Consider the following 72,089-nt stretch of genomic DNA (forward strand, 5'->3'; position numbering starts at 1 on the left):
AGAAAACTTACCTCTAACTCTCTCAGGATAGTAGCAGCATCATTTGTAACAAAAAGCTTTTCCAGATGATTGATAACCATTTTGTTCATTCCTAAATGGGAAAACAAAACAGTTTATAAAAAGAATTCCTTATGCAAACAGTATTTTCTACACAGACACTGTTTCCTAACTTTCAGATGTATCTTACACATTAAAATGGTTAGCTCTGTTTATAATTTCAGAACTTCAAAACATTTTTGTGAAATACTTGAAGTGTAGGACATTAAAGAAAAATCAGTAATTTCCAAGTAAGCAGTTTTCTGTTCTGAAATATCAGCACATAATTTAATTAAATGATACAGAAGAATATTTTGTTTCCATATATCTGACTGAACAAGATTATGTTCACTATGACTACCTACCATGTTATAATGTTTCATTTAATTTTTATGCTTTTTTCATATATTTTACACCATGTTTCAAAGAGAACATAGTAACTGCTAGGAAAACCTGGCAAAAGCAGACACTGAGCATACCTCAAGAGCTGTCAAAACAAAATCTGTTTTCTACAGTCACAAAGAAATGGTCACATATTTGCAGTTTTAGAGCAAGCCCAATGTGTTTCCCCAGAAACAAGCAGCTGCTTCTTTGTCAGGGTATGTTTAGCCTCCAAACCTAGCATTTGTCTCAAAATGCAGCAGTAATTTCAGGATTTATTTACCATTTGGTCCATATGCTGTACGGGTGGTTTGAGCAAGCTCCTTGCATGCCTGGATGTTTCTATAGACAGCTTCTTCCAGTCCTGAATAATGCTAAAGAGAACAATGACTGATCAGAATTAGGCTAACAAAAAAAAGTGGTGAACCAGTAATTTCTCATCAAAGCAGCGTCAACCTACTGAGTCCCTCAAAGGTTTTCATTAATATACATTTTATATTTCACATACAGTTTGAACAGACACCAAACCTTACCCAAAGACAGCAAGAAATACTGTGTACACCTTCTCAACTAGGCAGCTCAGCAGGCACAAAAAGCTTCCAAAGAGAAAATCTGAACAGTGCCTTGACTTGCAATACAGTTTGCATCCCTTCAGCCTTCTAAAAATTTTTTTGTGACATGCCAAAAAGAAGCAGAAAACAACCAAGACCCAGCTGGAGAGGGGCAAGGGTTTCTGTACACGCTTCTTTACTCACACCTTTGTATGGTACAAAAATAATTTAACTCAGTTCTATGTTGAAAACGTACAGTTTGAAAATTCAGAAGCAGAATGATTAAGCAAAATATCTGTGCTTGAGAAGGCAATCAGCCTGGCTTCAGTTTGGAAACCTTAAGACAAGATGGGATCTCCAGAAAGGACATTAAGAAAGAAAAAGCAGGATAAAAAGTACTGTGCAGCCTGGTAGAGAAGGGAGAAAAGTGAGAAAAGTAGTAATAACCAAACATCTTAGATGGCCAGCTGCCTCCTCATTTTGCAGAAGACAACCCTTGCTGTTCTGGCCTTGAATTTTCTAACACTGAGGCCACTCTGCCTCCCTGTTCTGCCCCTGCCCTGGATGTCTACCGTTATTTGGCTCCAAAGAAACACAAAGGGCTTTCAGAGCTGCTACCTTCCCTCTTCTTTCTGTTAAGTAGCAGCAAATGGAAAACTTTCCTATTTTCCCTCTTTCTTGGAGAGAGGCACTTTGAACAAGGGCCTGCAGAGACAGGACCGGGGCAATGACTACACATTGAAAGAGAGTATGTTTAGTTTGTTAGGAAGCCCTGAAATTCTTCCCTGTAAGGGCGGTGAGGATCTAGCACAGATTTCCCAGAAAAACTGTAGATGCACAACCCTGGAAATGTCCAAGACCAGAGAGGGCTTGGAGCTAAATGATCTTAAATGTCCCTTCTAACCCAAACTCTTCTATTGATTCTATGAATAGAAAAAATGCCACACCTTCTTGCTTTCTGCCCACTTTTCAAAGAAAGCTTCTCCTTTATTAACACACAGTCTTCAACTCTACCAAAACCTTAATTACGTTAATGTTAAATACAGTGAAAACGCATTTATTGGAAAGGAAATGTACAGAAAACATTCCATTGTTCTGCATCGCTGAAAAAGGTATCAGAGAAAAAAAACAAGCAGAACGACCCTGGTACTTCTGAACACTTCAACTATAGGGCCCGGCTGAATGTTGCTGCCCAGCCCCTGCGGGCCCTGGCGCATCCCTGGGCCGGGATGCAGGGCAGGGCCGGGCCCCGGGCAGGGCGGGCACACGATCCCGGCCCGCAGAGATTTCTGGAAGGCCGCGTGCTCCGGGCACCGCCCCGCAGGGCGGGCAGGCCCCGATCCCCGCAGCGCCCCGGGCAAGGAGCGGGGGGAGCCCCGGGCCGGGAGCGGGGCACGGCCGAACCCCCGGCCCCCGCCCCGCGGCACACGTGGTGCCGCCGGGCCCTGCCGGCCTGCCGCGGCTTTTCCCGCACCGCCACCCCGAGACTCCTCCCGCACCCGTCCGTCCATCTGTCCGCGCGTCCATCCAAAGGCGGCCTCACCTTCGCCCCCTCCTTGAGCATCTGGGCGAAGCCCGGGGCCTTGGGGACGTGCAGCGCCATCTCCGCTCCGCTCCCTGCACGGCTACGGCGGCGGCGGCGGCGGCGGGAGCGCGCGAGGCACGGCGGGAGCGCGGGGCCGCGCAGGCGCGGGGCGGGCGGGACGGGGGCCGGGGCCGGGGCCGCCCCTCAGGCCGAGTGCGCCCCCATAGACCGGGCCGGGCTCGGCGCCGGGGTAGCGCCAGGCCAGTGGGGTGGTTCCCTCTTTCTTTCCGTGTCCAGTTCAATAGACTGTCGCCCGGGCGCTCCTCGGTACGCCTTGCGATGGAAGCTCCAGGAACAGTGGGGATTTTTCATGGCCACCGATGATAAACGTCGTAAAACTGAGCCGACTCCTGTCAAGCGTTTCCCTTAGTATCTTCTTCTCCAAATGGAAGCGCACTGCACAGATAGGAAAATTGAATATCATAAAACCACATAGTGAAAGGGACCTCGAAGCTCATCCAGTTTCAAGCCCTGCCATGGGCAGGGACACCTTGCACTCGGCTGGATTGTTCCAAGCCCCGTCCAACCTGGCCTTGAACACTTCCAGGGAAGGGCAGCCCCAGCTGCTCTGGGCAGCCTGTGCCACAGCCTCACCACCCTCACAGGGAAGGCTGTCTTCCAATACCTTTCTAAATCTGCCTGCTTTCATTTTGAAGCTGTTAGGAAAATTAATCCACAAACACCAGAGGTTTATGTCCAAAAAGGAGACAGAGGAGTCCTTTTTGGCTTTATTCGAATAAAGGGAGAGGCCATGGGTCATTCCCCTGGGATCTCTCAAATTTTTGGAGGACGCAACCTCCTTTTTATCCTGATTTCCTGGGCACATTTCCCTTCTGTCTTTCCCCATTGGCTGAGGTACAGGAGAGGTACAGACTTCCCAGAATGCCTGATCCCAAAGATTTTCCTCTAATGTATAACCCTCCCTTTTAACTTTTAATTAATATGGAATTTAGGGGTTTTTCTTCCCCATTGTTTCTTTCATCTCTTAATGTTTGATTTCATTTTTCAGCAAACCTAAAGTTTATTTGTAAAAGTAAATATCTTTTTCCATTCATCAATCAGTGGATTGTTCCATTGTTTCCTTTATCTTCCATTGTTCCCATTGTTTCCTTTATCTTCCAGAGCTAGTTTTATCTACCAGCAGACCCACAGCTTGTTTGTGAAGACAAATCTGCCATTCCTCTCAAAGCCATTTCCCCTTGTCCTGTTATTGTCCACAAAAATCAGATTCGTTATTTGGTGTGCAACATGCCAATAATTAAGCACTCAAGATTGACAATTTATTTCAGAATTGCACAAGCCTTAGTGCTCAATGGTTTTCCACAAATAATGAATGCTAACTATGAAAACTTTTTACTATAAATACATTTCAGCAAACAAAGGAGTTAGCGTTCATTGGCTGCAAGTTACACAGTTGTCTTATTAATTAGTATCCTATCTGCTTTTTTTTTTTTAATGATTCTTGCTTCTCATGCCAATTAGTCTCTTGAGTCTGTGAGTTTCTTGAGCTGGTGGTCCGTGAGTCAGTGGTAATGATCTCCTCTTGCCAGATTTACCCTTCACCCAGTTCGAGCTGATTTCCACAGAATTGCTGAATTGGCTTTATTGGGTTTTTCTGCCAGATATCCTTCTGGCCCATAAATTCTGCATTCTTTGTGTCCAGTATCAGTGGGTATCATTCTTTCTTTTGTTTTCCTTCCCTTACATCTGAGCTCATTAAAGCATGTCAAGCTCTAAACCTTAACAAGGCAATTCTAACAACAAATAATTTGCTTTTCTGACACCTGGACATCACTTAGAACTTGCTTGTTAGCTACTATCTGTTCCAGGGATTAAATCTCCTTTCTTGTTGATTCAGCTTGAAAGTATACAAAGACCAAACATGAAGGAATATACTTTCTTATGAGAATTTTATCTATTCCATGTTTTGAAGAACTGTCGCTGGATGCCCTTGTAAATAATGTCTTTCCAATCTTCCATGTAGTCTCCCTTCAAGGGCTGGAAGGCTTCTTTTCCAGGCTGAATCCCAATTCTCTCAGCCTTTCCTCACAGCAGAGGTGCTCCATCCCTCTAATCATCCTGGTGGCCTCCTCTGGACTCACTCCAGCAGGTCTCTGTCCTTTCTGTTCTGGAGATCCCAGAGCTGGATGCAGTACTTGTTATCCAGGGTAATGCCAAGTGATATTCTCACTGCAAATATGATGAAGAGCAGTTTTGGAGGCCCACCTGGACACCTCTGCAGGTAGTTGAGGTCCTGCCAGGAGACAGTAGATCTCCTTTAAGTTTGACAAGTTTTATTAACTTTGCTTCTGTGCCACACAAAATCAAATACACTGTTTAAAGACAAGAAGTTCAGGGCCTTAGAAATAATATTGCACTACCTGGGCCTGTAAGCCAACAGAGACTGTTTCTCCACCTCTACAGCGGGCTGCCTGCAAGGTTCATTAAATAATTTGATATGTGTTGGTTAAGTAACCTCAGAATAACACAGTTTAATTTTACTGTCCCATAATTCTTAACATTAAATCACTTTACCCTGGAAAACAGGGTAACAGCGTAACAGTTTTGTGCACTGCCCCAGAAGTATTAAAAAGAGTAATGATAGAGGGAAACTACATAATTTGCCCCACAAATGAACTTCAAAAATTCTGTATGCAGTTCTGCCAGAAGTATTTGGAAGTAGATGCCACTTGAAGCAAAAGAGGGAACTTACTCAGCCATGTCTGTCATGACCAAGGAGTGCAGGCATTTCCAAAAAGATTTGCTGGGGAACAACCCCATTTTTCCCTCTCTTTGTTTTTTCCAGTGTATCTTGCACCACACTGCAGTAAGGCAAGAAGGAAATACCCATCCTGTTCTAGGGTCAAGATACTTTATAAAGGAACTTCTATAATATAATCTAATATTAGCCATGGTACTTACTTCTAAGTCAGCACAGAAAATTTTAGATTCTGTGAATTGATGGAAGTCTGCTAGTCTGTCTGCTAATTGATGCATTCAGCTTGAATAACTCTTTGTACTTTGCCCTGATTCTACAGGTCTTTGTATAATTTTTTCTCATTATAATTTACATTCTCTCTGTGCCATTGCTGTCTTCTGCTGTCTCCAGGTATTTGTAAGGAGTTTAACAAAGACAAGTGCCAGATTCTGCACCTGGGATGGGGCAGCCCCACATGTATGGACAGACTGGGGAGCAAGACACTGGAGAGCAGCACTGGGGATTCTGGGCTCCAGAAATTTGGATATGAGTCACAAGAGGGCCAGCTGTGTCCTAGGGGGTATCAGGCCCAGCATCACTAGCTGGGCCAAGGAGGAGATTGTCCTGCTCTGCTCTGCTCTGCTCTGCACTGGAGCAGCCTCACCTCAAGGGCAGTTCTGGGCCAATATCCAATATCAGAAGGTTAGAAAGCTCTTAGGGAACATCCAAAGGAGAGCTACAAAGATGGTGAAGGGTGTTGAGAAGAAGCCCTGCGAGGTGTGGCTGCGGTCACTTGGTGTGTCCCATCTGAAGGAGAGGTGGCTGAGAGGTGTTGCCATTTAGGAATGGTACTCCCCAATTCATTGATTCCACTTCCACTGAAACCATGCACTGCTCACAGACCTTCCTTCCCAGCCTACCCCACCACACGCTGGGCTGGAGAGGAGAACAGGCAGCAAAAAAGGTAAAGATCACAGGCTGAGGTAAGAACAATTTACCAGAAACACCAATGAGTTTAGAAAACAAGCACTAACAGCAGCAGTACTTCTGACAGAGGAAATCAGCAATCCACCCAGAAACCCCCCAATAGCAGACAATACCTGACTGCTCCCTCCACAGCACTTACTCCACTGGACTTCAGTGATCCTTGTGGGTCCCTCCCAACTCTGGATACTCTTCAATGCTATAATTTCTGAACTGTCCTCTTGGCACAGTGCTTTTATCAAAGCTTGTGCTACATACCTTTTTTAAAGCCAGAATACCACTAAAACCATAATATATATATATGTATGCTAATGACTATGAATATAGAGAATATTTTGTATTAAGCTGTATTGAATTAACACTAAAACATCTCTTTATGTTACAACCAGGATTTCTTTGGGAGTGTCTAATCGCAACTTTGACTTGGCCTTGATCTTTTTTTAGCTATGCATCTACACCATTTATTTTCTGCATAGACATTGACATGCTAAAGGACCATGCCAAGGTCAGAGAGTTGGCTATTGGCCGTTGGCTGCACTTTCACCACCCAAAATCTATAATTGTGCACATGGAAATCCCCAGCTTATCTGTAGGCACTTGTCTGTCAAATTCTAGGAGGGTAAAATTTTAACACGATCTTGGGAAGTTCATAAGAAGGACAGAATGTTAATTTTTGCTTGCTTATTCAGCTATGGAACAGAAGGGTTTGAAAAGCATCTGCTGAAGTGTGAGTAGAACAATTGTGTTTCACCAATAATGCTGGCCAGTGAAAGAAATGTGAGGAGCATCTTGAGGGAAGGCTAAAGGTCATGCTGAGTTTGCAGAGAATCATGCTTAAACCTGAAAAAGAAAATTGTGAACCACATAGTGCTGAACATTTAGAATACTTTCTTAGGAGCAGCAGCAGCAGTTACTTTAGCTTTCCCCCAGATTGTCATTTGGAATGTAATGGGAAGGAGCAGACTAATCAACTAGAGTACATCCACTCAGCTAAGCCCTTACTTAGGTCATTGCTCTACAGGTCCTGGGTTAAATACTACCCTCATCCTGGGCTTCTCTCACTTGTGCAGAGGATTGCAAGCTAAACAGGTGTAAGAGACTCATAGTTCAAAAAAGGGAAATTGTTTTTGTGTATGTGTGAATCTGCACTGTCTGGGAAGTGAAGGGACAACCAGTAACTAAGGAGTACCTCCCAGGCAGATTTGGTCTCTTCTCCCACTCAGGGAAGTGAAGGGAAACACAGCAAAGGCTGTGTGGTTGTGTAACTTAAGTCTATATTTCCCTGTAGCAGTTTTCTGGTCCATTCACAAAATGGCTGAAAACCTCAGCACAAAAGTTAAAGCTGAATTTTGTGCTCCACTAGTTAAACATAATGCCAAACCTTCTCCAGGAGGAGAAGAATGGGCACAAAGTAGCTGGTTTAATTTGGAGAATGTTATTGATAGCATATGTTCTTTACAACATGAAACAAAATTTAAACTAGGCAAAAATAAAACTATCTTATGCTCAGTTTTGGGAGCTTGTCTTACAGCAACTGTAGAAAATCACTTTAAGTGAAGAAGTGAGGAAAAAGCTATAATAGACTCCTTTCAAAACTTAGTGTAAATTTTGCAAAAGCAATTAGATGAACAAAGAAATGAAAATCATTTATTATGGGCTGCCTTGAGAGATGAATATTTTAAAAATTCACAGAATGCTGATTCTGCAACAGAGGCAGAGGAGAAGGAAACTCCTCACATTAATCAAAATTACCCTCAAAAAGAATTAGCTCTGATGAAAAATTGTGGGGAACACTGCTGTTCTAGCTTGAGACCTCTAATTAAAACAGAATACAACTATATTGATGACGAGGATCATGACCCACACATAAAAAAGGGGGTACGGGCATCTCCCTCACAAATCTGAGACAGAATACGTATTTTAAGTGCTTCTCACTGGGGAACATCAAATTCATTTGTCTGAACAGGAGGCCAGTGGATATTGGGGACATGGAGTTTCCTTAACAACAGGAGATAAGCGTGACACATGGTCCCTGACACAGTGCACAGCTTTATGGGCCAGGGGAATGAACCCCTTGGACAGGGAAGACCCTTTAGCCATAGTTGGTACCCCCGACTTGCTCCTGGAAAACATTCACAAAGCTGCCTGCTTGCAAATAATGCATGAAAGAAAATTAACTACAGGCTATGAGTCACCAATGCAATTACCTGAAAAGCCTGAAATTATGACCCCTTTAATTCTAGGCCTTCCAGAATCACTTAAACCCACAGCAAATTTTCCTTCAAAACACCACAGCAGCTATATCTCCTGTAGAAGGACCAGATGGATTTCTTAGTAACCAGAATGACCCCTTTGTTCCCCTTTATGACTTGCTGAGGAAAGAGGTGAAATGGGATTGAACTCTTCTGAGGAGGAAGCATTGCAATTGCTGATTTTTGAAGCAACAGCTCATCAAGCACTGAGTCTTATCCATCCCACAGATCCTTTCCAGGTGGAATAGGGATTTGCCTCCTCAAGGCTGTCAGTACACATATGGCAGCGGGGTCCTAAGGGTTTGATGAGGCCTCTTGGTTTTTATTCCTGTGGTTTCAAAGATGCTGAGAAAAGATACACAGCCTGGGAATAGGGATTGTTTGTGGTTAGCTTAGCTCTCTCAGAAGTGGAAAAAATTGCACAACAACAACCAATTGTATTGAGAGGCCCTTTCAAAGTTATTAAGACAGTCACTACTGGGACCCCCCCACCTGAAAGGGTGGGCCAGAGGGCCTCAGTTAGAAAGTGGTATGCTCAGATGGAACATTACTGTAACATCTCAATAACAGAAGGAGCTGTAAAAAATTTAGTGATACAAGAAACCAAGAGCTTGGGTAGCAGCCATGACAAACCTGCCTCTGTAATTAAAGTAGCACCTCCTTTCTCCCCTGAACAATCAGCAAATTCTTGGTTCACTGATGCCTCTGCTAAGTGAGAGGGAAAGGTGTGGAGGTACAGGGCAGCAGCCCTCCACACTTTCTCTGGTGAAGGAATTATTACTGAGGGAGAAGGCAGTGCTCAGGCTGGGGAGCTGATAGCTGTTTGGACTGTTTTCCAACGTGAGGCACAGAATACCTCTCTTGTCTGTATCTACACTGACTCCTATGCTGTATACCAAATGATCCTAAGAATCCAGCACATTATCCTGGACAACCTGTTCTGGTGGACCTCCCTTACTATAGGGCAAGTACCACTTGTGCTAAAAACCCCTCAGAATAAACATGCATGGGTAGCCTCCAATGCTCTGGGGAAAGAGCATCAGATAAATACATGCTGGATAATTCCATCATTCTAATTTTTCTGCCTCTTGGTGGCAGAATTCTATTGTGATTACTTTTTCACAGAAGAACTCCAAGGGGCATGAAGACCTGATAAACCATGATAACACTACTGTTGGATGACAAAAATAATGTTTTCCCTCTCTTTATGGTAACACCTACCACCCAACCACCGGTTATGCTAAGCCCGAGAATTTTTAAAATTGGACCATATATAATCAGGAAAACAGGTCAACAACAAATATTGTTCAATGCAGCATGGTCTCTTAAACAAGTCAGATTGCTGATGCAAAATAATGTCTCAGAAATTCAGCCAGCTCATTCGCCTATTTTTGCAAACTTCCTTTTAGAGCTGGACAACCTGGTTCTGAAAGCAGAACTCTTTTAAAAGACAGACACCAAGAGACATAACCGGTCTTGTGGGAACACACCGGTTATGAATTTACTATTTAGAATTTGGAATTCTAAATAGTATTGATTCAGAAGTATTAATGAATAAATTGGCTGCCACAACTAGAGATTTGACCAAATTACAACAACCACTGCAGTCATCCTTAATGACTTTGGGAACACATCAGTGGTTGTTATCAAACATATTACTAAACTAGGAAAAGATAAATATGAATCACCACTAACTGGTAATTGATGCACTCGGTGCTACACAAAACAATGTTTCTTTGGCTCCTAGCTATATCCAGTCAGTTGCTGCCTCAATTATAAGAGAAGGTGAAGAAGGCACTTTTCCTACTGGAATTCGGAAAATAATTTTGGACATTGACACTGATTTTGAAAAAGAATTCCAATCCTGGTGGAACTTAGTGAATTTTACTTATCACCCCATCACAAACACAGCCACAACCTTTGTACTATATATAACGCTTCGGTGCATTCCATTTTCCCTATAATTGCATTAGGGCTGAATAATGATGGGGCTATTCTCTATGCTCCCGAGCATAGGGAATGAGCCTGTCAAATTAGTGAAAAGTGGCAAACTGTTAATTTAGAAACTTGTATTGTCCAAGAACAATAGGGGTTCATATGTGAAAGTAATGCAATTATAGCTCAAGATGTTAGTCTGGACACAGAGCAAAATATCTGTCATTTTGAAATTCATCCTAACGACACTTCTGAAACAGTCCTTGTTTATATAGGCAATGGATGTGCATGCCTTAGAACTGCTTGTGATATTGTATTTGTCGAAAATGTAGTAGTGGATACTAAAAATCGTTCCAATTTTTGTGCTTGTAACTTTACTAAAATCACAGGATGTGATTTTTCTTGTGAAGTCCCAGTTACTTCTTGTCATCTTTTACAATCCAATTACACACTGATTCACAAACTATTGCCTACCCCCACTGGGATGATACTTACTTTGGTAAAGTAATTGTTGCTTCATCAGGATTTAATCGAAATTTTGGAAAAGATCAAGAAAAATGGACAGAAAACCCCGGTAACTGTATTTCTTTCACAATGTGAAAGAAATACATCTTGTTATAGAAAGAGTAAGAGAAGATGCCTAACGCAGGTGGTGGGATACTCTTTTTAGGTGGTCACCTACTGCCAGTGTGCTGAGCAAATTGTGTCACCCCATCATTGTCCTTTTTATTTTAGTTTTGATTTTTTTTGTTTTATCAGCAATCTTATTCGTTATTAATTTGAGAATGATGACAGTTAACACAATTGACATCTATAATTAATGCTGTCTATAACCTGGCCAATGTCCTCTCCCCTGTGGACATTCCCCAAGGCTATTGATGCAAGGCAAACTATATGAGCAAGCCATAATTATGGATTATAAATAGATTATAAAATTTGGATGTGTGTTTTGAAATAATTCTTGTAATCTTGTGAAAATTATTTTTGATTTTTGTGATTTGTTTTGATTATTTGAAAAAATTGGTCAGATGCCACCCGCTGTAGACAAAGTCTGACTTTCTGGGGCAATTTTTCCCCCACGGAAAATCCCTCCTTTGCCTCACAATTATCATCAAGCACAGAGATTGAAGGACTCCCAAGGACTGAGTCTGTGACCCCTATAATTCTAACATGGGGGTGCTGGGCTGGGTGAAGCAGGATGTTTGCCAAATGTTACCTGCAGATGTGTTCGCTGGACCAAGAATGGTTTCCCATAGAAACCAGTGCTGAAACAATGGATCCTGCTCACTGCTGGGACTGGTTTGTCGTGTTTCAGAACTGGACTGTCTGTGCTTGTTCTCCACTGTCCTGCACCTATTTCCTTGCCAGTGGAGGACGATAACAGACCCCTGAGTTAACCAAAGACTTTGAGATTCTCCCCAATGTGACAAGACAGATCTGTTGGCCGGACCATGAGAATTTCATCTCTCCATTGGTAGCTATACCCCCCCTCCCCTTTTTCTCTCTCTCTCTATCCTTTATCTCCTTTCTGATACTTCTATTGCATTTGCTGTGGGCACTCAATAAAAGGTGCATTTGTTTTGATTAATGCTGAAATCCCCTCTATGTTTTTGCACTCTGAGATCAGTTAATAAACCATCACGACCTCCGCTTGTACTAGTGGATCGTGACAACAGGAAAGCAAGATTTCCTTACCATTTGGAATTCTTACCTCAGTGTGTGCTCTCTCTGCTATACCTAATCCAGGTAGCTTGAGTCACAGGAAAGCATTTCTGGGGATTTTAGAGGAGTATTGCCTTAGAATGGAAGTGTTCAAAAGACTGTTAGATGATGCAGAGGGATATGGTTTAATGGTGGATTTGGCACTGCTGGGGGAACAGTTGAACACAATGGTATTAGAGGTCTTTTGAAACCTAAACAATTCTGTGATTCCACCTGCACAAGTGACAAGAATTCAGAAGTTCCTCAGAACAAGCAAATTGGAAAGGATGATAGTCTCAGAAAGGAATCAATGCTGTTTGTATTGATTTTGGTTTGTATTGTAGGTACAATCAAGACATGTGTTGTGACACTGGTGCGGTACTCAACAAAATGCAGTCTAAGAACCTTTATTTCATGGGAGAAGGCAAAATTGTTGAGATCCTTCTTGTTTTGTTGCCATAAGAAAAAACTTAATTGGGAAAAAAATAACATGTCTTCTAGATGGTGAGTTCTGTTTTGCTTGAGGAAATGAAGTGCAGGATCAGATAAGGGCTAGTGAAACACTTTTCCTCAGTTTTCAGCTTGGTCATATGGGAACTCTTGTCCAATAGGATGCACAGAAGCCTGGAAATACCTGGAAATATATGCCTACTGCTCCTGAAAGTTCAGCTGTTCTTGTCGTGTGGGAAGGACTTACCAGGACCTATGTGGCAGTGGAAACTTGGAGAACACCAAACTGAGGAATGAAGGAAATGGGAGTTTTAGGCTGCAACTGGAAAATATAGAAAACAGTGGAAGAGAGCGGCAAACCCAGCATTGAATAAATGCAAACTTCTGCAGAAACAATACCCAAATGAAATAAGGAAGAGTAGAATAAATAACATCTATCTGTAGCCTTCTGGAAACAAGCTGCTACCACACCTGATTTGCATTTCTTTCAGCTCTGAAAACACTAAGCAAAAAAAATAAATAGCTGAAAAGGCAGGATTCTGAGATCAAGACCACAGCTTATGCTGTCTAGTGCCTGAGCCACTGACACCTGCAGTCTTCTTTCTTCACTTTGTCATATTGTAAGTTTGATGCCAAATTTGGAATTTTCTAAGGATGGTCTAAACCAGTACTAGATCTTCAGGATAGAGACAGAGGCTTTTCCAATTTTTAGTACTTTGTTTATCCACCTAAATAATTTTAAAGGCCTTGTCCAAGTAACTAAAATTTTGTTTCCCTTTTTATCCCCATTATTATTTGAGGATTAATTTTACGATTCTTCATCACGTGTCATCTGAATATACCTGTTGAGAAATTCTTTCATTCTCCAGAACTCAGGTCAGTGGGAGTCTTCTTGCCCAGGGTGTGCAAGGACACTGTCCTTGCTGCCAGCATAGAATGTGACCCACCAGCCTGACCTAGGGAACTTCAGCGTGTCCCATTATTTCCTGGCTACTCTGTCAGCCATGTATCTGCCAGCAGCTCAGAAATTGGCCTGAATCTGTGCCTGGTTGTGAATCAAAAGAACTGTAAACACACTCCTGCAGCTCTCATTTCTGCACTGCAAATCCTGCCCAGCTGTAACTGAGAACCATAGTCCACTGTGGGATTCACATTCTCTGAACCTGAGAGAAGCAGTGAGAGAAGCAGAGAAAAGAATGGTCAAAACAATTCTTATCTCATTTGCTGTGCCTGTGTTGTGCCAAAATGGAATGCAATATGAAGATTGTTTACCCAAAGTGATGGTGTTTTGTTTCCTTGGCCTGTCAGGGCCAAGTGATGTCCAGACTGTCAGACAGTCACAAGGTTTTGTTCAGTTGAGTGCTTGCGCAGTTTCAGTTTGGATGTAGTATAATATAGTATAGAATAATATAGTAAAACAAAGTAATTAATTACCCTTCTGATATCATGGAGTCAGATGCATCATTCTTTCCAGATATTGGGGTTGCCTGCTTTTACGATAGCCCACACTATGGAAAATGCATAGTCTTCCTACATGGTTCTTGAGGTGTTTAAGGAAATGTTAATGAATAAACACTGTGCACTTATGCAAAGCAGGAGATACTACACCATGTAGCACAAATAAGGGAATCATGCCATAATGCAGTATGGGCCAAAAGCCACAGAATGGATTCTTACCAAAGTTGAGACTATCGACTGGGACTTGTTCTCAGCCTTGCACACTAAATCCCTAAAGTGTGATTCTGTTTGAACAGTAGATACACACTGTTACAGTTTTGGAGACAGGCAAGTGACAGGCACACAACAAGGTTCATGCAGTAACAGCTTAGGTTTATTATGGGGCAGCTCCTTTTATAGGGCTTTCAAATTTCCCTCCCTTACAGACATGATTGGTTAAGGGTCTCAGCTCCACCTAGCTCACTGGTTAATGATATGGGTGCATCTGTGCTTCAGAGGGGTTGGCTGAGGTCCTCTGTTTGGGTTTGAATCTGACCTATCATTATCATATCCTGGGACTTTTTACTTCCAGCTAAGCTAGTCAAGCTGGTATCTGTTAAGCCAAATAATCTGTGCAGCTTATAGACCCACTATAGCTGTCACACACACTGCCTAAAAAACCTGTTATGTTGAAGACTGTACTATGTGTTTTTAAAAATTAAATGACATCTATAAAAATATAAAAATATATATATATATATAGATATAGATATAGATACATAAATAAATAAAATCATTACAGACAGTTAACCAAGGTATCCTTTAAGTACTTGCAGTACACTTTACATATAAGAAGTGAGCAGGGAACATTTTCTAATATACCTTCAAAACAGGTCATTGTGAATGTACCAGTGCTGTAATATGTGCAACAACAACAACAAAAAATGTGACATCATGCTGTTAAAGCCCCAAGCTCATTGATATTAGCTAAAGGATGTCACCAGACACTGAAGTTCCAAGGCGAAGGTGACATGGTGGTGTCCAGTCAAATGTTGGACTCAATGATCTTGATGGTCTTTTCCAACCTTAATGAGTCCAAGACTCAGTAATATCAGGCAGATTTCATTTCAAACCCTGTATTTGGGTTAAGGTTCTTGAAACAGTAATCAAACCATAAAGAAATCTCTGCCTTTTTTTCTTTTGAAGGATAATTGCTCAAACTCTTATTCATTATCAGTATTGCTTATCTTAGTAACTCTGCAGGCTAGGTGTTCATTGGTTATCAAAAATAGATTTTATCCATGATGTATTTGAGCATCCTTTTTCCTTTTTTTTTTTTTAACACAGTACAGTAAAGTGAATGTCTCAATGTTTATTACGCATTTTTATGGCTCAGGTTCTGAGTTCTGTGACTAAAATGTAGGCATCAAGGAGAAGACTGAGGGGAGACCTCATTACAGTCTACAACTGACTCAAATCAAGTGGAAGTGGAAAAGCAGCACCTATCTCTCGATTCTGGTGATTGGTGAGATGACCTGAGGAATGGCATGAAGCTGTGTCAGGGAGGGTTTGGGCTGGATATTAGAGAGTTGTCTTTTCCTTGAAGTTGTGCCTCCATGATTCTAGTTCTCTACCATACAACGTAGCAAACAATTTGTCTTCAGTGTTGAATTTCTATTACTGCTGGCATGTACAAAGAACTACAAAAGAAAATGCTCTGTTCTGATGAGACTTACAAAGGAATATGAATTTGAAAGTTAGTAATTGATATTACATACTAGAATCACACTCCAAACTGAAACAATGAAAGAGTGCCATGTACAATATTTTTACTGTTAAAAATTTTTTAATGATTTTACTCACTGATGATGTAGATTAAGTTACTAACAACAGTGTGGCTTATTCAATTAATCTGTTGTCAGATTTAGGAGTTATAATAAACTATCCCAGACCATCAATAGATGGAAAATAAGGGAGATCTTAGATCAAGTGGGATTAGCAGCTGTATGACACCATTGCATGATGTATGGTTCCAAAAGGCTGAAAATGTTCTGCAGACTTCTCAGCAGTCTGAAGAATAGATTATTTTCAGTTGGGCATGTATCTCTACTTGCCTGTGTTAGAGGATTCCAGACACATGCTTTAGATGTTTCTCCCTGAATAGAATAAAACAAGGAGTCTTTACACAGCATCTAACAGTCTCATAGAAACCTGCTGCTATAACCTTTTGTCTCTATTTCTTGGTTTAAGGAAGCTTAAGTGAGTTTATGGTGAAATTTCTGAATGGTGGTGTGAAGAGGAATAGCAAAACCATCTAATATATGGGTATACAGAACTTTAAAGAAAGGGGGTACATCAGCAAGAAATTAGACAATGTTTCCTAATTTTCACTTTTTTGTAATCATTAATGGCAAATTATGGCTTGTAAAAATTTGCAGAAGGAAAAATATTTGAAACTGTTTTCTTATACTTGTTTTTTGAAATTTTTAAAATTCAAAACTAGTCTGTCATGTCTGTTTGCCACAGTTTTTGTAACTTTTGAAAGTAATGCTTTAAAGTTAAATATCATCAATTGCTAAGCTGTGGTAATATAAACTGCCAGTTCTCTGCACAAAGAGCACTCTGAAACTTTCCAAGAATTGTGAGCTATATTAATTGCTGGTTAAGTTCATTTTAAACCACTTTGATTTTATTTATGGCTGTAAAACTAAGAACTAGGTAAATGGGATGGGAGCTATTTCTCTTTTAGCTAGTTCAGTAGTAATTTTCTAATTTTGTTTGAAGACTTGAAACTCCCAAGTAACAGACAATTTGATTATCTAAATTGTAACCTGGAACATACAATTTCCCCCAAAAAATATATGTGCACAATTCTGTTTTGGATTCAGGGTTTAGATGCCTCAAACAGGAGCTACAGCAGCCTGTCTCTAGTTCATGGTGCTAAAGCTGGTACTGCCAGTGGAGCTTATTAAAAAATTATTACAGGTTTAGTTTGGAGATTTCATTTTGCTTTTAGATTATTATGGATGATAATATGAAGAAAACCATAAAATCAAAACAAGGTTGTCACTAGGGGCTAGCATGAACGTGGAATGAGGCATCAAGGTTCTTTTTTGGACAAAAATTGCTGTAGCAAAAGCAGTTTTTTAAAGCAATTAAGGAGTTTTACATTAAAGTGCATATTGGTGAACAGTCAGCAGCAGCATGGTCAGTAGGTTTCAAATGCACAAGAGGGACTTGGCCCTGTTGGAATGAGTCCAGAGGGTGCTGCAGAGATGGACAGAGGGATGGAGCACCTTTGCTGTGAGGAAAGGCTGAGAGAGCTGGGAGTGTTCAGCTTGAAAAAACAGAAGGTTCCAGGGTGACCTAATTGCAGCCTTCCAATACCTGAAGGGAATCTGCGGGGAGGATGGAGAGGGACTTTAGACAAGGGAGTGATGGACAAGAGGGAATGGCTTCCCACTGACAGAGATTATGTTTAGATGGGATATTAGGAAGAAATTCTGCCCTGTGAGGGTGGTGAAGCCCTGGCACAGGTTGCCCAGAGAAGCTGTGGCTGCCCCATCCCTGGAAATGTTCAAGGCCAGGCTGGAGAGGGCTTGGAGCAGCCTGGTCTAGTGAAATGTGTCCCTTCCCATGCCTGGTTTGGAGCCAGAGGGTCTTTAAGGTCTCTCCCAACCCAGGCTGTAAATAAATTGCCGGCATCACGGACCATTCTGTGATACAGTGAATTTCTAGAATGTGCCCTCTGAGGGGCAGCACTGAAGAGCAGGTTTCTGTAAACAGCTGCTTCTAGTCATAGTATGGATTAGGTGTAAGGAAGGGATTAAAAAGTTAGAACTTATTCTCTGTTGTCTGAAATAATTGGTTTTCAAAGGTAACTCATATGTTTGAGAATATTAATGCCAATCTGTCAATAACCCTGCAGCATCTCTATGCAGATGTGAATAAAGTGTGTAAATTTGCACCCGTTGATTTCTGACAATAGTGAAGCTTTTCCAGTAACATTTCTAACTTCAACTTTCATCTTGTTTTCCATGCAGAGTTTCACAAGGGTCTTTGGCAGCATCATATCTCAAATGTTTCAGTTTTCTTTCAGCAGAATTAGCTTTTCACAGTTTCTACCTGGAATTTGCTGTGGAAGTGATGGAGTTTTTCACCGCTGAGGTTTTCAAATAATTCACAGTGTAGTTATTTGCAGATGATCTTAAGGCAGATGTAAAAATTGCTGAGTTGCTGGGTTCAGCTCCTTTAAATCCACGTTACCTTGATTAAGCCAATCTTTAATTTCTTGGCAATGATATCCTTTATTAAACCTGTGTGATCCTATGTAAGTGAATTCAGCTACTGCATATCAATTTGCCATTAATTATAAATTTGCTTATTTATAAGCAAATTTTGTAAGTCAGTGCACAATGTATTTTCCTGCTGGTATTAATGATTTAATTTAATCTGATGGGGGTCAGCCTTTCAGAGAATAGAATTTTGGTGAAAGTACATTATTTTACCTGTGTTAAAACACTACCTAGGCAAGGACACTGGAGGTAATACCCAAGAACACTAAGGAAATGCTCTGTTGGTTGCTCCAGTTGTCAGGATATGGGATGTTGGATTGTTTTTAGGCAATATATATATATATATATATTTTAGTTGATTTCTTCTTGGAACATCTTCCATATGCTAGAATATTTAAAGTGTATTTTTAAATAGTGACTGGCAATCTGCAAAACACCATTTTAGCTTCAATGAGATCATATGCTACTAAAATACTACTTATACTAGGACACTGAGATGAATTGAAAGTAGCACAGCTAAAAAGTGAAGGCAACAGGTGTTTTATTAGATTGCAGATATTGGCTTTTTTAACATCTGTAAAATAACTGCTACTTCATCCTAAAACTTTTTGAAAATTTGCATGTTTCCACTACTGAATATCAGTAAGTCCCATAGTTCCTAATGTAGTATATATTCCTTTCAGGTGTTTTTGACTAATAAAATGTGATATCCTCCTCTAGCACATCACCAGTTTCATAATGTGATGCAGGACTGAAAGACTTTTGATTGGATACCAGGAACCTGATTACTAAGAGTATTCTGAAAAAGGAACAGGGCAGGCTGTTCTCCTACACACACACACACACACAGAGAGAAACCAAACCAACTAAAAAAACAAAAACAAAAACAAAAACAAAAACCCCACAACACCCTGGAGTACTCAGCATTCTGTAATTTTCACAGAGATGACTGTAAGGTGTATGTGCAGTCTGTCAGGAAGAAGTATTTTTTTGTGTTGCTAGAAATTAGAGATTAATTTGTTTTGGTGCAATTATTTTAATAATCTCTTTAGTAAGTAAGAATTGTGAGATTTATCTCTGCCCAAATGCCTTGGACTATTAATTTGAACAAATTGAAGCATCCTAGACTTCAATTTCCCCATTGTTTAAAATTAAGATCTTCCCTAGTTTACTCTTACAAAGTAATTTAAAGAACTTTTTAAAATATGCTGTTTGAGTCTATATTGTTGAGAGTTTTAGCACAATTATCCCAAGAATAGATAGCTGATAAAGCAATTACAGTCAAATCATTCATCCTGATGCTTTGATCTTCTGTGTGCAGAATGCTATAAGTCTCACATTTTAAAAATATGCCACCTCCCATAAAGTAGTGGTTTCAGGTGACTAATCATTGTGTATAGCACAGAGTTGATATTTAAATGCAAATTGGGTCCTTTTGGTTTGTGCAGTTTTGGATCTTAGCCCACAATTCAGAGGCAGCACACTTCACAGAAGTGTGTAACTGTGTCCAGTTCTGGGCTCCTCAGGACAAGAAAGACATGGAGCTTCTGGAGATGGTCCAGCAGAGGCCACAAAGATGATGAGGGTTCTGGAGCATCTCTTAGGAGGAGAGACTGTGGGAGCTGCGCCTGTTTAGGCTGGAGAAGACGAGATGAGATGAGATGAGATGAGATGAGATGAGATGAGATGAGATGAGATGAGATGAGATGAGATGAGATGAGATGAGATCTCAATAACCCATACAATATTTCCAGGGAGGGTGACAAGAAGATGATGCCAGGCTCTTGTCAGTGGTGCCCAGTGACAGGACAAGGAGAAATGGCCATAAACTGCACAAGAAGTTTCACTCCAACATGAGGAAGAACATTTTCCATGGAGTGAGGCAGAGCACTGGAACAGGCAGCCCAGGAGTCTTGTGAAGTTTCCATCTCTGGAGATATTCCAAACCCACCTGGACACATTCCTGTGTCACCTGCTCCAGGTGACCCTGCCTTGGCAGGAGGGGTTGGACAGGGTGATCTCCAGAGGTCCCTTCCAACCCTAAAAGCTCTGTGCTTCCATGAGTCTGTGAATAATACAGATTTAACTAGAAACAGTGAAATTCAAAAAAACATGGACACAGTGGCTGCAACACATAAAATGATGATCTACTTAATTTGCAAGTGCACATGCTATTTAAAGTGAGTGCAACTGAAGTGTCAGTCTGGAAATGTGGAGTGTCAGAGCCATCTGGGAAAAAGCACCCTGCCCTATTCAGACATCATTTATGTCCAAGACCCTTGCTGTCATGGCTGCTGGAAACTTTGCCTGTCTTAAGATTTCATGTAGGGAGCCTTTCTTAGGCTTTTATGTAATGGCATGTAACAAAAGTATCAACACCATCTGAGTACCATTTGTCCATACAAAGCAATATCTTATGATTTGGGGAAAACCCTGGCTCCATGAAAACTGATGCAGAATATTTTTGTGACTCCACTGGAGCCAGGATTTTCTGTATCTTCCAATACTTTCACAGTAATTGGATGTGGAGCTGGACATCAATACCAATTGCTGATAATATTGAGCTGTAGAATGTTATTTGCTATAATGGTTGTAACCAGAGGCAAATCTGTCTTCTGCCCCTTCCAAAGGAGACATTTAGGGAGGAACCCTCAATCTTTTCAGAAACACATCAAGGGAAGAGAAAATGGTCAGTGTAGTCATAGGTGCAGTCCAGCTTTCTACCAGCTGTTTGGGCCAGAGCTCTGAAATCCCACTGCAGTTAAAGACAGCCTCAAGAGATACCTAAGTAATGGTGTAGCTGTCCAATGCCTTCCCAAGTCATTCCTGGGGTAAAGGTAGTGTGGGTCAGATATTTTTGCAGTTCACTAATTTTGAAGTATAAGAAAGGTCTTTTGAGGCCATAAGGGTAACTGGCAGCTTCCAGAGTTTTGCCCTGGTGAGATCAGTCCTGGTCTAGGGTCAGAAGGCGAGAGAGTGAGGAAGGATGAAAATTTTACTTTAACCCTTCATGTCTTTATTTGTCCAGCAATCTCTCTATATATCAGCTGAGCCAGGGGAATCTAGGAATGTGTCTATACATATCTGGGTTAGAGAAGCTCTTTTCATTAGGAATTTAAAGATGAAATATACCTTCACATACATTTTGAAGGAGACCCCCTTTTCAAGCACAAAACAATAGATATTCTGTAAAATCATTCTGTAATTGTTCTCCATTTTTCTCCACTTGTTCCAATGACAGTGATAGCACTCAATCAAAGTCATGTAGGTAGTACATGTGCATGACAGGGATTAAACTTTTATTTTCTGACAACAGAAAATAAAACTTTAAACTGAAGAAAATAATCTCTTGTAATACTTCAAGATTTATCTATTAAATTGCTTGCCAGTAGTTTGAAAAAAAAAAGCTATCTGAAATCACACTGGGAAATCCTCTGAGTTCAGTCAAATCTCTGAGTCAGCTTCATTTGTCACTGCCATCACTGGCTGCTCTATAAATACATCTGCTTTTACAGCCTACACATTCTGAGATTTGCCTGTTATCTCCTCAGAAGAGAAGGGCTAGTGGCTTCTCTTCAACAAGCCTGGCTCAGTCAAAGCCAACACAAATGTGAGCCCAAGAGGCCGAGTGCATCAGTTGTTGTTAGCTTTGATAGTCCCTGCTATCATTTGAGAGTGTGCTTGCAGCCAGTCCAAGTTGGCAGAGTCAGCCCAAGCTGATTGGAGCTGCAGACATTTTTGCTGACTGGAGTCATGCTATCTTTGCCAGTTTGCTGGAATAGACACAGACACTGATTGGGTCATGCTGAAAACATTCCTGTCCTATGAAGCAAGTCTGTTTGTATTTCAGGTTTGCCAGGACTAATGAATTAAAAATCTTGGGCTCACCACAGTTTGCTGTTTAATAATGCCTGTAACAGAAGGATTTTTTCCTCCCTGAAGTGTGACAGCATCATAATCTCTCATCCCTGGCAAGGAGAGGAAGGAAAATCAGAATTGTGGAAAAGGGTTATCTTTTGGGACAGCAAAGCCTATGGGAAGTGCAGGTAGCAGCATGTTGCCCTGACAGCTGTCTCAGCTTCTCAGACCTTGTCAGTTTGTTGCTATGCAGCAGGTGCAGCCTTTTCTTTTATTGAAGCTTTACTCCATAAAGGCAACGACGAGCCAAGGCAGTGGCTGGCCCTGGATTATACAAGTGCAGACACTCCGCTAAGTGAGGTAAGGCAACAGGTGTGCAAAAATCCATAGAGATCTAACCTAGAGCATTTAATCTGAGTTCTGCTGCAGGTTTTTTACAGAGGAACAGCAGCCAGCCAGCTCTATAGGCAATTGTTGAGAAGATGAGAGCTGCTCATTAAATCTGATTAAGTTCCAGGTTGCCTACTCACTCTCATCTCTGTCCACAGAGACATTGTTCTTCATTCATGGGGAAAGGATGTGGGGAATTAGGGGCAGTTGATCTGCATGTTTCATAGTATCACCTTGTTTGCACACAGACTTTTTCCATCCCTTTCTGTTCTCTGTGATTGCTTTTTGTGATGGAGAGAAAGAGAAAAATCCTTTTTTGAGGACTTTACAAAAAAAAGGAGAGAAGGGATAAATGCAATTTAAAAAAATGATAGCAGGGTAAATGCTGTGTATAAGGATATCTTCTGAATTAGAATAAAATGGAAATTTTCTTTTGTGTTTCAATAGAATTCATCATTTCTTACTGAAAAGGTATTGATTTTTGCCCTCACAGAGTAGATGGTTAAAAGGGTTAATTTAAGAATATTGCAGACCACAGAGTATGTGATTGGGATAAAAAACAGTCTGGTAGCAATGTTGTTGTGGCAACTTTAAAAACTCTAGCAGAAGGCATCCTTTTAATTTCTTAGGCTATGATGTGAAATGTGAAGTATACTCTTATGTGGAAGACCACTCGAGATAGTCAGTGTCAGAGAAAGTGTACTAACAGCACAGAACAATGAAAAGCCTTCTTTTAAGGATTTGCTTATCACTTAAAATCTCTTCCCTTGGAGAGGATATTTTCTTTACCTTGTATTGGGAAGTAAGGAAGGGAAATATGTTTACGAATTTTGCATTGGTAATTCTGTTGTATTTAAAAAAACAATGGGATGTCTCAGATGTTTCTTATGAAGTGAGGGGAAAAGATCAAGAATGCTCGGAAGGTAAAAATTATTTACTCTGATGCAATGCACTTCAAAATAAAATATTTCACTTGACTCCAAGGGTCTTTTCCTGAATCTAAAACATACATGGGTGCAATTTATTTGGCTTTTCTTTGCCTCTGCTTCACAGATAACAGATCCATTTTTGTGGGTCTTGAATACTAGTAATGGGAAATTAAGAGCAATCCCTGATATCCTTCATATACTAGCAAAAATAGACACTTTCAGCTTCAAATAAAATTTATTCAAAGTAAGGATTTTAGATTATTTGTTGTTATTATTGTAAATTATTTGTAAGAAAAGATTATACACTTCAAGTCACAAGTAACTGTATCACTCTGGTAGCTAAACATAGAGAGAGACAAAGCAAATAAACAAGAAATGCTGAAATTAATGGACCCAATGCAAATTTGATCCTCTTCTACTTATTGCATGGCATTGATGCCAGAGAAGTCTTTGATTCACTTGTATACCACCAAGGAAGATTATACTCCTGAAATAGTGTTCTGTTCTATTGACTTTTTGAGACTGCCAAATAATTCAGTATGAATTGGAATGACTTGGTAGCATTTTCATGCAGTACAATAGCTACTTTACTGTAAAACTGCAAGACTATTGGCTTGGGAAACTGGCTCTTGTTTTCACCAGCTAAATGCTCTGTTGTCTGCTGACAATGAGTTAGTAAATTCATTGTATTTTCCTGATGAATTTGGTTTCTAATTCCCTAAGAAGTTTTTATGGTAATTTGAAAGCATAATTGTCCACCCATTTGGTATGAATACAATGTGTGCTGGATAGCAGTCCAGAGTCCTAAAATAATTTCTTTATGGGCAGATCTTTTGCATGCACAAAGTCCCACTAACTTCACATTCTCCACACATGGTGCTAATCAGAAGATTAATATCTTTGAATTTCAGCAGCTTTGTGTAGATAATCAAGGGGATTGTTTGCATTCAGCTATTCAATAGAGTTTAACCAAAACTGTTCATTCAAAAGTGAATGTTCATTCAATAGTAGAGCTCAGAGTATAACTTCTGAGGGCACGGACATGTTTTAATTATACTGTTAGTAGCTAATTCTTTTATTGCCCAACAGTTCTTTAGTGCCATATTTGAAATGAACTAGCAGTTTTCTTAATGGACAGGGTTTCATCACACAGGGTAAAATCACTTTTTGGAATCGATGGTCTCAGAAGAAAGACAGAGGACTGAGTAAGGTCCCAACCCAGGAGCCAAATCCATGCAGACAGACCTCTACACCTGCACAGGCTTCCACTGAAGAATCACCACCAAGGTTTGGAGACCCCCACGTATTTTTGGCCATGAAGTGTGTGACTTGCAGGAGCACTTGGGCTGGGGGAGTTTGGGTGGAAGGTAGAAGGATGAGTGCCTCCTCATTGACACCATGTGGAGTGGTGTGCACGGTTCCAATCACAGGGCAGCCCTGGGGTCATGTTACTCTCAACTCCCCACCCCTTCTTCCTTCTTCACCTTCAGAACCAGGCAGTATTGCCACGAGTCAAGGCTTGCTGAAGGGGCAATGGCGGGGAGCAAGCAGGTGAGAAGAGAGGCAGCTTCCTTTGCCATCGTTCTTTCTAATCTATAAATAGCAAAAATAAAAGCAGTCTCTGCACTGAATTTCACTTAAATTCTTTTTAAATGGAAAAGAGAAATGGCGCTCCCTTGACTTTGATTCTAAACATCTAGCTAGGATGGGAAAGTGCATGAAAAGCATTAAAACTCATTTGTTGAATGATGTCACATGCTCTGTAATAAATATATTTTTTGTATTATTGCAGCTGGAGCAAACAAGTAAAAGCATTGACTCAAGTGCCCACATGATCACCACGGCCAGGGTACCTGCTGATAAGCCGGTACGAATTGCCTTCAGCCTTAATGATTCCCCAGGTACAGTTCAATTTATGGAGTAAAACACAATGCTTTTAAATTTAAACCACAACTGCTTTAAATTTTACATTAACTTACCAATGTTTACAATATCTAATGTAGTCCATTGTAATGGATGGATTTTTTTTCATGAGTGGTATCTTGTGGTTAGTTTTCCTGTCTGATAACTTTTAATGTTTCCATTAACAATTTCATTAGACTAAATCCACTAGATTGACAGTTTCAATCTTTACTTTCTTTCAGTGGTTTGTGGAATGCAATTAGGATGGTAATTAACTATCAAATTTACCTGCATGTGCAGTACGTCTGATTGTGTGGAATTGCAAAACAGGAAAAGTAAAAGGATAAATTTGTCTAGAGGAGGAAGAGGCTTTTCCTAGGGGGAAGGTTGGAAAGTGCCACACATGCCCAGCTTGGTGAAAGGTTTCAGGAAACAGGTGCCCCCCATGGCACGTTCTCTCAGACAGCAGCAGAATTTCATTGATGTTTATCCTATCAGCTCATGCTGAGGGAGTATTAATTTCCCCAAACATACCCTGTACACACATGGACCCTTTGGAGTAGATAAATATTATCAGTTTGCACCTTCAATATTATTAAGGACCAGAGAGCTGTTGCCAAACACTGAAAGTCAAAATTAAATAAATCAAAGGGGAAGCTTAAAAGCATCCAAAAAAAGTTGGCTGCTGCTTTTGCTAAAGGTGAGTGCCTGGAGCCAGGGCTGAGATGTGTTTATGGCATGTGGTGTAAGGACAACTGAAACCTATGCTGCTGAGAGCTTTATGGGACTCTTTGCATTGTAGAATAGTATGATGGTTGGTGTCTGAGGTTTGTGTGAACAGAATCTCAGCTTGAATGCAATTTTCTATTTTAAAAATATTTTAGAATATGCGTTATCTTTCCTAGCAAATTGTTGTGTACTACTAATTTTCAGCTACAATACTGAAATACAATCTCATCCCCTAAGCAAGGGAATTAAAAACCAAACATCTTCATATATTATTGAACCTAACTTTCAATTCATAAGGATGAGTGACAAAGAAAGATTAGGACAAGGAATATAAAGAAACATGTGATAATCTATGTGCCTTTTTCATAAATTAAAATAACCTGGTAATTACATTTTTATTACAGAGAGCAGTAAGGAATCATTCAAATCTCTCAAATTATACACATGATAAATTTCTTGCAGGAATTATGGCATAGATAGGTCTTGAAGAGAGATGTAAAGGAAAGGGGAGTGCTCTTACAAATTATGAAAAAAGAATGCTAATGTGAGACACAGAAAACAAGTCAGGGAAAGCTGAGACCATGGGAAAATCAAAGAGAGCAGAGTAGTTTGTGACAAGAGACGGCAGTAGGAAATGACAAGGTTGTGAATAGCATGCAAGAAGGGAACATGAAAGGCAGGAAGCCTAACTTCCTTAACATTGCATCATATTTTATTTTCTACCTTTTTATCATGCTAATAATTCCAACCTCTTTCTTAACCTTTACAAAAATAAACTCAGTTAGGGAAAGGTAATCTTTTTCTTCTACATATTGTTAAATTGTTCCAAATGTTAAAATTGTTAAAATGTTGAATCCTTTATTGTATTATCCAAATGTTCCTACAGTATGCTATCCAGAATCTTCATGAGTACTGATAAAAAAAAAAAAAAAACCAGGAACCAGTAGAGTGAGTGCCATGCTCCCCTCTGCATCACATCTGTTTGGGGGCTACCAGGAGGTCTAAACCAACATTATTGTTTTACCACACCATAAGAATTTCACCTGCTTTTATGTTAGGTATCTTTCAAGAAGGCAAAGGAAATAAGCTTTTAATAGGTGTGAAAATTTCCAGCAAACTATAATTGAATCAAGAGAGTACAAACAAGTATTTAACATATTTTAAGATGAGCCACAAAACATTCAGAAGATAGACATTTAGGTATTCTGTAGTAGGTGCTTTTTCCCCCGTAGCCTTTTATATTTTTTCACCTTTTTTCTCCTTGATGAGGATATTTGTTTTCAGTCCAAACAGGAGTGACCTGATGTGTGATAGTAAAGCATCCGCTGAAGCTCATCCACTGCTAGGATACAATAAGTTCTTGGCAAGGGCTGAGTGGTGAGGAAATCTCTCTGACTTAAGCTTTTCCTTAAATTCTACCTCACTTGAAAGGCACAGTGACACATTTTGCCAAGAAAGGCTGCATTCTCCTTCCGGGGGCTGTGCAACTGCTTACTAGGAGGAACTGACAGCATAACTGGATATAAAAAGAGGAAATGGAATGTTTCTTCTGGGTGGTGATTATCTCACTGGCTAGGATTGTAACCAAGCAGTGGGTGTGAGGAGCACTGAAAGGAAAAACTACTCTCAGCTTATGAAAAGAAATTACTTTGTGTTAACTGACCTACAAAACCAGAGCTGGCCTGTCCTGAGTGTACAAGAAATAATGTGTCTTACATTATTTGTCAGTCAGCACCTGATGACTGAAATTCTGGCCAGCTTTGTGAGGTATTTTTAATGTGATAGTAGAGTAATCAGTTCCTTAAAAGTCTCAGGAGCAGCCCATCAGAGGGTGCTATATAAGAAGACAGTTTTATTGTGTATCTCTTATTCCTGTATATATAAATGTCTACGTTTGGCCCTTTCACTCAAGTTCACTAACACATTTCCCAGGGTGTGTCTGTGCACTCTGTCACAGCAATTTGACTTAAGGTACCATTTTAGAGTAATGAATTGGAAACAAACTATTTCAACCTACCTTATATCACTTGGAAACTAATGCAGCTTGAACTGAATGTGGTGTTCCAAGATTCAAATAAATGTTCCAAAGTTGACAATTAATTGTGGTTTGTCAGCATCAATTTAATGTTACCCATTAAATTGAGTACGTCCTAATTTTAATCAATCTTACAAATACATGAACTTAATGGGATTTTGATAGCTGGATTTGTTTTGTGTAATAGTTCAAAGGGAAGATTCATAGGTTCATCTCTCTTTACCTTGCCTTCTGAAATAAAAGCTTGAATCTAGCTGGAAAGTTCTGCTCATGACATGTGGTGATAAATGACTGGGTCTGAAATTGTTAGTGAGTTCTTTAATTTGAAATTAGTCTACCTCTGACAGCACTTCACTGAAAAATCACTGACAACAAAGGCAAAACATACATCTTCTAATGAACCTGACAGAGAGTGGAACAGCGTCACATTTTTGCAAGCATAGCAAAATTACTTATTTTACTCTTCTTTATGCTCATTATCCTAGTGACTACAAAGAATTTTTTGCTTTTGTAGTTTATCATGCTAAACTGTTTTGCAGTGGTGGCTTCTTCAAAAGCAACCTTCAAATTCCTACCCCACCCTCATATTGGTTGTGATGGCTCCAGGGGTTTTCCAGCACACTGATTGACAGCCAGTGAGGATTGCTAAAATATATGGCTAAAATGTGCAGAGCTAATTTCATAAATCTACACCTAACCTACAGGGCTTGGTTCTTGGGGGATTAGATGGGAAATCAGGTGAGACAGCCTCAAAGGGACATTCATCTGAGGATGCTTAGGTTTGAATGAAGGTATATGAAGCAGAAGGATTTTGCTCTTACCTCTTCTGTTATGGACTGTTTCTATTTTTGTAGGTCCACAACTCTCATTATTGAGCAAGCCTTCACATCCTATTCCTGGGTGGGGCAGTGGCCGTTCCCCACTATTTTACCAGTGAGGTAACTGCGAGGTTGTGCGAGGTCGTGGCAGGCAGGGCTGGGAATAGAAGCCCTGGAGCTGCACAGAGCAGTGCCAAGTTGCAGTCACTTAGCCACACAGCCTTCCAGGATGAATCTGATGAGTCTGTGCTTGTCTGCCAGTGCCCAGGCCCAGAGCTGCTGCATCTCACAGCCCTCCCAGGGCCGAGGCTGGACCCTGACAGGCGCTTTGCCACTGTTGTTGGTGCAAGTTGTGGTGCTTGCAGTTCAGTTTGGGCACTTTTCCTGTGCAAGGGCTGATCCACTTACAGGATAGCAGCCTACTTATGTTACCAATTTAATTCTTTAATTTAGGAGGAAGAGATCTGAATATATTGGCCCACACATGTAGGAGAAAAAAAAATAGGACCTGACTGTATAATTAAATACTGGATCATAACTCAGTTACTCAAGGAAGCAGAGCTGTGATTGGCATTTCCTAAGTTTCAAGTGCTTGATTTAGCAACCTTAATGTGCTTTCAACACATTTAAATTTTTTATAATCTATTTCTGTCTATCTTAGTGAAGATCATAGAGAAACTAATTTTCAAGATTATACTGCAAGTGAATCAGATGTTATTCTTAAAGGATTTACTGCCTTTAGCTCACAGTTCAGTGAAATGGAACAGCCATATAGGAAAAGATTTGGGTACTACACTTCATTGTGCCAGACCCAAATCTTTTCTCAGCAACATGTGAAGGATTTCTCTCATTTGACTACATGATGGAGGTCTGGGATATTGGAATCTCCAGGAGCCCAGAACATGACTAAATAAGTGAATCAAGCTTCATTCTCAAATGTGCAACTTTAGTGTATATCAGCTGCCTCAGGGCTAGTAGTGAGTTTTTTGTACAAAGCCAATCTCAGAGTTAATAGAGTTCAGATACTCTTTGTAGCAAATGGCAGCTTTCAGCAGCAAGCCAAGTGAGCATGTGAACCTGATAAAACAAACATGAAAATCACACTATTTCAAGCACACAAACTGAGTCTTTGGCTAAAACCACACGGGTTTTAATCAGGGTACCTGTCTTTAGGGCATTTTTAAATATAGAACTTCAAAATTAGATGTGGGATCTTTGGGAAATCAGGAAATGCTACTCATTTAGAAATCATGTGACAGATACATTAATTTAGGTGCCTGTAATGAAATCTGTGATCTGATTCTTTCACATCACAGGATAGTGCTGCTGACTTTGCTGGTATGGCCATAATATGCACATGTACATTTTTCCTTCTTTCTTATTTCCTTTTGACCAAATCTTGACTCATTTTCAGGTGCAGTGAGTTACTATCTCTCCTTTTTAAATATATTTTTATTTTAAACGAAATAAGTTTTCAACATCCAGCTTGAATTACAAATAATTTTTCCTTATGTGTTTCTTTATAGTGACTATAGGGATAAGATGTTCATAACTGGTGAAGAATCAGCCTAGATATTTTCAGGGATTTGTGGTACAGAAAAGCCACTAACTCTATTATAAAAGAGGTCTTTGATTATATAAGTGATTCCTTATAATAGTCTAGATATTCATTAAAAATTGATAGTTAATTGAGAAAAGGGAGAAAAAAGGTATTTCAGAGTTCAGTTTTCTAGTTAAGGAGTGGTAGAGTAGAAAATAACAAACAGATCAGGAGATAGTTTTGAGAATGTTTTGATCTTCAGAATAATTTCATTGGCATTTCAGACATTTTTGTATCTGATTTTCAGAGTCAATAGATTTTTAAGACTAGAAGTCAATGTGATTTTTACTGGTATTCTGCTGGTAAGGGCAATAGCAATTCTCCTGAAAAAAATGCAAGAGTTTCTGTCTCTCCTCTTGACACCCTGAAAACATCCTCAAAAAAGTTTTAGGAAGTGAATGTCTGCTTTCATTTGCTTTCCCCTTGTGTGAAATTTAAGTTTTAATTATTACCAAGTGATTTTTATTGTTATTGTTGTGGTTGTTACTTTGACAACAGCGAAATACTGATCTGGGGCAATAATTTATTTCGCTGAAAGCTGTGGGGAAAGCCTTTTGTTCTTCTTTTTGTGAAAAACAAGACTGTAGTTAGCTATGAGGATTTCTGTTAATTTTTGTAAACTAAATACTTCAGCTGAAATTCTCAGAAGAGCCAAAGAGAATTAGGAACTCAGGATAATTTCAAAACACTGAAGTCTGCAGCATTTCTCGATGATGTTCTGCACATCAGATGATGATCTAAACAAGTCTTAAACTAGTATAACTAAAAAAAACCCTAGCAGCTGTTCAATAGATGCTAGGGCAAGCCCATTATAAAATGTACTATGGTATGTCATAATGGTTAGGATACCAGTGCATTCTATTTTTAGTACCATTGACTCAGTCACTTGAGTTCAAAAAATAAGCAGGGAACATCTGTTTATTGAAAGGATTTCCTCTACATTAATTTCTCTCTCTATTCCATCCTTTATAATGTACTTCCAAACTTTTTAACTGGTTCCTTTCAGAGTATTATTTTCCAATATTCTGAGACAGCATTAATTTTATTTTCTTATTAATAGCTGATCCTATGAAAATGTAATTACTCTCTGATGTTTCTTCAAATTTTTTTTAATCATATGGAGTGTTGCTTTTGCTGTGTTTTTCTGAATTTTAAAGATGTTCAAGATCCCTCAGTAAAGCTCCTGTAGCAAAGATTGTACTGCTGGAATTGCCAAAACAAATAGCAGTTTAAGTGCCATCCATGACTCTGGTCCAATATCTCTGTCAGAATATTTAACAGCTATTCAGCCAAATACCTGCAGAGCAGCTGTAGCCCTAGTCACACCGAGTCTTATTCCGTCCTTCCTTTTAGCCTTGCCATATGATTCATCTTTCTCCTTTTAGAATATTAGTCTATTTATATATTGTACAAGAAAGCAATAGCAAATTAAAGATAAACACTTGCACATTAGCATGATACAATTCTGTACAATTAAAGCAATTTAAGTATTTTCCAGAATGGGCATGCTTGACATATGGTGTGAAGAAAGAAGGGAGACACTCACATGACATGGGTATGACTTTTTGATAATGCAGCAAGAAAACTACTCCACGAAAATACAGGAACTTCACTTAATTTCCTGAGGAAATTTAAGAGTTTTTACTTTTGTATCACTACTTTTTTTCTTCTCTGAGCATCTCTTCCCAGAGGCTGCCCAGCTCTATCTATATTATTGAGTAAGGCTCTGACCATGTGTTAGCCAGTATGTTTATTTTATATAGGCTAAGGTGACTTATTTTACTTTTCCCCCCAACCTCCTTTGCTGTGTAACCACAGAGGCCAGGAGAAAGAGATATCAAATATTTGAGAAAAAATTTAGATCCTGGTCTGTATTCTTTTAGAATCCTTCTTTGATACGAGGTCCCCTTGATCTTGTTGGGGTTTTGTTGCTGTGTTCAAGCCTACAAGTACACAGCAGGTTGCAGGATCTGACCTGTGACAGCAATTTTCTCCTGGAAGAGAAGGAAAAATCCTTGCTTAATTTTGACACATTACAAATAAGTGACTGTAAGCTAATAGTAACACTCTCCTCACCTCCCATAACCTGTAGTAAGATGAATAAACAGTCATCACAGTCCAATGCAAAACTGAGAGTGTGAAAGTCACTGAGAAAGAAATACTGCACTGGCGCTACCAAGTGCGATTCATATTTCTGATCTCAGGCCAGCTACTAGTGGGCAGGTGTCCACATCACAACCCTGACATAACTGGTGCAATCTGTCCCACCTTTGCTGGAAGCCTGTTCTAAAAATAAAAAAAAAAAATCCCAAACAAATAAATAAAAACACAGCTTGGTTTGTTGTCATGATGGAACTAACTCTAGCCCATAAGGTTTATAATTGACAGGTAAAGTCCTTTAAGACAGTCCTTTACTCAGCAGTGTAGTGGAGAGAGCTCAGGAAAAAAACAGTTTAGATTTATTTGTTTTATTAAATTATTGTATGTTCTACTGGACCAACTGCTTTGTTTCTTAATCACTGCAGTGCAAAATAGACTTTCTGTATTTCCAGAACATAAACTTTTCTTATTACCAATCTACTAGTATTTTCAAGGATTCTACTGAGGCATCTCAAGTGTAAAAGATAAGATGTGGGGGTGTTTTCAGGATCCCAATATTACTGTCCATATATGTAAAATAGAATTGTAATAAACAGATTACTTGAAATGCCCTCTTTGGCAGACAAAAACTTTTAACATTGTGTTTACCTTTTAGATGATGCTTCCCCTGAAAACTTCTCTTTGGCATTTCCAGAACTAGATCAGCAGCTGCAGGTAAACTTTTCTTCTCTTATGACAGTTCTACTTCACATTTACTATATAAAAGACTCTGGTTGTTACATTATAGTGGAAGGTTTTCTTGGTACTTTTCTAGCCGGTTAACATTTAATAAGACTGTATATATCCATAGAAGAAAACCTTGTTTTTTCAAGACCTACAGAAAATTTTTAGTCCAACCACAGGGAAATTACTATTTTAACAATCTTGCCTGCTTTTAAGATTTTCCATCCAATTCCTGCAGTGCTGCTGCACTGCAATGAAGAGAGTTCTTGTTCAACTGATGGGAGGAGGAATGAGAGGGGCATTATACACTCTGATGCCTGCAGGCTGTGCTATGACTGATATCATCAGTTTTCTCAGATGCATTCCAAGAGAATCCTTTGGTGACCAGTCTGATTTGTCAGCACAGAATGATGGGCCTCCAGTATTCTGGATAGTGAGCAATTGATGGCAACTCCATGGTTCTCTAGGCACAAAGCCAGTTCTGCATCCAGGGATTATTTCCCTTTCCTCTATGCTGGTTCTGGAGTGTTTGCTGGCTTTGGTAGATTACTTCAGATCATCTGTTTTCCCAAGAGCATTCAGACTTCCTCTGATATTTCACTCTGAAGGCAGTTGTTTCCTGACTGTAAATTGAGAAGGGCATTAGTAGACCACTCATTGTGCAATAATGTCATCTTTCCTGTGCCCATCAACTGGTGAGGCAGCACAGGGTGGCTGCTGGCTTCAAGGGTGACGCTTCTGTCCCGCTGCTCTCACCAAAAGGATGACTGAGAAAGGAATGGAGGATGACAGAGACTCTTCTTGCTCTATCCCTCTCATCCTGAGGATATGGGCAGGTTCTTTAGGCATAAATAGGAATTAAGGAACCAGGTAGTATGCTAACCTCTTTGTTCCACTAACCTTCCAGTGCAGCAAACAGGATCGGTATTTTTTTTTCCTTAGAAGAATTCCATTTGAGAAAAGCAATCATGTTTCATGGCTGGAGCACTGAATTGAAAGTAAAGAATCTGCATTTTGTTTCCAACTCTCTCAGTGACACATTGCTTAATCGGGGAGTTGCTTCATCTCTCTGTTCATCTCTGAAATTAAATTAATAATTTTTACCTTTTTTGTTGAAGAGCATTAAGACCAGTAAGTAAGGATTGCTCTAAAAGAGCAAAGTATGATTATTATTGCTGCTATTGATACATAAAAACAATATTACTAGCATTATGTATAACTACTTTGCAGGACAAGTGATGATTTTTTTATTAAGACTTTTATGACTTTTACATTTCTAGAATCTATAATATTCTCTAAATATGGGATTTCATGATAGGCTGAAAATGCTCCTGTGGAAGCATTCAAGTGTTCTGGATAATAGCCCTTCAGTAAAAGTTTTTAACTAAGCGTACCCAATTGGTCTCTTAAGTACTTGGCATTTGTTTCAGAAAACCTTCCTTTACTCTCATAATCTCAATATGATAACAAATTAAAAGAAACAATCAAAGGCTTTGGTTAATATAATTTTATTTTTATTATCCTTCATAATCTCTCTTGGTAATATCAGGGTAGCTGGAAGGATAACTTATGAGAACTACCTGTCTGACTCAACCACTTAAAAGTATAAAATTTGTGGTAGCACTTAATCCTTTTGTTTTCAAGCTTATGTGCATGTTTATATTGCAATGCCTTTATGTTCACCCAAGGGCAGTGAAGTTAATGCAAGGCTCTGAGCCAATGCAGAGATAACATTGCATTCCAATTTAGCAATAAAAACTTGAATTTCCTTGCTTTTGTCAATCTGGATTACAGTTTCATGTGATAACTATTTAATGTGATTACAGTATTTTTAATCTTTAAAATTTGAAAAATCAATACCTGTTACAAAGTTATTATTTACCTTATTACATTTCTTATTAATTCAATCAATGTGGTTTTTTCAATCGCTGCAATCCAAACTGCTGCAGGTTTGCCAGAACTCTATGGCATGTGCTTGCAATTCATGCCAGCTTTGAAACAGGTAGCTCCTGTATTACAGAAACAGGTAAAATGGGCTTCACCAGGACCTGCAGAAATGGTGAATGGTGGTGTCTCTTGTCATTCCATCCATGCTTTTTTCTGTCCTAAAGTGCATTAATACAGAGCACACACATGAAGGGTTGTGTAAATGAACCTTTTAATCAACTGTGGCAATAGCAGCCTGAAATGCTTGAATCTGTAAGAATGCTGGTACATGTGTTCATAATAAAAATATCATATCTGAGAGCCACAAGATTTTCATCAGTGTGCCATAAATACAGTCAAAAACATTTGAATTTTATTTAAAGAAGCAAACTATAAATGCAGGTTATGTGACTATACAGTAATAGGCACCTTAAAAAAAAAAGTAATAACTTTACAGATTTCAAGCATACAAACAAAAATTTTGAAACCCATTTTAAAAACAAACAAAAAGCCTAAATTAGCTGATCTTTAGGCTGGATTTTGAAAGCAGCTTGAAAGCTATGTAAGTTCAGCGAGTCACTTGGAAAATCAGAGCCTTAGAATTCTATGCATGCAGGCAGCAGACCACAGCCTGAGTACCATGCAATTTGCACCTCTGTTTTAGGCTTCAGGCTCTCGTCCTCCTATGTTAGGCCTTGGCAGACAACTTGGCTATTTGGGCAGAATTACCTAGTGGTCCCACTTTTCCTCCACAGTTCTTCCATACCTATTCCCTGGGCAGCAGTATCAAATGGCAGGGCAAAGTTCAGTGCAGCCTCCCCTTGGCAGGGTAACAAACCCTGCTGGCCAAGCTCTACAGAGCTTACAGAGGTCCATGTGGAATTGCCTGGAGAGAAGGTCTTTCTAGGAGACTTAGCAAAAAAAGCTAATTCTCTGTAAGGACGCTTACTAAAGGACAGTTCTAGCTGCAGTTTCTTTCCAAAGAATAAAAATGATTAGTCTGTGTGTTCTAATGTACTGGCTGTCTTCAGACTAATGTGTTTTATTTTCAAATTACTTGAAAATTTATTTTCAAATTACTTGTTACATTTTCTACACATTTAGAGAAGCAATTTGTAAAAAAATAACTCAACTACTTTAAATCAAAATTTATATGTGGTCTGTGGTCAACCAGACATGAAAGCCCTTCATATGAGAACAGGTCAGTTTAAGCTATATTTGCAGCTTTATTATTAAAAAAAAAAACCAAACACACACAACTAAAATAACTTCCTGCTAACTTATCAGTGAAACAAAACTCATATTAATAAACTTCTTGTTTTGAATTCCTTTTGTTTGCAGTATTGGAAATTATTTGCTTCCCACTGACAGGCAATACTGCTAATTTGAGCTTTGGTGTTTTTCCTCTGTCCCATGTGTGTGTGCCATGTGGTGGGCAGTGCAGCAAGGGTGGGCTGGTTACACCTGGCACTCTGGCACTGGGAAAATTTAACCTTTGCTTTGTCTGGATGGGTCCTTGCAAGGCACTTCCTTGATGAGCTGCACAGTGACCCTCTGACAGAAATTTTACTATGGGTTATGTGCTGTATTTAGAAACCTACATCAGCACCCAAGGCCTTGTTGTTCAGGTCACTGAATGGAGAGGAGGTATCTGGTGTTCATACCTGCATTGCTATGCCCTGTTCATGCCCTGTCCCATTCCAACACTTCCTGGGACTTGCTCAGTTCATCTCTCTGCTCCCCATCAAAACCTTTATTCCAGCTGACAGCTGGATGCTGGAGAGGAAAGAACACAAGTCAGATATGGATGTTTCTACAGGGTGTTCTATAGTGCTTTATCTTTGAAAACCAGGTTAGATGGGGCTCTGAGCAACCTGGTCTAGTGGAAAGTGTCCCTGGCAGGGGCTTGGAAGGAGGTGATCTATAAAGTCCTTTCCAACACAAAACAATTCAATGGTTCTATGATCTTGTCTCATGAAATTGTGAGCTTGAGAGAAATTTATGTCATATTTCATGTTACAAATCTGTGTCATTAGATGACTATAAAATTGCTGCTACGGAGAAAAAGCTCCAACCATGTATAACATCCAACCTTAAGTAAAAAGATAGTTTTTCTCACTTTAGTAGAAAATGCTCATAGAAAAGAAGTAATGCAAATGTTATGAAAGGGGCACTGTGCTGTGTGTGATAAAGCATTTAGCAGAAACCTTGTTTACTCTGGAACTTTAATTGCTTCTACTGAATGCCAGGATTTTTGTTGGACACATAAATTAATTTTAGAAAGTTTAAAAGCATATTGTGTTTTTAAAGAGGATGCTGTAATTTTTTTACTATGTATTGGTTTCCATCAGAATTCCTAGAGGACTTTGTTGGTCTATAATTAGATCTGATTGCCTATGAACTTGACAAGTCTCCTGTAATGCTGCTGTGATAACTTTGGTCTTAGATTATGTAAGACCATTTTATGCATGTATGTTAACATGTATGCATGTTCACCAAGTCAGAGCATCATACTAAGGTTAGAAAAGAATGGAAAATCTCCCAGAAAGGAGAGCAAAACTCACAATTGCTCTCATCCAGTTGACCTGAATTGTTTGGAAGAAAGAGAACTGTTTACTTTCATAGTAAAACCAGACTAGACTAGATGCACCCTAAGATGGGTATCTGAAACTGGTGGAAGAGTTCCAGTTGCATAACAAAATGTAGCTGCAATGTGCTATTTTTGCTTGGCACAATGTGGGTTTTTCTGTCATAGAAAAGAACACAAGGCCATAAAATGAACATAGGCCACATTCAAAATATTAGCATTGGATTTTCCACTTTTCCAGAAGAATTCAGCTGAAAGTTACCAAATTTACAAAAAGCAAGACACTACTCTTTAATTAGATCAGTGCTGAAGACTTCTAGACAAGTTCACATGAGCTGGAAAAACTGCCTGATACAATTTTTTCTTGAAACTTCAACTTTTGCAGGAGAAGGTTTTAATTTTTTTTTCACAGTTAAACACATAAGTGCAATGATGGTGAATTTAAAAAATCAACTGTTTTAAAGCTTTGGAACAGTTGAGTGGCACTGCCAACTCTACAGTTTTGTGGATGTGGAATGCTGATTTTCATATGGCAAGGCAAAAGAACTTGTCATGTGAATGAAGCAAAAAAAAAGCCCAAACCTGAAAACTTTCATTCTGTGTCACCCCAGAAAAGATTTTCTTTGGAAGATCTCCTTCAACCTGCCTTCAAAAGCAGGCAGAGAGGAGGCTTTAATGATTAAAGGAATGGAGCCGTTCTCCTGCAAGGAAAGCAAGTCCCTTCCAACTCAAACCTTCTGTGTTTTTCTGTTTCTTCATGAACTGCTTTTTCATGTCATTTTCCAACATCTTTCATGTCTGGATTCTGAACAAAAGTCTAAATAAACAGTTCATATGTCTTGTAAAGATCCATATATATATGTGCAGTTTCAGGATGGTCTATAAAAGGATCTCAGTGTCTACTTGCTGAATTCTGTAGGACATTTCTCAATGTTACAGTGAGTTACTCAACAAAATACAAGGAAAAATCAGACCTTGTTGAAAATCAGCAGACCACCAGTATAACTTACAGCTGTAGCTTTTGTACTAGCTTTGTGAGCAAGATAGAGGTGCTGCACATGCATGTTTTGCCAGCACAGGAAAATGAGGGTGAATGACGCTGAAGCCTGAAGTAAACAGGATTAAAAGCAGAAACTGTGGCCATTAAATGTGACCTACTTTGGCAGAGATGCTTTTGCTTGTCTAGCAGGTATGCTTTTATTTATATTAATTTATGGACAGGCAAGATACAGCAAACTCAGGCTGTTCTAAGAGGAAAATAAAGTATGGTTGTTTACTTCTGACTGAAAAAAAAACAAAACATACTGCAAATTGGACTTTATTAAGGTCTTCTGAAATTAGTCACCTTGGTAAACTAGCAATCCCTTAACATAAAGATGTTATACAGACTTCATGAAATGCCATTCTGCAGATGCCTGGCCACAGACTGTTAAAAAAGTCCTTCCATGTGGAATGGAGATTTGTATCTCTCCTTTTCCTATGTTATTGGAGGAGAAAGGATTTGCTAAATAAGCCTGTTTCACATGCTACTGACCAGAAACTGCTCATGGATGCTGTAGATAATGTCTCTGGAGCCTTTCTTAGTAGTTTCCAAATTACAGAGGAGCAAACCAAGTTCTCCAGTTGTGGCTGCACCATCCCTGGAAATGTTCAAGGCCAGGCTGGACAGAGCTTGGAGCAACCTGGCCTGGTGGAAGGTGTCCCTGCCCATAGCAGAGGGGCTAGAACTTGATGTTCTTGAAGGTCCTTTCCAATCCAAACTACTGCATGACCTGATCCAATTATATTCTATCTAGCCATTTGAAAACACTGTAACATTAATGTTTTAAAGAAATAACGCACTAATAATTTAAAATATTCTTGATATAGTGCTTACTACCATCAGACAAATTGAAAAGAATTTTTATGAATAGAAATTAGTAAACTGATTGTTTAATTCATTTTAAGTTTAATTTAAGTGCTAAATTATCAGTGGAAGAGAAAATGTCACTGAAGAGGAAATAATAATAGGAAGGGGTTTAAAAGTCAGCAACTGGTTCTAAGTGAGCCTTAGATACTAAGTTTCAGCATGACTTGATAATTTTTAGCTCTCTATATATATCTTTTGAGTGGGAAGCTGGAATATAGAAACTGAGCACTGTTTTAATTTTTAAACTGGTTTAAACCAGCTAGATTAGTGGAAACTAAATTGGAAGCAAATGCAAATGGTCTTTTCTGCTTTGTTTTGTTGTGTTTTTCTTTTGAAGTATCACTGTTTGGGGACTTTCCCCTTGGTACTGTTCAAAATTGTTTTATTGTGACACACTTGGTGGCTGATCTCTGGTAGATAGCAGAGATGCTGCTTTGGCTCATCCACACATTCTTGGATTAGAGCACTGAGACTTCTATATTCAGTCTTGCTAAATTTATGCTTATTATTTGGGTGGCTATATGAATGGTGCTCTTGCTCATCCACACTGAAATGCAATTAAAAGCCCTTTTCTAGGGATTAGATTAATCAAATATTGGGCTGCCCATTCCCTGGGTTCCCAAAATCTCCAAGATCAGGGAGAATGAAACAATGTGCTGTGAAACAATCCTGCTGCAGCAGTTTTAAATTTAGACTATGGAATATGAGTGTCTGTTAAAATTTCAGTGAGGAATCACATACCAGCTACAAGTACTTGCAAGCTCCATACATTGCTTACATCTGTGCTTTGGGTTATGTCTGAAGCCAGCTCACCCTGTCTCCTGAACAAAAATGTTTTTCATCTTTGTCTCTGAACATGTTTAGTAAAATTTAAATTTTCAGTTTAGATTAAAAAAAAGGATTACAAGATCATAAATAGGAAAAGTCTGCCTACTTGGGCTTTTCTTTTCCTAATAATGTCATTAAGGGAATATTATACTACACACAAGAGTCAAGGTAGGACAGCAAGAAATGCAAAGCAATCTACTAATATTGTGGAAGGCAATTGGGTGTTATTTAAATGGGCAGTAAATTAACTATTTTAAGTGTTTCCTTTTACTTCAAACAGGTGGCTCAAGCATGCTATTTGGAGTTCATTTACAGTCAATAGATTCATGGCTAATAACTTAAAAATACTTCCTGAAAGTGTTATAACCAAAATGTGACAGTCAAACCTGAAGCCTGAATTAAGATGCATTCTTTTTTAAGGAGCAAAAAGCACCTACATTTAACCAAAATGTATTTTCAAGAATTTTGATGAAATTTACATAAGGAGTCCTAGGACAGCTTGGTTTTATTTGCCATATTTATTACATTCAGGATGCATTGAAAAAAAAGATGATGTTGCTGCAATGATGTCAGTTCCTGGCAGTGTAAAGATGTGTGTGATAGGTCTGATCAGTGCATCAGCTTTAGCATTTCCACATTGCTCTAGCTGAAAAAGAGGGAGCCAAGGGAGAAATCCTTCTTTGAAAAATCTTCAGGGATATTTTGCAAAGCTGACAAGAAGAGTTCTGAAAATTCTCACAATGTTTGAAGTTTTACACATATGTTTGAAGTTTTACACATATTCTTATGCAGGGGACTGGTTTGGGTTTTTTCCTTCCTTGAAAGGCCATCACTAGGAATAGTTGGCCATATACTGCAGTTAAGGGGAAAAATTCTTTAGGTATTCTCACAAGAATTCAGATAAATATTGTATCTTTCAAAATATGTGGGGTTTAAACTAATATTTCATTCTAAAAACTTCTTTTTCTTAAAGCCTCTGCCTCCTTGTCATGACTCTAAGGAATCTATGCAGGTGTATAAACAGCACTGCAAAATAGCAGAAGAGTACCACGAGGTCAAGAAAGAAATTGCTCTGCTGGAAGAAAGAAAGTGAGTAATTTTCCCAAAGGATTTACTGTCCTATATTCTCTCTTTGCAAAACCCTTTTTGAAACGTGAAAGCTTAACACTGTATTTTCTGACCTTCTATACATATATGCTTGTATATGTATTTATATATATATTATAATTGTGGCCTTCCAGTATCTGAAGGAAGCCTAGGAGAAAGATGGAGAGAGACTATTCATAAGGGCCTGGAGTGACAGGACAAGGAGAATGGCTTCAAACTGAAAGAGAGGGCAGACATAGGTGGGATATTGGGAAGAAATTCTTCCCTCTGAAGGTGGTGAGGCCCTGGCACAGGTTGCCCAGAGAAGCTGTGGCTGTGCCATCCCTGGAAATGTTCAAAGCCAGGGTGGACAGGGCTTGGCTTGGAGCAACCTGGCCTAGTGGAAGGTGTCCCCTGCCTGTGGCACAGGGTTAGAACTGGGTTTTCTTGGGGGTCCTTTCTAACCCAAGCCATCCTATGATCCCATGATTTCATGCCTCTTCCTGATGGTCACAAGTTGGTCATTGCTCTACAGGATCAACTGAGGCCACTAAGGGCTGTCACAGTTCAGCTTTGGGGGTGTCCCTTAAAAGCTTCACTGGCAGCCTCCAGGCCGCATAACAATCCAGCTCATCTGGTGTAGGTTCCTTTTCAATTTTAGTTTTTTCAATAAGCATTGCACACTTTAATGAAGAACAAAATGGATCCTCATTTAGGCTTAGAATCCTTGACAATGTTAGTAAACATGTTTCTGTGAGCTGCTTTGGTTTTGTGTACCCTGGTTCAATATACACTGGCATTTCAGGTGTTCATACCCAAAGTGAATAAGCTGGAGGACTTTTCTCTTGTCTATGGCCTGTACTCATAGCCCTGTCATCTTTTGCCTGACTATTAAATGGCAAAGTGCACTCTGGCTGTTGGTTCCTTTCCACAAGAAAAGAAATTGAGAGAGAGGTAAGAAGGTGAATAGTGAAATCTCTGCCCAGCTGACCATGCAGCTCAGCCAAGTTTGCATCCATGGGAATCTTCAGCTGCAGAAGCAAGAGAGAAACTTGAAATCCTGCAGTCTTACAAGACAGCCAAAGAACTCCCTGAATCCAAACTATGCAGGGTAAGAAAGTGAGATGTCTTTATCTGGGTTGATGGCTAGAGCCACAATATAGTTACTTTTTGCGTAAAGTGTCAAAGCTAGTTGAAGTTTCCCTGCAAATCCCCTTCCACTGGAAGATCAGTGGGGCACTCAGATGCTGACAGATTGGAACAAAAGCTAAAAAAGATGATGTCCAATATCATGGGAAAATGCATTTTGCATTTGAATCATATTTGCAGCATTTGCATTTGATTCACCATTAATTGTACTTGGCCAATCAAAAGTAATTAGTATTTTTAAAAAGATTAGAAGATAAGTAATTTATTTTAAATTTGCAATGATTTTTCAAATATGGTTGTCTGATATAAGCTGCTTACATATTTAGCAATCAATTCAGTGGAAACCATGTGTCCATCTACTCTGAAAATCCAAGCACAATATAAAATATTAAATGATTGTTTAAGTGCTTGACTTTAGTTGTATAAACACCAAAGGTAGGCTTCAATCATTTTGGTTTTAGAGTCTACTAATATAAATCCATTTTTATTATTATTGGCATAACCCTGAATCAGTTATGCCTATTTATGAAGAATGCTTGGAACCCATGTAAATGAGACATTCACATATTTTTTTGCACTTTCTGGAATTAAAAAATTGCTGTTTGAATGCAATTTTTTAATCTATAAATCTGTGGTACTAGCTAAATTAGAAATGCTTCTTGAGAATGGCAGGTACATGCACAAAGTTATTTACCTGAACTCACAATTATCTTAATCAACCTCTGAGCCCAGAGGTCAGCCTCTCAGAGATGCTTATCTTGGATGAATTAAAAGACTTCAGGCTGGCACTTTCCTTCATTCCACCAGTGGATGTCAACAGTGGAACAATGTCAGGAAGCTTCCACCACTGCTGTCTGTGCTGAACCTGTTCTGGGAATTCCATGCCCCAGTAAACAGATGTCATGAGTGGCTGTATAAGGCAACAAATGGAATTATATTATTGAGACCCATATGTACTTTCTTATTACATATTTGTAGCCTTTTGTTCACATGCTGTATAGCTGTGAAATGCCTAAACAATAACAAATATCAGGGCAGCACCTTTCACACCTCCCATGTGTCTTAATCTGAAAAAGTGATCCTACAGCATTGGGATCAAGGATGTTTAATTTCCTCACAAGCTGCTGCACTGTGATTGCCTGATTTTGAGGTTTAACAAGCTGCAAATGGAAATTGAGGATATTTTTTCTCCAGATGTGGATTATTTATAATTCTTTCCTCCAAGTAGATTGTCCATTTTGTAATATTTTGGAGTGGGTCTCATGCCTTCCCCCATTGCATATCTTTCCTTTCTGGAGCAGTCTGTTTTTATTAAACCCTCCAGAAACTAACTGGGACCTCTTTACCACATGGTTTGCTTGAAATTGAAAGGTGGATTAAAAAGTTATTAGCATACATGTAACTTTACACACATGTAAGCAAACAAACCTGAACAGGACAGCCTTGATTTTTATCTAAAACTAGACAGAAAGGGAGTATAAGTGTGGGGGCAAAGGAATAAGCAAGAAGTAAAAGGGAGTTTTGCTGTCATGTTCACTGATTTATGTCTAAAAACATGCTCAGCACTTACAGTAAGAGAGTTAAAAGCAGTTTAGGGACTAGCATATACTGAATGAAGATTAGATTATAATGGCTGGGGTGGCATGCATATTTTGCATTGTGTGTGTACATATAAGTATATATATATAAAAATATATGTATGTATATAAATACATGTGTATATTTTTATATATGTATACACTTATATGTGCACCTTATAATTGTGGCCTTTCGCTACCTGAAAGGAGCCTGCAAGAAAGATGGAGAGAGGCTATTTACAAGGGCATGTAGAGATAGGACATGGCAGTATGGTTTAAACTGATAGACAGTAGGTTTGGATTGGATATAAAGGAGAAATTCTTCCCTGTGAGGATGTTGGGGCCCTGGAAATGGTTGCCCAGACAGCCCTGGCTGCCCCATCACTGGAAGTATTGAGTATTCCATTTTAAAAAGGGAAGAATGCTTTCACTTGTCTAAAAAGTCTGATGAGATGCACAAGTTTTTAGCCTCAAAACCAATTAAAATCAAACTGAAAACATAGAGTTGCAATTTTCTAAAATTTGCTCCTGCTGTGGGTTTCTTCTTCTACATTTGAGTTTGAATGTATGGAAATGAAGATTCCAAATTGTGTACTACACCTACTATCTATTGTCTATTTCTCTTAAATACTACTTTGATAAAATGGACAGTGATCAAGCTGCATCCCTTGTAAGGGGAACAAACAGCTTTTATAGTGTTTTTCAGTGTACACTTTTACCAAAGGCAATCACAAATGCTGTTGGATGGTATCCCTGCCAGTGCTCCCAACTCCTCTCCACAGATCATTCCAATAACTCTCACCTGGCAGTTTCTGTACCTGTGGTGCCTGTGACAGTACATAAAGGATGCTGAAGGCTATGACTGACAGAAAAAAGCAGAAAAGGGATTGAGCAAATATTTTTTATTTGTTGGCTAGGAGGAAGAAATAACGTTAACCTGACAAATATCTGTACAGATATTAGAGCTTTTTAGCAAAAAAAAAAAATAGAGTCAATTCTACTTTAAACAATTTTTGCTCCAACCTCCAAAGTTCAGTGTAACCTTTCATACATGAAATAATATATACAGGTATATTTTTATATTATTTTACAAGACATAGAAAGTTGTAAAACATTATTTTAACAACAGTGGAAAACATTGAATCTTTTACAACTTTTCAAAGGCTTTTACTTCTGCTCAGCTTGATGTGTAATGTGAGCATCAAGTACAGCCAAAGTAAAAAGTCAGTGAAGCAAAATAACAAGGGCTGCTTTTCATCAAGGTGAGAACAAACTTGCTTGTTCTCTTTTGTGCAATATAGATGGCAAGAGAACATACTGGGATGGCAGTGGGAAAGGAGATGACAAGTATTTCACAGGAAAATGGGAAATGTGAGAGAGAAAAAGAGGTTGTAGTATCAAAAAAGGGAAATTCAAAGGACAAAGCAAATAAAGATGGGAAAAGAAGTTACTCAGGAATAAAAAAAGGAAGCAAGAATTTGAAAGAACATTGGGTAGATTTTTTTGCTAATTTAATCATAGCTTCGTTTGCTGTCTTCACTCATACTCTTCACATTTATGCCAGCAATACATGGTACAAGGGAAAAAACCACTCTGGAATGGGAGACATGATTGAAAATAAAGAAAAGGGTGTGGAAGCGAGAACACACCACATTTAGGGCACAGAATGTAATTTAATTTATGTTCCAGAAACACACACGTATTTCCATAACAGATGGTTTTGGGTATCTAACTTTGGGTGAAAGGGATGAGATGGCTGGTTATTTTGAGCACTTGTTATATTGCTATTACTAGATAATGACCCTGGATTATGTAGTTAAATATTAGAGTTGCCATGGTTGCTGGCTGTATCTTATATTCTTAGCACTGCATGGTTATCTCTTTTTCCTCCCCCAGACAATTCTAATATAACTCTACAGAAAAGATCATTTGATCACCACCTGGTTTAGGATCACTCGTTCTCTTGGCCATGGATATGATTTCTTTTCCTTCTTTTACACATTAGAGTAGACAGAGAATCATGGAATTGTTAAGATGGGAAAAGACCTTTAGGATTATCAAGTCCAACCACCAGCCCAGCACCACCTCCCTGTTCACCATTAAACTGTGTCCTCCACTTGTTTTTTTAACTACTCCAGGGATGGTGACTCAACCACTTCCCTGGGCAGCCCATTCCAGTACTTTACAAACCTTTCCATTAAAAAGTTTTTCCTGATATCTAATCTGAACCCCCCCTAGCACAACTTTAGGCCATTTCCTCTCTCCCTGTCCCTTGTTCCCTGGGAGCAGAGCCCGACCCTCACCTGGCTGCACCCTCCTGTCAGGGAGTTGTGTACAGTGAGAAGGTCCCTCCTGAGCTTCCTTTTCTCCAGGCTGAGCCCCCTCAGCTCCTTCAGTGGCTCCTGGTGCTCCAGACCCTTCCCCAGCTGTGTTCCCTTCTCTGGACACATCCAGTCCCTCTCTGGTAGGGAGAGGACCAGAACTGGACCAGAACTCAGGACTCGAGGAGTGGCCTCAGCCGTGCCCAGCAGGGTGGGACAGTCCCTGCCCGGGTGCTGCTGGACATGCTGTTGATGATAAAATCCAGCATCCCACTGCCCCTCTTGGTAAATGGCATGCAGTGGAGATGACTGCTTCATTTTGTGGGAGCCTTTCATATGTTTTAGCTTGCTCTCATGACCACAGGACTGTTCCTGTACTTTTTAGTCTAGAGGATTTCTCCAGGTACATTGTTTCTGGAGTGTCTTTCCCAACACTGTAGTGGGAAGACAAGTAGTTTTCAGACTTCTAGGTACTTCAGAAAAAGATTGGTGTAAACCTTAAAGGCAGCGTTTTAGCTCAATAATTTTCCCATTCTAGACCTCTTTTTTCATCATCTCACATGTATGCATATGTTACTTGCCAAATACTAGAAATTAAATTACAGCTTTTCTAATACAAAGAGAGACCTCCTCTTCTAGAGGATGTGTCCTTGCCTTTGGAAGGTCCTTTCCAACTCAAACTATTCTGTCATTCTATGACATTTTATGGCATCTGAGACACATTTTCATTTATGTTAAAGCAGACTTTAATGGTGTTGGTTTTTAATTTATTAGTAGACTTGTGCAAGAACAATCTCCTCAAGACAGCAGTCACCTTGCAGGGTCTCATAGTTCCCCCTGATAGGAAAGCCATGGCAAATGTGTGAAGAGAAAATGCCCTTATGGCCACCAGTGCACAGCAGTTGTTGGAGAAGTTACTGTACTGCCACAGATGCATGATCCTGAATACCTTGTTCTCAATGGGGAAAAGGCAAATCTGAGTCTTTGTATTCTGGAAACTGCTTTCCTTGTGTCAGTCCATCTCTGAATACACTTATCTCCAGGCAGATTTATCTGCTTAGTCTGTCACTTTTCTTTGTATTTATTCCTTGTGAATATGAGTGTTGAGGAGCTGTGTTCTCTGCATGTTTGGTCACTAAGGCCAGAACAAGAGAAATAACTTCCCTAAGACAGTGCTATGTTTTTCTCCTGCTTGTGGTTGATGTGTTTATGATGCAAATCACTAATATTGCCTCCCAAACCCCTCCCCAAAAAAGAACACTTCAAGTACACGTTACAGATTGGCTCAAAGCTGTGAGTAGCTCAGCACTAGTTTGGAAAATACCTTATCAATACTGTTAATATTTAAACTTGGGGTAACCATTAACAGAAAGCACAGATTACAGTGCTACATCTATTTATTAAGCATCCACAACAAGGTCTGGATGGTGCAAGAGCTTAGCATGGTGTTCTTTAACCTCTGAAAGCTAAGTTCAAATCTAGGATTAGATCAGATGTAAATGTTAGTTACTGTCCTCATCCTTTTGTGAGCTTCCTAAACTACACCATTCATAACATTTAGCAATTCCCTGGTATTCTAATTTTAGATCTGTGGCAGGCTGACAGTATTAGCCTGAAACATCACCCTATCCTGTAAACAGGTGTTGATCCTGATGGGAAAGGACTAAGTAGGTTCTGCTGACTCAGAAGTGGGCAATTTTACTACCTCAGTGCAAGGAAACTGCTTTCTTTGAGGGAGGTCCAAGAGTGTGGACTACAGCAAAGATTATATTGTTATTTTAATGCCTTTGCAGTTTGTTTGATAGAGAATCTAAATCCTGGGGAGGGGGGAGAGGAGTTTTCTGTGCTGCCTGAATATTACTGGAGAGCAGCATGAAAGCCAAGCCTGCAGAGAATGCCATCAAATCAGAACTGACCTTCATTACTGGAGCTGTCTGAGTTTGCACATTGTCTGTCTGTCCCTCCCCTGGCTCAAGTCCAGGAGAGTCAGTACCATTCCTTTTCAAGTACTGAAAGTTCCCACAGAAAAGGTTTAACTGCGTTTAAGATGCTGATTCCCTACTAGTGGGTTCACTGCATCTCCCTTTCAAAAAGCTCATGAGTGCAAAAAAAGTAAGGAAGAATGATTCTGAATTTATTTGTTTGGACACTTCTGATTTAACTGTCTGTAATTTGAAACAGTTAATTTAGCCCTTCAGTCCAACATTGCAGCAGAGAATAATTGCAAAGAAATATTGTAGAAGTTCTTATTTGGTCTCTAGAGATAAAAGTCTTCCAGAGGAAGTCCAGGGAGAAACAAAAACAAACAAACAAACAATAAACAAAAAACCCAAACATTGGGAGAGTTGTAAAAATTCATTGTCCCTGAATGTATTTCTCACATGAAATCATTCCTCCATGGTCTCAGGCCCATGAATAGGAGCTGTCTAGCAAGATTTTCCTGGCTTCTGTGAAAACTGGTTGAGCTAGAATGGCCCAGCCACAGAGAAATGAACCTGTTAGTGGCTTGCTGTGTTTAAAAGTAGTACAGCTATATTGTGTTAAATGTGAATAGAATTTTACTGAGCAAAAATACCCTTCTTGATGCTTCCTCTCAAAGGCTTGATTGAATGCACCTGTCACCTGGTGAACGGAAACAGAAGAGGCTTTGCTGCAGCATAACTGCTCTGCCTTGCCTCAGCAAAGCTATCATAAAGAGGATGCCTATATGCTGCCTCTTTGGCTGATTTAAAAATTCTGTAGCAGCTGCTAACTCTTCTCTTTTTTTTTTTTTCCTTTTTTTTTAATCTTTGGGAAGCACAGCTGGTAGAAATGGCTGTACCAAAGGTCTGTTCTAACTTGTGACTCCTTGAGCTGCAGTAACTGTGACTGTAAACAGTCGGCTAAACCATGGGCAAACTCTGCTATCACTGAAAGCTGCAGTAAAGACAGAGGAAGGTTAACTTGATCCTAAATGAAGGGTCCTAAATGAAGGTTTTTCAAAAGGCAGATTTACAGTTTTGCTGCTCTATGTAACACAAGTGATCAGCAAACACAGAAATGTTATCTTTTCATGAGCACTCTGACCTGTGGGAATAGAATTGCTGATCTCTAGGAATTTCCTGTCTGAAAGCACGGGTCTAGCCTGACAAGTGGGCTCCTTTAAGGACTGCACTTGTGAAATCTATCCACTGTGAAGGCATGAACAACTTCCCACTGATGATCTACCAGTACTGTTTTGACATGACTGAGAAATAAAGTCACAGGGTATGAACAGTTAAAAGATTAACTAATCTCTGAGATAGAATGATCAAAAGAACCTTTTAGAAGAGACTTCCTGTAATGGGTGAATTTTTGACTTAAAGGGAAAAGAAACCCAGAGGCCTGGGTGGCGTGGTGGGTGACTAAGGGGAGAGCAGTTAGATTCTCTGTGAGTTACTCATGCCTTCAGCGTGTTTTAAGACCTCTTTTATCTCCACTTGTGCTGAGGTAATTTCAGTTGATACTATACAGGAAACTCCAGCTCCTGGCCAGCTCTGGGAATACAGGGCACTGTGTGACTCCATCCAGAAGTCACAGCTTGAATCCTCTTGTGTCTGTACTTAAGAGGACCAGGAGGGGTCAGCTTTGCAGCTCTTCCCCAGCAATAGGGCTAATATCTGAGTCTAAACACGTTATAGAAATATATATTGCTTAGATTCAGTGCCTATTACTTACTATATTTGTTTGTAGTAGAGAAAAGGAAGCCAGGCACACTTCACAGAACTTGCCAACCAAACAAAAAAATTTTATTTATTTCTAAATCTAACCACCCAAACAAGAACACCTCACTCTCTTTCAGAGATACCTGGTATTGAGAGAAAAATAAATTGTTTTTCTTTTGGCAAAGTATTAGCAAGTCATCTCTAGGAACTTGATTCTCCACCATGAATTGTGTGCTCAACTCTTACTGAAGTTAGAGATCACAGAATCATGCAATCAATAGAATAGTTTTGATTGGAAGGGACCTTAAAATTCATCCAGTTCCAGCCCCCTGCCATGGGCAGGGACATCTTGCACTAGACCAGGTTGCTCCAAGCACATCCAGCCTGGCCTTGAACACTTCCAGGGATGGCACAGCCGCAGCTTCTCTGGGCAACCTGTGCCAGGGCCTCACCACCCTCAGAGGGAGGAATTTCTTCCCAATATCCCATTTCCTGCCCTCTTTCAGTTTAAAGCCATTCTCTTGTCTTGTCACCTCTGTCAAGAATCCCTCTCCAGCTTTCTTGGAGCCCCTTTTGGTACTGGAAGGGGCTCTAATGTCTCCCCAAAGCCTTCTGTTCTGCTGAACAGTCCCAAATACAGACACATGAAAACAGCATTTTTCAGGCTTGGTCACTGAACAGCAAACCAATCTGAGATTATGGAAGCTTAGCCTTTTAAAGGTGTGAAAAATGCATATTTTATGATTGGCTTTTCACAAATATTAAAATGAAAATTATATGTGTTATGTCAGAAAGTTATATTAATATAACTTTATATTAATATAACTTTATAGTTATATTAATATAAATTTATATTAATCAGCTGTATTAATTCTCTTAAGTAGTGTGTTAAATGTAGTTTTAGGTTATTAAAAAATATTAAAATAGAAACTATGCTATGTAAGATACCTTTTTTAAAGAAACGACTCACAGTGAGATAGCAGCCACAGGACACCTAAATCTTTCAGAGAAAAATAATTTATTGCCCTATTATCAGAAGAAATGAACTTCTTCCCACCTCGAAGGCACTGTTAGGATTCAGAGGAAGAAGTTGACACTGACCAGACAGAATCCTGTGTTTGAATGGAATTTATGCATCATGTATGAGGTGTATGAATATACAACAGGCTGTTGTTTTTAAGGGTTAATCCTCTGTTAATGGGTGTCCGTTTTTGGGCTTATTCTGCCCAGAAAAAGGTACCCGGACATCCGTAACACTTTGTCTCTATTCTCTCATATTGTCCTAATCCAAATTGTCCAAATTATTATTACTCTAATTGTATTGCTATTTTTATAACTATTTTATTGCTATTAAACTTTAAAAATTTTAAAAACAAGTGATTGGCATTTTTCACAAAGGGAAAAAACAGGACTCTAAAAAATTAATTTTCTAGATCCTCGTTTCACACAAGTTCAAGTAATAAAAACTAAGTTCACAACACACAGCCCATCTTTGACCTAACACAGGACAACAAATTTTTGCCTACTGCCACTTGTAATAATTGGGATTTTTTTCATAATCATCAGAAAGGAGCTGATTGCCAGGCTGGAGCAAGTGGAAAAAGAGAGCATGGATGCTGCTCGGCTGGCCAAGGAGTACGCACAGCTGACAGAGGAGAACCGGACGCTGAAGCTGGCCCAGACACAGTGCGTGGAGCAGCTGGAAAAGCTCAGGATACAGTACCAAAAGAGACAGGGCTCCTCATAACTCCCAGCCAGCTCATGGGAGGCACTTCTTACAGGAATGGAAAACAGATTTTAAAATAAAGATCTGTTTCATATGTTACAACACTTTACTACGGATGCAGAGTATGTAGAAGTCTGAATTTGATTTAATGCTTGCCACCCAGTAGCTTAATATAATGGATATTTCATCCATTATATAATGAATGTTTTATTTCAAGTAACATAATTGAAGTTAATCTATCCCCATTATATGTTCTAGTGGATCAGGTTTCTTTTCTAAACATATTTCTTCCAATTTAAGAAGATATGGACACACTAGAAAATTATATAAATAGTCTCTGTGTTGGAAATTTGGATCATACTAAGGACTGGGACAATATTAATATATGGAATACATGTATGTTAATTTTAGTTTGGTAAATTCTTTTTAAATTATTTTCCTCATGCATAAAGTGTTTGGAAGTTATCTTGAAGCAGATCTCCTCACTAGTAGAAACCATACTTGATGTCAACTTCACACTGCTGTATAAAATCTGAAAAACTGCACATTAAAAACTGAAGTAACAAAATTATTTTTTGTCAAACAAGTGCACTGCCAGTGATAATTTTCAAGTTATAAAATTAAAAGGAAACAGATGAGATCAAACTTTCCTGCCTTAAGTGTAAAGATTACTTGAGTGCCTTTTTATTGTACTTTTAGGCATGCAAGAAATGAAAAATTAATATAAGAATCATAATTTCATCATACTTTCAACTGAGACTATGTCTGTAAAATTATTGTAAGGCTATTTTGTTCTTATTTTCTGGTCTATTTTGAAACATAAGTGGCTGTAAGTAGGGACAGGAATTCTGTGATACACAAATAACTGGGAAGTAAAATGTCTTTTACTTGCTCTATTTATCCCTGTATTTTCTTAGATCAACTTAAAAATCTTGGTTATACCTCCATTTCTATCCATAGAGCAGTTTTTTCATTAAAAAGGGATGTAGAAAATCCCTTTTATGTTCTAAATGTTCTCAAATCCCCCTGTATTTTAAACTCTGCTTGTCAGATGCTGCTTGTTACATCTTCATGAGCTTAGAATTCAACTTAATGTGTTATTAGTACTGTGTCTTAGTAATTGAAAACTATGAAGTTAAGACTTGCACCAGGACTTTAGCTTTGATTATTATTATTAATCCACCATGAAAACAGAACTTCATGTTAATCAGAACAATTCCTGGCAGCAAAGGGGACAAAAAAACGAATTACAAGCTGCCTGTAATTTATCTGTGCTAACTGCCTACAGTATTCCCTGCAGCAGAGGTGGGAAAAGTGGCTCTGTGATACTCCAAGCACTGCAGCAGCAGAGCATGAAGAGGTAGCAGGAGAGGACAACCTTGTTTCCACTTCTCCTTCTGAGCCACCAGGGCAGTGTCAGCATCCAAACTTGGCGCTGCTTCCTGCTGTACCTGGGATATCACCACTCCTGAGGCATGGGCTTCCTGCTGGAATGCTCCCTGAGCAGTTTAATACTGTGTTTATTCCTCTTATTATCTGAGGATCCAATTTTCCTTGTACTTTGTGGAAGTTAAAAAAAAAAAAAACAAACCATAGTTAATAAAAACCACTTGGAATATTAGGCCTGGAAGTGCTGGAAAAATCTTGTTTGAGTTTTGCACTATTGGGAAACATAACTTGAAGAGAAATCAGAGCTTTGCTTTGAGCACAGAACACCACAGAAAGTTAGAATCACCCTTTTTTGCCTGTGTTTGTGTGTTTTGAACAAGAGAATTCTCATTCTAAAATAGTTTGTCATTTTAGTCAAAGGTTTTTCCATCTAGCCTTGAAAACATGCAGTCAGATGATTTCAGTGAATTCACTGAAGGCCATATAAAGTACATAAAATTAGTTTATTGACGGACTGTCTTTGGATGCAAATGGATCAGACAGCAGACCTTTACTTACAAATAGCTGTGTTCACCTTGAAATTTTCTATTTAAGTGCAGTCACCATGCTTTAGATATCAGAAAAATTACAGACCATATGCTGGGAGAAAAACCTGAGAGAGAGCCACAGTCAGGTGGAGGAGGAAAGCTGGGCCTCATTTGTGGCAATCAGCACTGGGAGAATAGTCATGGAATATGTTTTTCCTAACCTGTAGGTACTGACCAGTATAGAAGAATTCAAGAAATATTTTACAGGTGTGCAGATGCCAAATTTTTGATGTGGGCCAGCCTACAAGCCTGGATAAATATGAAATTCTTAAACCATCCCAAACTAATTTAAGTCAAAGATTTATATTCAACTTGGACTTTAGCTATGTGCAATCAAATTTTCCTCCTGCTTTTAGTTATGGTTAAAGTAAAAAATAACAGCTTTGTATGAACATATTTGCCTGCATGCATGCTCATGAGCCTGAGAGCAGGAGATCAGAGAAATTTTTTCGCAATACAAATGAGTAGAACTGATACAGAAGTACCAAGGATGAAAAATTAGTGTATCTTTAAAATTATTTTTTTTTAATATTTGGGGAAGTGGGATTCAAAGGCAGGAAGGTAGGGAAATGGAATTTTCCAAAAATATTCATAGGCAAGTTAAATTAAAATGTAGCATAGTCTACATCATGCAGAAAATCATGTAGGTGTTGAAAAGAGTAAAGGTAACTGGAACAACCTTCTGAGGGGTAACTGCTGTATCTATCATCCATCTCTTGATTTGTTCATCAAGAGCATAATAGTGAAAAATATTTTCACATTCAGTAAGTCTCCAATTTGGACATGTTGCGTTTTTCTCTAGATACAGTGGAGCTCTGCTGACTAAATAGCTGAAATTAGGCTTTTAATAAAGTATTTATCATACCGATCCTCTATTTTCCATGTAGGCAATATGGTTTGTGTTCTGATTGATCTGCATGTTAGGTCATGTTGTATCTATCACACTATAAAAACAAGTTTTATACAATTACTTCACAGATGATTTTAGAAGTTCAAAAACTTAGAAGCCAGTTTTTGAAATCAAGTACTAATGAAAGGTTCAATTTTGTAACATGTGACTACAACCTGTGAGAACTGCAGCTGTATTGCAGACAAAGTGTATTTCTTGCTGTTATCCAGGTTATTCAGGTTAGCAAAAGTAAGCATGCCACTACTATGATAAATGCATTTGCCTCAAACCACTTAAGGCACAGTGAAGTACATGGGATTGAAACAAAAACAAGACCTGTGCTTTCCATTTTCTATCATTGCTAAACAACTTCCTTCCATCGTAAAGAATGCTGAACAAACTCAATTTAAGGCTTCCAGTTAGCAAGGATATGACTCATGCGGACTTGAAACAGCCAGAGCCAAGGGTGACTTGATGCTTGGAACGTCTGGAAGATGAGCTGTGAGTTTGAGTTTGCTGCCTTTTTAAAAAAAGTTTCCCTTTTCAGGATTATCTCTATTCTGTCTGATTTTGTGAATTAATGATCTTTGGAAGTGTGTCACCTCCCACCAGAGGCTTCCATCATCCAGGCCTTTGTAAAGATTACACACTGTTACCTGTGGGGATAGGTGGGACAGAGAGGTGTTCTCAACCTTCCTTTGGGTTGTGTGCTTGGGGAGCTCTGCCACGTGACTCTTTGCTGCTTCACCTCCAGTCACAGGACACCTTGCAGAAATTATCTGGTCACAGTAATAGCCACAAAGCCACTTGGTGGTGTTCCCTATCTAAAATTCTTTTATTGATCAACGCACAAAGTGGAAGCGTCTAAAGGAACAGGAGAGACTTGTGTCACCATGATATTTTCTGAGAAATCCCTTTACCAGGATTTTTCTCCTGAGAAGCTGAGAAGCCTCAGAGGAAAATAAAAACAATAATTATCTGCTGCTTTGGAATGCAACAGGTTCATCTTTGATTGGTCCGTGTTGGTTGTTTTTAATTAATGGCCAATCACATCAGCTGGCTCGGACTCTCTGAGAGTCACGAGCTTTTGTTATTCATTCCTTTCTATTGCTTGCTAGCCTTCTGATGAAATCCTTTCTTCTATTCTTTTAGTATAGTTTTAGTATATAATTTTCCTTTAATATAATATATATCATAAAATAATTAATCAGCCTTCTGAAATATGGAGTCAAGATTCTCGTCTCTTCCCTCATCCTGGGACCCCTGTGAACACCACTTTTCTGGAAGAGTTTTGCCTCTCTGCGGTGGGTACAAGATGTGCAGTGTGGAAGAACAGGGCTGCAGGGAAAGGAAGTTTGGTACAGGCAGTGATGTAACAGGAAGAGCACTGGCCCTGTCCAGCAGGAATGTGAGGAGAGTTGACAAAACCTGGGTGCTGCCATGACTTTTGTCTCCCATCTTCATACTTCCACAGTCATACCTGCGCACCCACAGCTCTGAAGGTCTTCTCCCTCCTGATGGGATGTCATGGCAGGCAGATGCATGGATGATACGGTGATACATATCCCTGGAAAATCCACAATGAAACTATTAACTGTCTTTGTGACAGCCTGGAAGGTGTGCAGCAAAGAAAGACTAAGATTGAACAAGCACCAAAATGCTGGGCCCTGCTTTTCATCTTGATGCACTTCTGTGGGACAACACCAGACACCAACTGCATGACTGCACCACAGGACACCCTATGGAGGAAGGGAAGGAAGCAAAGTAGAGTTGGGGGGCTGCCTTAGCCTCACCATTTCCTTCACTGGTTTTGCAATGTTAAACTGGGAGTTATCAAGGTGGTCTTTCAGGTGCACACCAAAACTGTGAGGCTGACACTTCAAATTCCAAGTGGATTATTTTATAAGAATGAAAAATCTACCTTGCTTTGGACAGTGGCAGTCACCTCTAAGTTCTTCAGTGCTCCTAACAAGTAATGTCATATGTTATTCATACCCATATGAATGAAAGATGACAACCATTCACAAATCACCATTACCCTCAGCCCAGGCTTCCTCCACTGAATGGTTTATTCTGTAGAAAGCACAAGATTTAGCATATGAGTCACTCTGCTTTTCTACACGCCAATTATCAGTTCCCCCTTCTAAACCTCAGTTCCTTCAATCCCCCTGACCACAATCCATCCCCAATGAGTAAGCAGCATCAGCCCAGAGCTCAGATCCAGTTGTCTGACAATCTTATGACATGGTCTGATGATCACCATGTGCTCAAGGTGGTTTCCAAGTGCTACGTGTGATGTTTTGTGGTTTGGTGCTGGTATGTGGCAGCAAGGAATTCTACCAGCCTGCACGTGTCTGCTCTGAGACATGCTTGGTTTCCTTGAATTGGTTAGAAAATATAAGAGTAGGTGGTCTGTGGATTTAGTTATTTGTCTTAATCTTATACTAAATTTTAATACAGGAATTAGGGAAATGAAATGAGGATGTGTGTGCTGATGTAACAAATATGCAGCCAGATGCCAAACCGTGCTCTGGGTGCAAGGAATGAGTTAAGTGATATGAGAACTTTAAGTGATGGAAAGGAAGTAGGTACAGCTAGGAAGAGGAACTGGTGAGTGAGCTGTTCCCTTAACTGCTTGCTTTCTGGCTGCTCATGGCTTGCGCCAACAGAATGTATAGGCTGTTGTCCTTAGCTCAGCATTAAGAAGCTTTATTTTATGTATCCCAGCACTTTTCCAAGCCTAGTTTACACTAAAATTTTATACTGGAATATTTACTTCATTAAGGTAATGTTTTTGTCAGCTCTGTCTAGAATTAACAGAGTGATGATGTGGTACAGACGTCAGAGCGTTGCAGATGGTTCTTCTACAGAAAGAGGAATAACCAGTATGAGAACATGACTATTGTGCTAATCATGGAATCATAGGAAATCTTGAATTGGGAGGGTCCCATAAGGGTCATTGAGCCCAGTCCTATGCCAACTGCTGTATTTGCATTAAAGATAAATAAAACCTCGTTAAATAGCCTATGTAAAGTAAAAACGACATTGAAGCCAGAGCACTCCAGTACTAAAATAACTGCACTAATGGTCTTGCTTTGCTGTTAATGCTGCTTTCACTGAACAAGTAGAGTTTGTTACTTTTATAAACTAGATCCCCAGTTTCCCACATGAAGGAATAGCAGCAGTGTGATATTCTGTGATTGAAAAACTTTCACGTCTGTATTTTAACTTTCTTACAAGTGTACGGCAAACGTCAGTGCACAACCCAGATTGCCTTGTGACCACAGATTTCTTCACAGCCACTTCATCACAGTGCTCTCCCCAGCCTGGGTCTTTGACTCCCACATTCCTCTGCTGTGCGTGGACAGCTGAAATAAGTCAACCACTCTGAACTTGTTAAAGCAGTCAGAAGCAAATGCATCATTTAACATTATCTGCTAAGGAAATGGACTGTCTTGTGGTCAGACCCTTTTGTGTTCCTGGTCAGCAAGTACATCAGTATCTATGTTAACTGATTAGATGTCAGTACAAAAAATACCAATGTTAATATTCATGGAAGACAGAGGCACATTCAGACATACTCCCATGAATGCTGCTCTAAATAATAGACTTACTCAAGGTGCTCCCTCCATGGCTGTGAATATAAAAGCCAGAAACTCACATATGAAGAAGTACTTTCTGATGAAATTATCTGTGCCAAGAATGTGAATGCTTCTTTTTGACATAATTTCAAAAAAGGAGGATTCTTTCAAGCAAAAAACCCCAAACCACCCACATTAATTCCCAGCTAATATAAATTACATCCAGCTATGCACTAACTGCTAAAATTGTGCTTAAATCTATTTATAACCCTTCAAATAGCTCTCACCAATTTACATTGGTGGAACAGGCCCTTACATTTGACTGAGCTCCCTCTGGTGGGTAATGGGACATTATTATTACAAAGCAGAGACACCTAAAAAACGTATAATTATGTCCAAGTGGAGTTTTATTTACTTTTTATAGCAAATAATTTTTATATAACCAGGTAAAGGTCAGTGTGCAAATTTATCACTATCTGATCACATCTGAAACTACACAAAGAGTGATACCCAATATTTTTAAGATACTAGAGATACTTCAACGGAGGTGCAGTTTTCAACACCTAACACTGAACAACACCTAACAGGAGCACCCAAGTTACATGAGTTCTGGCATCCTACAAAAGCTGAGAGAGCTCAGAATTAAAAATTATTGCTGAAACTGAAAGAGGGTAGGTTTAGGTTGGGTATTCAGAAAAAATTCTTACTTTTGAGAGTTGTAAGGCCCTGGCACAGGTTGCCCAGAGAAGCTGTGGCTGCCCCATCCCTGGAAGTGTTCAAGGCCAGCTTGGATGGGGCTTGGAGCAACCTGGTCTAGTGGAAGGTGTCCCCGCCCATGGCAGGGTGGTGGAACTGGATGAGCTTTAAGGTCCCTTCCAACCCAAACCATTCTATGATTCTATCAACTATATGACTGTTTGTTCAAACTTTTGGAGTTCAGCTGGATTTATACACCCAGAAAGCTGACCCATGTGGCTTTAGACAGTACTGACCAACTGCAGGCGCTTTGCAGTGCTTATTTAATGGTACAATAACTAAGAGTCAAATATGCTTTAAATAACACAGTATAGAGCAAATTACCAATATGCCTCTTTTTGGCTGGTAAATTTGAATATGCCTTAAATCTCATACACTCTGGTATTAATGAGTGACCCATTCCTAAAAGAAAGCATGAGTGTTCTCTTCCTATTTTTCTCTTGTATTTAGGTTAAGTAATCTGAATAGGGGAAGTGTCAGGCTTCAGAAGAGTGTCCTAATGCATGGGCAAGGTTCCAACCACAGGGTGAGTTTCAACAACCCAAAGTGGTTGTGCTGGAATATTAGAACTGCTTCACCAGTAATGAATTTAGTGGCTCTTGCACATCCCACCATCTACTTGAACAAACTTGTTTCTGGAAAATTTGAGTCCCTAGAACATTCTGAAAGGTAAAAGAGCAGAAAAAGCATGCTACTAACTTTGATCTTCAACTTAAGCTGCTTCAGAATTCACCTTCAATTAATAAAAAGATGTTTATGTTTTGTCATTTGTCTGAAACATGGTAAGAGGTAAAATTCTACTTACACTGTATTTAAAGGTGAGACATGAAGACAAAAGATAAGGATTTTACTAAAGACACCATTTTCAATGGCAGTTTTTGAGACCTTTGTATCTCCTAAGTACAACTGCATGTGCACTGTTTTCAGATGTTTATGATATTTTTCTAATCCTGTAAATTCTCTTCAAGGGAATTTCAACTTACACTGTGATTGCCAGAATAAATCTACCACTATATTACTGTCCAAAAGGAAATCACCTGTGAATGCTTATCATGAGAAAGTGGCATTTAAAAGTGCTTAACACTGCTTTTGAAATTAAGCTGTCCAAGGCTAAATGAGCAAGACTGCCTGGTAAGAAATCAGCAACGCCAAAAAGGCACCACATGGTAAACTGGATTTAGGCTCTGGTTCAAACAGCACTTACTGTGGGGCACTGTGGCCACATCAAACAAACTCTAGAACATACCCCTGACTTGAAGCAATGAGTAGTTCCCACTGATTTGCCAATAGGACTATTCAAAGGAGGTTTACTCATGCACTGAAGTGTTTTGCTGGATTGAGGCCAGAGAGACCAGTTCCTCAGCTTTAACCTTGACTGCTTTGGGATTAATTGGAATTTAATTACATGCTTGGAGTTTTCAAACACTGGGCTACAACAGGGCCTTTCCACTGAGCTGTCTGGCAGGGGGCTGAAAAGACCTTCCCCGCATCTATCAGCAGGGAGGGCCTTTGTGGGGTAAGGTGCATTACAAAACCATCTTGTGCAGCACCAGGAGCTGGTCTAGATCCAGCTGCAGCAGCCACACAGGCCAGATGCTTGTGATGCAGAAGTGGTGAACAAAACATTCTCTTTGTCATTCCTGGTAAGCACATTTGTTCCCACTCACACAACTGCAGCCATGCCAACCCATATGAAGTGACTCTGTAGGGTCATTATATGAAACTGTATGAGTTTGAAAAGGAAAAAAGCAAGCAAACACAGAAGGTCAAATATTTACAAAGCACTATAAATACATTTAGAAATAGCTCTTAACTGGCTGACTAAGAGCATAATACTACTAAAAATTTTAGAAATGCTCCTCTTGCTTTGGTTTTTTGGGAAAAATGTAGCAGAAATACTGGACTAGGACAAAAATGCCATGGGTGTCTGTCAGACAGGCCCCATTCCTCCTTTTCTCTCTCTTCATAATACTGCTCCCCGTTCTTCCAGCAAGAGGAGATCTTAGCTGCTTCAAAGATGAGATAGAGAAATAAAATGTTTCATGCAGTTGTGATTGTGGCACCCTTTTGTCGGAGAAAGCACCTTCTGCTTTTGATGTAGGAACTGGGCAGAGGAGGAGTGCTCTGGTTAAAGGTGGGTCCTCCACATGAATTGCTACTCCAATTTGGATGTGTTATAAGCAAATAAAACTTTCAGTTTGCACATGGGAAGATGCAGATCTAAAATATGTCCCAGCTGAATTTACTCTGTAACCCAAGAACTTTTGTGAGTGGCTGCAACCTGGACTCAGACTGGCAGGGAATCTGAATCAATATTCAAAAGAAACAAGCTGGTTTCTTACACTTTTCAAGGCACAGTGTTTCCCTACATGGTAATTCTCACTACATGACCTATCCCATGTTGGCAGGTCAGCAACACACTTTCTAAATGTCCTTCTGTGGGGTGATCCCACGCTGTTCACTCCTCTGTCACCTTCCAGCCGGTTCCTCACCCGTAGGGGTCTGTGGTGACACCTCCTCCTCCCAGGGTCCGGAGGGGACAAGCCTCTCTGTGCTGCCAGGTGCTTCTCTGTCCTGCCAGGTGCTTCTGCAGGTGTGTCCCACATCCCACAGCTCAACTCCATCCCATCTCTTCCTACAGACTTTGATGCACTGGCAACAATTCAGCGGATCTCCCTCCTCACAAATGCACAATTCACACAGGCACATGTGGCCACAGACAATTTTGCTTGTGATTTCATCTTACAATTTGATTCTCCCCTGCTGTCAATGCCATTCCTTTGGTCTTTGTAAATTGTAAAAAAAAAAAAAAATCAAGTTCAAACACAAAATAATCCAGTATCTGGACCTAGGAAGGAAAAAGACTGCCTTTAAATTTGGCTTGAACCTGTTCCTAATTTTCTGATTTGCTAATCAGAATCATCAATCAGTACTAATCAAAATGTTATACATGGATAATGGGGTGATTGGCTCTCACAATTAAGACATAACTATTGTGCAAATATTAATAAAAGCTTTAGTGATGTACAGTTATGTTACTGCAGTTCAGATGCCCTCTGCTCTCCCCACAGTTCCCTTTCCCCCTGTGTTGCTGCCATCACACAGCCGGGGCTGTCCAGGACAGGCACAAAGAAGCTGCACAGGTGTCCCTGGCATGGGGCAGTGGGGAAAGGAAAAGCTCAGGGGTTGCTCAGGGGGTGCAGCACGGCAACACCTGACCTCCAATCGAGTCACAAGAGAGCAATCTCCACTGATAAATGGCAAAGAAGAGCTGAGTGACAGACTGTGGGAGGGCTGGGCTGGCTGATGCAACCCCAGGGGTATAAAAGACTGAGCATCCATCTTGAAGATGAACTGGCCATGTGGTACCCACAAGGGGCAGTTCCCAGTGCTGCAGCTTTTTCCTTAGGTAGTCCTTTGTTGTATTTTTGTTAAGGTTTAATAAACCTTAATAAATTTTCAAAGTGAGCAGTTCTCTCTCACAAAAACAAAAGCTTTGCTTTCTCTTTCCCTTCCCTTCCCTTCCCTTCCCTTCCCTTCCCTTCCCTTCCCTTCCCTTCCCTTCCCTTCCCTTCCCTTCCCTTCCCTTCCCTTCCCTTCCCTTCCCTTCCCTTCCCTTCCCTTCCCTTCCCTCCCCTCCCCTCCCCTCCCCTCCCCTCCCCTTTCCTTCCCCCTTTATTTACTTTCTCTTTTCTTTTTCTTTTTACCTATTCAGGACTATCAAAACATATACCTCCAAAACATAAGGAACTTTGAGTGCCTTTATAAGATGTCATATAGCAGTGAGCTCCGACCTATCATGACATGTACAACTGAACAAACAAAATTACTATTTCAGTATTTGGAGGTTTTTGTCTGATTAAGCACTTCCCTGTTTCTAGAGAAGTACTTACTTAACATCTCTCTGCTGCAAGCAGAAGATTTATGAAGCACATAATCTTCAGCTACTCTTAGCCTTACTGATGTGTAATTGAAGACTTTTATTTCAAAACAAATAAATAAATACATATCTCCAGCCTCATTTAAATATGAAACACATTTTTAATTCCATTTTGATTAAAAATTAGTGCCAGCTAAAGGATGAAATTAGAAGAGGAGTCTATACTGAGCTTTGATGACTGTGAAGTCTGAGTTTTCAAAACTAAGTAGTATTTGCATAAGCAGCAGGTTGAGTGTCTTGGGACCTCATTCTCAGGCACTGGGTAATAGGCCTTTCTGAGTATCTTATTTTTAAGAAATAAACAAAAATTGACATGTTACATCATGCCAGACTTCACCTTTGAAAATTAAGACTGCATAAAGATCTGACATCTGACAAGAACTTAGACAAGAGAGAAAATGCCACAGTGAGATGTTACCTATTCAGATCACATGTTATTTGGGGCGGATGCTGCCCTGAGAATGGGATCAAGAGCAGGCAGGAAATGTTTGTTCCAACTTTTAGTGCCTGGTATAGAGGTCTTTTCCTTCTGCACTTACTGTTTGGGGATGCAGGGGTCTGCTCACCTGAAGTGGCTGCCAGAACCTGGGCTAGCTCACAGAGCTCTGGCGCCATACCAGGAGTGGGGACCTGCCCCCATATAGGGATTTACCAGAGGCAGAACCTTCAGAGCCACTTGCTCTAAGGTGCCAGACACAAGCCAGGACAGGGACCAGACAGAGGAGAAAGGAGGAGGCTCTCCAACTTGAGGTTCCACAAGGAATGGTGTAAGAGCCTGAATGAGAGATGCAGGGCTCCAGGCTGCTCTCCAAAATGCAGTTTATTGTATCCAACACATTACAGCAGTCCAGGGTCGTGGGTGACAGAGCCTGTGCCTACAGCTGCCAGCTCCAGCTGCAGGCAGGCCTGGAGACCCTTTGGTTTTGGTTACATTGCATTGTATACTTTTCTTTGCTGAGCATCTTAACACAGTAGAACCAATCTATACCTTAACTTTTACCTATAGCCTATCATAACTACTATAATTACCATATTCATGTTACTATTCTCCAGTCACTGAAAGTTAAGCTAGAAGTTGTTTTTCAGTTTTCTTGCAGTGGGAAATTCTGAGACCTTTTCTCTACTTGCAGCATTGGCAGGCTTGTTTGCCTGTGCTATCTTTCTGCTTGGTAAAAACATCTTCTTGTTTGAGGTGGGTTTATCCTTTGCTATAAGCCATAAAAACCCCTTCTAACCAACATACCCTTTGCCTCCTTTGTTATCCAGCAAAACTGGCTCTGCAATTCTTTTCTTCTATATCAAAACTTGCTTCTATCTCTATTCCTTCATCAGACTCTACATTTAAAATTTTTTCTGCCATGCATACATGTCTGTGAGACTTTCTTGTCAAACTTTCATCCTTCCCAAACAGAAGGGTTTATTCCAGGTGAAGGGAGCAGGACAGAAAGCCTCTGGCTCTATAGTACAAGGGGTTTTGTTCAGATACAAGTCAGGGTACAAACAGCTAACCAAAAGGGAATCCTCAGGGGAGGAGGGAGGGGATTACATCAAGTGTCTGGGGCCAGTTGGGGCAGGAGGCTGAGGATGGGTCACATGGGCCTATGGGGATTCCAGGAGTAGGGGAACTCCAAAGGGGTGTTGCAGACAGGGATGGGCCCGAGGTTTAAGTGGCAGAGAACGTTTGGGAATCAGGGGCTGGGTTGCCTTGACAGGCAGGGAAAGAGCTGGAACAAGGGGCAGGGAATGGCATGAGGGACTGCTTTGAGGGGGGTAAAACCCAGGGGTAATCCAACTCGGGGACAGCATGGGGGTACAACAGAACAAACCACTTAACAAGGAATCGTCAAAATCAATTTGAACTGCAACAATCACCCACCAGCTTAGTCCATGCCCTTCTTCCTTTGCTGTGAGGGGTGGTGGGGCCCTGGTACAGCCTGCCCAGAGAAGCTCCATCCCTGGGAGTGTTCAATGCCAGGCTGAACAGGGCTAGTAGAGACCTGGTCTAGTACAAGGTGTCGCTGCCCATGGAAAGGGCGTAGGAACAAGATGGTCATTAAGGTCCCTTCTAAACCAAACCATTCTATGGTTCTGTGAAAAATGCCAGTCACTTGGTTTTTTTTAATTTTAAAAGTTTAATGATAATAAAACGGTTATAAAAATAGCAATATGATTGGACTAATAATAATTTGGACAATTTGGATTAGGGCAGTACCAGACAATAGAAACAAAGAGTTATGGATGTCTGAGTACCTTTTTCTGGGCAAATTAAGCCCGGAAAAGGGCACACGTTAACAGAGGATTAACCCTTAAAAGCAACAGCCTGTTGCATATACAACAGGCTCATACACCTCATACATGATGCATAAATTCCATTCAAATACAGGATTCTGTCTGGTCAGTGTCAGCTTCTTCCTCTGAATCCTGACAGTGTCTTCAGGGCTGAGCGAGGCAGGAAGAAGCTCTTTCTCCCAATAATGGAGCAATAAATTCTCTTTCTCTGAAAGATTGAGGTGTCCTGTGGCTGCTATCTCGCTGCGAGTCCTTTCTTTAGGAAAAAAGTATCTTACATAGCATAGTTTCTATTTTAACATTATGTTATTACCTGAAACTATATTTAACACACTACTTAAGAAAATTAATACAGCATAACTTTCTAACACAACACATATAATATTCATTTTAATATTTGCGAAAAGCCAAACATAAAATACACATTTTTCACAGGTGGGAAGAACCCACCTCTTTAATTTATAATACAATCCATTGAGAGTCTCCTGAAGTAGCAATTTGGGATGACCCTTCTGCATATGCTTAGTTTAGGAGAACTAATTGCTGGTAGTGCCATATTCCCATACATATCTGGTTATTGCTTTCACTCTGAACTGCTTTAATCCACAAGTCTACTTCTTAGTGCTTCATTATCAGGGCTATCTGGAGTACTGGTTTGTTGCTCCTTTAAAAAATGCTTTTTTCACAGTTCTGTGATTTGCTTAAAACTTGGCTCTCTGCACTCAAGTGCCTTCTTGGACCACTGTTAAGACTAAGACTCCCGGTATTCAGAGTCATGTTGTGTGGATATAAACTATATAAACTATACCTAAAACTCAGGTTTGAGTAGCATCAGCATCATGCTGTTTTCTGGCTTTGCTTGATAAAAACCACCCCAGAAACCAGCTACTTATCAACAAACTATTCTGCCAACCCCACAAAGGTGGATATGGCACAGGCAGAAACAAAACACATGACAAGGAATTTCAAATCCTTATGGTAAGTCTGTGAAGCTGCAGACATTGTTCTCTTGAAGATGGGGGTCTCATGCAAAGCCCCACTGTGGGTCACACACAGCATAGCAGGTTTGTGTGACCTCTGTTCCTTATGGAGTCACCTCCAACTTCTGCAGGGCAAAGCAGAGCAAAGGGGCTGCTCCACAGCCTGATCTCCTGATTCTGCCTGTTGCTCTTCATGGAACTGGTAAAAGGCATCAAAGTATGTAGAGAACAGAAAATGTGGCCCTTTGTCACCAGAGCTCCAGAGGCACTATCAAGTAGCAAAGAAGCCAAAAAGATTTCAAACATGCAGCTCCAGAGGGCTCTAGTGCACTCAACAATAAAAGGAGAGCCAAATGGAAAATGAGATTTAAAGTACAATGGAAATATTCCCCTGTTAAAAAAAAAATAAAAACCAGCAGCAACAAAAACCCAAAGCATCGATTTAAAAAATATTATTATGCTGCTGCAATGAAGAAGTATGAGACACAAACTGACAGTTGTCTGTACTGTATGGACAATTATATTCAAGAAGGACTTGAGCTTTTTCAGGGTTCAGCTTGCAACTTCTTCCAATAAGTTGAAACCCTGGGGAAAGACAGCTGACCGGGCAGGACACTGCTTTCCTAACATGCTGAAAGAATGTTATCGCTTGGTGATCTGAACTAAGAAATGCAGGAAAAGTACCCTAAAAATAAGTTTGCTCATCTGCACTCTTTGACCTCCAGAAGGTTTTGATAATGTCTCAGCTTAAGAACAGACTTAGCAGAGTAGTAAAGATCTGGGAAAATGTGCACTCTAAACTTTGTGACACTCTAAGGGGTCTTTTGGAACTTCCTTGGAAAACTGTTTGGGACCATTTCATTCATGTGCAGCGAACAGGAGAAGAGAAGCATGCAGTGATGTCCTACCAATCCTTCTCTCCAGAGCCAATCTGTAGGACCAAAAATCCCAGGACACATCTGCTGATTCATCTCTGGTGCTGGAGGAATTCCTAGAAACTCCAGGTAGGAACAGACCCCCAAGGAAGGGAAGGAGGAAGCAAGGAAAGGAGAGAGGCAGGCAAGCATAGTGTTTGGGCTGCCTGGCATCCTCTGCTGTGCCCCCTTTTCCCACTTTGCCCATTCTCTCTGGAGAACTGATATGGATTCCTTTTTTTTTCAGTTGCTACTCCAGGTGGTTCCTTCCTTGTTCTTGTTACCAATTTTCTTTGAAGTTGGGCTATTCACTCTGTGAAGTCAGCTCCAGTTTCATCCTTCCTTCTGCCTAATTATTTCTGGAAACACTCTGCACAGTTTAACCAATCATCCATTATTGGTCTGAGCCAACAGTCCTTTTTGATTAAGCAGAAATGTTTAATTTTAATGCTGTTTACTAACACTGTCGGGGCTGAACTTTTCTGTTACCTGTTCTCTGCTAGAACAGGTTTTGTTCTCATTTTGTTTCTCATTTATTTTTTTTTAATTGAACCATTTCATTGTGTTTTGCTTTAGAACTGTTCTAACCTTCTGTCAGATGGCTCTTTCTGTAGAAAAATTAACTTAATACCCACATCAATGCTTTATTAAAAGAAAAAAAGGATTTATTAGTAGCAACACAACTGTCTTAATTTTTTAACAGCCAATTAACTTTCTTAATGGACAGCTTTTCCCTGATTGTAAGAGTCTGTTGTAATTAGCTACTTGTTTTATAATTACTCTGCTTTCCCATCTCTTAAAGACTCGTTGATTTATGCTCTTTTGAACTCCTTTTTTTTTTTTCTTTTTTTAACTAACAGCAACAGGTTTTCTCCCTAGTAAAAGCTTATTTCTCTCTCACAGCCTGTAGGGTAGGGAGAGGACTCTATCTCTGGTATGTCTGCTCTGACATTGATATGGAGGCACCTTTCCTTTCTGGAACTCATTTTCACAGAATTGTGTTTTCTGCTTTTATCCGATAATCCAAATGTATTTTGTGCTTCAACAGCTTCTATGAACATGATGACTTTAAATTCTACTCAAAACAGCACAACTTTTCCCAGCACTTCTCATTTGTTTTCCAGAGAAGTTTTAGTTAACTAATTCTAATTCATTGCATCAGTGGTTAAACTTTTTGTTTTTACTCTATGAATAATCCAGGGCCTTATCTACTTAAATACCATTTTTTCCCTTTGGATGAAGCTTCATTATTTATTTATTTATTACACACCATAATACTTGCTCAACTGTGATGGCCATGTAGCCAATGAATCAAGGATATCTTGCATCTGGAAGGTAGCTGCCAGTTAAAAATATGTTGTATTTTGTTGTATGAAACTCTAACAGTATCTGAAAAAGCTCAGTTTAATCCAAGCTACCTATCACATTTTTTATGGACTGCTCCCTGTATTTTATAACTCATTAATTCCAAGCTTAAAAATAATGCACATGGAGATAAAATCCAGGTGATGTGTTCAGAAGAGCAGTGTTTGATCAACATAAACAGGCTAATGTCTGGAGAACTGATAATCAGAAGGAGATGAGAAGAACTAAGGAAAACTGGTGATGGCAGTTTTGGTTTTTTGTGTCTTTTTAGTAATTTCTACCCAAATAATTTAAAGAATGCCCAGAGGGATGTAATGGAAAGTTTTGTCAGCTTCAAAGACTGTGTCCCCAGCACCAGAAAATAGGCTGAGGAAGTCAGAGGACACAGGCAGAGGATGAACCCTGATCCTGTCATGTAGCAAAAGGGTCCTTTCCCAGTAACTGTTGCAACACAGGACATTGCAAATGCCACTCCTGCTCCTCAAAACTCGAGCCCTGCACTTAATCAGGGACAGACAATAGCTGTCCTGGGCTGTGTGTGCATAGCTGGGGGCACTGAGAAGATGCTCAGGTCAAACAGGAAAGGATGGAGCAAATCAAGCTGTGTGCAGGAGGAGAAACAAGGGGCACGCTGCTCAGTTTTGCATTTTGGATGTAAGTGGAGGTCAGTTTTAGCAAACCAGGTGTATTTGTATACCTAGATATACCCAGGCATGTTTCCAAACTCTTCCCACAGAGCGGTGTTTGCAGTTGTGCTACTCTGTCAGCAGCTCAGGGGTGCTGTTTGAACTGCTTTATCAAATTAGTGCTTTAAACACACCAGCTATTATGAAGTTGCCTCCCTCCCCTTTCAGCCCAGTTAATATTTTACTGCTTCCAGCTCCCCGGAAGAATCACTGAAGAGCAATACTTGCAAATAAAACATACCCTCTTTCATTTTGCAACACAACAAGAAGCTTTTGCCAATGTCTTTGCTGATTATTTAGCCAGAGGCCCTGTCTCACCTTAGGGTAGAAGTGGAGGTGGGTGCACAGCTAATGCAGTGAGCTTTGCAAGGAACGACACTGAGAGCAGCAGATCTCCCCAGGGCTGAGCTGTGCAAAGCCCTGGAGAGTTCCTGGGCTGGGGGAGTGCTCTGCTCCCCCAGGGGACACTTGCTCTTAGATTAAGACAAAAAGCCTTAAAGAACTCCTGGAAGGCTCCCCAGGGCAGTGCTCATATCCCCGAGCCTGCCAGAGCTCAAGGAGCATTTGGGCAGCACTCTCAGGCACAGGGTGGGATTGTTGGGGCTGCCCTGTGCAGAGTCAGGAGCTGGACTTAACCTTTGGGTCCCTCCTAACTAAGGATATTCTGGGATTCTATGATTCTGTAATTCTATGATCATGATTTTCTTTGTCAGAGACCTCCATCACAGACTTTATCTGGTGAAAATTCTGTCTTTCTTGATTGAGATAAATATACTCTTTATTATCATTCATCAGGGGATTTATAGTACCAGTGGCATTGTGTCACCTTGCAAATTAAGTCACGACCTTCTGGTTCTCCACCTGTTCTGGTAAATCACAGCTTTCTGCAGCAGCAGCAGCAGAAGACTTCTCTCCAATACACATCATTTTTGCACCACTTTAAAGATACATTGTAATTTTAAAAATGTCATGAAAATAATATGTGACATTTAATTTAAATATAATTTTGTATTTAATATTGAAAATGACAAGATATGAGTTAAGAAGTTGGTTCTAATGTTGATTTCTCTATTCTCACCAGCATCAGCAGTGTAAAAACTCGGCAGCAGTTGAATTCAAACTGCACCATTTGTGATAATTGATGGTGTTATTTCAAAACCAGAAAGTACCTAGAAAATACAACTGCTGACTCTTCAGCAGTTTTTTTCTGCTGTATCATTTCCACTGCAGTTGGCAAATAACAAAAAAAACCAAGCAGGCTGTTCATGTCTGGACAGAAATAAGTTTTCCTTTGCCCTGTGCAACTGAGAACCTTTAAACCCAAATCTATACTGCAATGCACATTTGAGAAGTTTCTAGAAATTTTAAGTGGTTATCAAAAGTATTTCTCACTTTATGCAACAGCAAGTATTGATATCAATGACTGCCAACTTTGTATTAATAGAAACATGTGAAGCTTAGTCATCATGTCCTTAAACACAACTGCTGGCAACATAAAAACAATTGAAAGTTTCTTGCTGGATGAAGAACAGCTACTAATCCAAATCAACATGCCTGTGATGACACATGACCTGCCTCAGTCAAACAGGCAAGATTTGGGCAATGAGAGACAGAATGGGTAGAACCTCAAACTGTGTTTTATCTATATACCACTTCACATTTCAGTATATATTTCAATGTATATTGACAGACAGTTTAGAAGTCTCATATATGAAACAGTTGTGAAAAAAAGTAATCTTCCAAAGATGGTAAAATTGGTCATTAATTATTATTACACAAGGACATTTAACCAAAACTGGTTTTACACAAAATATCTGTTACTCCTTGTTCTTTGAGATTAGTGTCTGAAAGTTTCCTTCTCATTCTGCTGCATCGTTTCAGTTTGTTAAATCACATTGTGCCACCAGGGAAACTGCCAAGTTGTGTTAAAATAGCACAGATCAAAATGATGGAGAAAACACTTCTCTGACATTTCCTGATATGCAACAGAACAGGGTATGTTTTTAATAGATTTTAAAGGCTTGTTCACTCAGATCCTAGTGGGACTGGTGCCTATGTACATGTGCTCTGTTAAATGTCTTAGTCTTAGCAGAAGAGGGACTCAGCCCATACTACATTCCATTTTACTCTCTCTTTGGAGTACTTGCAGCTCACAACCCTAGAGTTGTATAATTTTGCATAAACATTCCTTATACAGGCTGCAAGTGCCAGTCCCAAAGCCTACAACTACATACCCAGCTGCAGGGGCAGTTGATTTTCTTCTGTTACATTTGTTATTTTGTTTCAGAAATGCTGTTAAAAATGTCCCTGTGTTGTTCACCCTCATCCACACTTCATTATCTGTAAATAACACAGGAGCCACTCCTGTGTATACACATGCAATTTCTGTATGTATTTATTAAGTTCATGCTCAGAGAAAAACATCCAGTTTTGATTCATCTAAGGCATGTGAGGGAGCACTCAGAGCTGAAGGCTTATCAGGTCCAAACCTTATTTTGCTTTGCTGTAGCTGCAAGCAGAGATGTAAACAAG

General features: G+C 39.8%; 2 protein-coding genes across 2 annotated transcripts in view; one reads left to right on the top strand and one right to left on the bottom strand.

The window, feature by feature from the left end:
* Positions 1 to 2,656, bottom strand: part of CCT8 (chaperonin containing TCP1 subunit 8) — a 10,749-nt gene extending 8,093 nt beyond the window's left edge. Inside the window, exons 1-3 of the mRNA XM_064725723.1 lie at positions 2,512 to 2,656; positions 701 to 791; positions 12 to 91 (exon numbers count right to left, since the gene is read on the bottom strand). Coding sequence (XP_064581793.1) covers positions 12 to 91; positions 701 to 791; positions 2,512 to 2,571 — 231 coding nt within the window. The 5' untranslated portion in view covers positions 2,572 to 2,656. The remainder of the gene's footprint in view (positions 1 to 11; positions 92 to 700; positions 792 to 2,511) is intronic.
* A 21,980-nt stretch (positions 2,657 to 24,636) lies between these two features.
* MAP3K7CL (MAP3K7 C-terminal like) lies at positions 24,637 to 52,411 on the top strand. Its single transcript, XM_064703263.1, has 5 exons — positions 24,637 to 24,769; positions 25,275 to 25,383; positions 33,322 to 33,380; positions 41,613 to 41,728; positions 52,022 to 52,411. The coding sequence occupies exons 2-5, from the start codon at positions 25,314 to 25,316 to the stop codon at positions 52,200 to 52,202; spliced, it is 426 nt and encodes a 141-aa protein (XP_064559333.1). The 5' UTR covers positions 24,637 to 24,769; positions 25,275 to 25,313; the 3' UTR covers positions 52,203 to 52,411.
* The last annotated feature ends 19,678 nt before the right edge of the window (positions 52,412 to 72,089 follow it).

The sequence above is a fragment of the Zonotrichia leucophrys genome, chromosome 1 (genome assembly GCF_028769735.1).
Source record: "Zonotrichia leucophrys gambelii isolate GWCS_2022_RI chromosome 1, RI_Zleu_2.0, whole genome shotgun sequence".
Taxonomy (NCBI): Eukaryota; Metazoa; Chordata; class Aves; order Passeriformes; family Passerellidae; genus Zonotrichia; species Zonotrichia leucophrys.

Bases quoted from the DNA above. Each gene is read 5' to 3' on its own strand.
- MAP3K7CL (XM_064703263.1), top strand. From the start codon at position 25,314: ATGATCACCACGGCCAGGGTACCTGCTGATAAGCCGGTACGAATTGCC. The intron at 25,384-33,321 runs GTACAGTTCAAT...TTTACCTTTTAG, and splicing joins CAGCCTTAATGATTCCCCAG to ATGATGCTTCCCCTGAAAAC. The intron at 33,381-41,612 runs GTAAACTTTTCT...TTTTTCTTAAAG, and splicing joins AACTAGATCAGCAGCTGCAG to CCTCTGCCTCCTTGTCATGA.